The 72,089-nt window shown below is 36.4% G+C and overlaps 2 protein-coding genes and 1 non-coding gene across 4 annotated transcripts; all 3 read right to left on the bottom strand.

The window, feature by feature from the left end:
• Positions 1-4,482: 4,482 nt before the first annotated feature.
• On the bottom strand, positions 4,483-4,589 carry LOC141688128 (small nucleolar RNA R71). Its single transcript, XR_012561591.1, has one exon. It is a non-coding gene; the product is annotated as a small nucleolar RNA R71 (small nucleolar RNA).
• A 30,319-nt stretch (positions 4,590-34,908) lies between these two features.
• Positions 34,909-46,935, bottom strand: LOC141683149 (beta-ureidopropionase). Its single transcript, XM_074487839.1, has 7 exons — positions 46,696-46,935; positions 46,161-46,304; positions 37,802-37,909; positions 37,485-37,673; positions 37,175-37,402; positions 36,860-37,084; positions 34,909-35,431 (listed from the first exon to the last, which is right to left on the bottom strand). The coding sequence occupies exons 1-7, from the start codon at positions 46,759-46,761 to the stop codon at positions 35,066-35,068; spliced, it is 1,326 nt and encodes a 441-aa protein (XP_074343940.1). The 5' UTR covers positions 46,762-46,935; the 3' UTR covers positions 34,909-35,065.
• Positions 46,936-48,531: 1,596 nt separating this feature from the next.
• LOC141683658 (KH domain-containing protein HEN4-like) lies at positions 48,532-55,875 on the bottom strand. Of its 2 annotated transcripts, XM_074488408.1 has the most exons (7): positions 55,307-55,874; positions 53,005-53,424; positions 52,632-52,904; positions 51,471-51,656; positions 51,306-51,388; positions 49,261-49,372; positions 48,532-48,973 (listed from the first exon to the last, which is right to left on the bottom strand). In XM_074488408.1, the coding sequence occupies exons 1-7, from the start codon at positions 55,823-55,825 to the stop codon at positions 48,836-48,838; spliced, it is 1,731 nt and encodes a 576-aa protein (XP_074344509.1). In that variant the 5' UTR covers positions 55,826-55,874; the 3' UTR covers positions 48,532-48,835. The 2 variants fall into 2 exon arrangements, 1 of the variants encoding a protein (XP_074344509.1); XR_012560396.1 differs by lacking the exon at positions 48,532-48,973 and having other exon boundaries at positions 51,306-51,384; positions 55,307-55,875.
• Between the last annotated feature and the right edge of the window lie 16,214 nt (positions 55,876-72,089).

The following is a 72,089-nucleotide window of genomic DNA, read 5'->3' as shown; positions in this document are numbered from 1 at the left end:
TTCCATAATCTTGTTCCTGGCATCTTAGAGTTTATCCCCTATTAATTTGACAGTGTTCTGGGCTGATTTTCAGTCGCCGGAAAAGCTTCAGGCCGACGACCATGGCTTCTCCGGCGACCGGGGACGATGACTGTAACAATTACAGTTTAGTCCCCTGAGTTTTGCAATGTTTTCACTTCAGTCCCTGTATTTTCAGAATTTTATAAAAATCAGATTTCTGTTTAATTATTTCCAGAAATGGTATATTCTTTTTATAATATTTTCAGAAATTATTTTAATTATTTTTAAAATTCCAAAAATTCATTATTTATTTCTGAAAATTATTTTTAATTGTAAAATAAATCTTGATTAATTAATTAATTAATTTTAGTTGATAATTAATTATTTAACTAGTCAATTAATTTAAATATTAATTTATTAATTAATTTAATTAGTTATTAATTAATTTTAATTAATTACTTAATTAGATTTAATTATTTATTTAGATTTAAAAATTCAAAAAATAGTTTCAAGCTTTATAATATTATTTTAAACTATTTTCAAAACTTGATAATTATTATTAAATCATTTTAAAATCAGATTCGGGTGTTCGAACTCTGTCATTTAATTATAAAATGATTCAGAGACCCGTTTTAATTCCGAAACATGTTCAAAAATTCGTATTAAATATATGGAAAATCATTTTTGACCCCGAATCTTCTTTGAAAAATTATTTAGATTGAATATCTTGCATGCTATGTGCTACATGCTATCTGATTGATGTGTTATATGCATATGTGGTTATTGTTTGACTGTTTTAGTCATAACTTTGAATCCGTAAGTCGGATTTTGGTAAAACGAAGGGTAGATAAGATCTTGTAACGTCTATGTGATGATTAAAATAATATGAGATTGAGTATTGATAGATATTCATAATATCAAACAGAGGAAAGCAAGGCATAGGAAAGAAGAGCAAATGATCAGTAAATAGAACTAAAGCGTAGAAAAAGAAGGCAAATGATCGATGAATAGAAGCAAGACATAGAAAAAGAAGGAAAGTGATTGATGAGTAGGACTGTTAGATGAATACAAGTAAATTTGGAAATTATCTGTGATAAGGCAAGTACTTCTGAACCTTTCCTGAGATAAATTGCAAATATTTATGAACTTTCTCATAACATGTTGCGTGTATTCAAAATAAGTCTTGTTTTATATTGCAAGCGCTTTAAACTATTCAACCTTGAACCCTGATAATATCATTGAACTTGAGCTGTAAGCCTTATTTCTTGTAACCCACCGGCGATTGATTTCCCAGATATTGAACCATACAAATACGATACTACTCCACAAATACATACCCACCATAAACAAAATACTGAAACAAAATTATTTGAGCATACAAAAACTGATATACCCTATAACATCAAAGATTTATATCATGTATTATCATTGAACATTGTTAATCAGAAACCTGATTCTTCAACAGGCTTGAAGCCGTTCTTCATATATATACCTTGATATACCCTGGTGATACTCATGAAATATCTTATGCTCCGAGATAAATACTTTATTAATGTTAACTATGATTCAGCTTTATTGAATTATAATGGTTTTCATATTGAATCATTTTAGAATTGGATGGTTTTATAAATGTGGACCAGATTCATGGTCGAACTAGATTTATGGTTATATTAGGCCAATGCGTGCCTTGGATCCAGTATAGAGAGCAGAGCTGTGTGCCTTGCTCGGGGTTAGTATAGAGAGCAGAGCAGAGCTGTTTTAAAAATGAAAACTGAATATCCAATTCTAATCATTGCTTATTAAGAAACTTGATTCTTCAGAATCATTTCAATTGATCATTGTTTAACCTCAGTTATTGCTACTATGACTTGCTGAGCTAGTTAGCTCACTCTTGCAAACCTTTTTATGTTTTCAACAGTTGAAAATGAAATTGTTGGTAACGAGGATTCCCTGTCTAGTGTGCGAGCTAGGATTCCAGGTTAAGTTGGATCGAGCTAGCAGGAGCTTTATATTCTAGATGAGGTATGCAAGATTGTAAGAACGATATCATTATCAGTTGTAAGTTGAACTAGTTGGGATTTGGTACGATGTAAAAAAAGTTAAGGTTGTGGTTTGTTTTCATACTTTAACCTGTTGGGATCCATGGTTATGTAAAGAAGGTCAATGTATATAATATTTTATATACATGTTTATATATTGTGTGTGGATTGTGAACCCCAAACTTCTGACCCGGGTTTGGAGGGCGTCACACTCCTACTAGAAGCCAGGTTTATGAATTTGAAGCAGTGGTTAACATTGACGATGATGATGATATCTAATAACAGACTGATATTTCAGCTGAAGCGGTTAAATAGAGGATCTAAGAACAGTTTCGTACATTGACCGCTGGCATCGTTATGGTGGATATCACGGAGGAGGAGTAGCTAAAGTGATAAGTGGCATTTTATACCACTTAGAACATCTTATAATGGCTTAAATTGATGTCTTGAAATCAAGTATTTTATGTATTTGATGCGTTTTTTCTAGTGTTTTGCATTTCAGGGTATAACTTGCGTATGTAGGAAGATTTCATCAAAAATAAGCCTAGGAAGTTTGGCATTGGTTGTGGGAAGTTAGGAGCAGAATACAGCAGAAATCAGGAGCATAATGCGATATTTTCCAGTAGCCTGCTGGGCGCCCACTGAGGATCTGGGGCGGCCGCCCGGAGACGGGAAATTAAAATCTGATTTTTACACTTCTTATTCTGACGGACTTCTGAGACGGCTGGCTCTTGTAGGCTTCTATATAAGTAATCTTCAGAGACGTTTCACGATGTGTGGTATCAAGTAAGGAGCAAGGAGAGAAGAAAGAAGACCGTTTTAGCACATCGCAACGAAGAAGAGGAAGCATACATTTTCTTGTGATTCTTTTATTCGTTGAACAGTGGATGCTAGTTTTCTTTACTTTGAACCTTATTACTCTTGTGACATACTCTGGTTTTAATAAGTATTTTTCTTAGATTATACTGTGTATTATTATCATGTTTTCATATGAACCTATGGTGACGATGAGTTCTCTCATGGGCTAATCGTGATCATGGGGTCGTAATGGATTTACTATGGATTTCTTTAATTAGTTGTTCAATACCTTGGTGTGTGATGATTGTATGATATCTAGCATATGTTGTGCTTATTCATCTTATGTGCGTCGCGAACATATAAGATAGTCTGTTAATCTCTTGTGAAGCGACAATGGATCTTGAGATTTAGAACTTGCCATGCTAGCATAGGTTCATGTATGCGTATGCATGATTAGTGGGTAACTCTAACCGTTTTACTTGCCCTGTGTAATCATAATGAATAACTTGCACTTAAATCGTTATGTTGTCAAATTCTGTAGACATATAGGGTCTCAACATAATTGATGCCTATTCAACTTCTATCTTAATTATGGATGTTTGGTAGAATGGTATTAGTACAACGAAAGTTGGCTTTTATCAGTTTCGTGTTGTTCGATTAATATCATCACCAATACATACTAAGGGTAATAGTAATGACTATTGAAGGAAGTAGTAATGAAGTTATGATCTCATGTGTGTTTGATATTATTAATTCAAGTGTTATTTAAGTGTTTTATTCTCGTAGTTAATTATAGTTAATAATTAGTTAATCAATCTTAAGTGTTATTTTCTTTACATTGGGAAGTAATCGTACATTGGTGCGTAAGTTAATTGAACATAATTAGTCTGAGTCTCTTTGGGAATGAACTAGAAATTATTCTATATTACTTGCGAACACGTATACTTGCATGAATTATTAGCGCGTGTTTTGTGCCTTACAAGTTTTTGGCGCCGCTGCCGGGGACTCAGCGTATTTGTTTAGTTTATGTACTTGCCATCAGTGATCATTAAGACTCATTGATTAAGACGTGTTACTTATTGCTTCTGGTTATGTTTCAGGTACTCTAGCGAGCGTTTATGCAAACACGTTCTCGCACTCGCAAGAGGATTCTAGATACGGCTGAGGAGACAGACTCAGTTCTTGTTATTCCGGAGAAGATATATTTTGCAGATTCAGATAAAGAGAGTGAGCAGAAAGAACCAGTAATCATGGTTGATCTTATAGTTCCAGCAACAGATCCAGCTCTTATGGACTTTTCTCGGCCTAAAATTGATGACATTCAGTCAAGCATCCTTCATCCGACTATTCAGGCTAACACTTTTGAAATCAAGACGGGCAATATTCAGATGGTGCAGAATTATGTTTCTTTCGGAGGTGCTGCGACTGAAGATCCCAACATGTATATTAGGAATTTTGTTGAGATCTGTAGTACTTTCAAATATAATGGTATTACTGATTAGGCTATCAAGCTGAGGCTTTTCCCATTCTCTATGAGGGATAAAGCTAAGGACTGGTTACATTCTGAACCAGCTGGTCCATCACTACTTGGGAAGATCTTGCGCAAAAGTTTATGGTGAAATTCTATCCAATGGCCAAGACTGCAGCTATGAGGAGTGCTCTTACTCAGTTTGCGCAGCAACCAACAGAATCTATGTGCGAAGCTTGGGAGCGCTACAAGGAGATATTGAGAAAGTGTCCACATCATGGTATGCGTGCCTGGATGGTGATCACTGGGTTCTATAATGGTTTGGGGGCCCAATCTCGGCCCATGCTCGATGCAGTAACTGGAGGCGCCTTGTGGGCCAAAAGCTATACTGAGGCTCATAATCTTATTGAAACTATGGCTGCAAACGAGCATCAGAATCCAACTCAAAGGATGATGCCTAGGAAGGTAGCAGGTATTCTGGAAGTTGATACAGCTACAGCTATTGCAGCGCAGCTCCAAGCGCTGTCTTTGAAGGTCGATTCTTTAGCCAACTATGGAGTCAATCAGATAGCTATGGTCTGTGATCTTTGTGCATGCTCTCATGCTACGGATCGATGTTCTCTTATTAATACATATGTTCAGTATGTGAACAATTATCAGCGACCGCAGTAGCCTGTGCCAATAACTTATCATCCTAATAACAGAAATCATCTCAATTTCAGCTGGAGCAACAATCAGAATGTTGTTCAACAACCATATCAGCAACCTGTAAGTAAACAGTTTAATCCACCTGGATTCATGCAACCTCAGCATTATGCTCAAAGGCAATCATATCCTCAATAAGGAGGTGCTGCTCCACCTTCTAGTACTGATTTCGAGGAGCTAAAGCTGTTGTGCAAAAGTCAGGCTGTTTCTATCAAGACCTTGGAGAATCAAATCGGTCAAATAGCTAATGCCTTGCTCAATCGTCAACCCGGCATACTTCCCAGTGATACTGAAGTGCCAGGTAGGAAGGAAGCTAAGGAACAAGTCAAGCCTATCACCTTAAGGTCTGGAAAAGTTGTTGATGCTGAAAAAGCAAAAGATGGAGAAGCTGAAGTGGTAGATGAAGAGGCCAAGTAAAAGGAGAAAGCGGCGGAACCAAGGAAGATTACTGTTGAACATACTCTGCCTAAGGGTAATATAGGGGAGAAACAACTCTATCCTCCACCACCTTTTCCTAAGAGATTGCAAAAACAAAAGCTGGATAAACAATTTGGTAAGTTTTTGGAGGTGTTCAAGAAACTTCACATCAACATACCCTTTGCTGAGGCTCTGGAGCAAATGCCTAGTTATGCAAAATTCATGAAGAGTATTCTTTCAAGGAAAGTGAAACTGGATGACCTTGATACCGTTGCTCTAACGGAAGAGTGCAGTGCTTTGCTGCAACAAAAATTACCTCCAAAGCTTAAAGATCCAGGTAGCTTCACCATTCCGTGCACCATTGGCAAGTTGTCTTTCGACAAGTGCCTTTGCAATTTGGGAGCAATCATCAATCTGATGCCATTTTCTATCTTCAAAAAGCTGAATTTGCCTGATCCAAAGCCCACCTACATGTCTCTACAGTTGGCTGATCGTTCTATTACATACCCACGAGGCATCATGGAGGACGTGTTAGTAAAGGTGGATAAGCTCATCTTTCCTACAGACTTTGTCATTCTGGATTTCGAGGAAGATAAGAAGGTTCCCATAATCTTGGGATGACCTTTCTTAGCTACAGGACGTACCTTGATAGATGTGCAAAAAGGTGAACTTACTATGAGAGTGCAAGATTAGGATGTGACTTTCAATGTATTCAATGCGATGAAATTCCCTACAGAAGATGATGAGTGCTTAAAGGTGGATTTGATTGATTCTTCGGTAACTTAGGAACTTGAACATGAGCTTATGGCTGATGCCATAGAGAAAGCCTTAGTGGGAGAATTTGACAGTGAAGATGAGGAAGGCAATGAGCAACTACAATATCTAAATGCTTCTCCTTGGAAGCGAAAGCTAGACATGCCATTTGAATCTCTTGGTAATACTGTTCTCAAGAATGCTGAGGGAAAGCTCAAGCCATCTATTGAGGAAGCACCTACTTTGGAGCTTAAACCATTGCCTGAACACTTGAGGTATGCTCTTTTATGTGATGCATCTACTTTGCATGTTATTATTGCATCTGACCTTTCAGGTAGTGAGGAGGATAAGCTCTTCAGGATCTTGAGAGAATTCAAATCGACCATCAGATGGACTATATCAGATATAAAAGGGATCAGCCCTTCATACTGCATGCATAAAATTCTGCTAGAGGAAGGTAGTAAGCCGACTGTTGAGCAACAGCAAAGACTTAATCCTATCATGAAAGAAGTGATGAAGAAAGAAATTCTGAAGTGGTTGGATGCAGGAATCATATATCCTATATCTGACAGTTCTTGGGTGAGCCGCGTGCAATGTGTACCTAAGAAATGAGGTATAACTGTGGTAGCAAATGAGAAGAACGAGCTCATCCCCACTCGAATAGTTACAGGATGGAGGGCATGCATGGATTACAGAATGTTGAACAAAGCCACGAGGAAGGATCACTTTCCTCTTCCATTTATTGATCATATGCTTGACATGTTGGCTGTTCATGAGTATTATTGTCTTCTGGATGGCTATTCGGGTTATAATCAAATTTGCATTGCACCAGAAGACCAAAAAAAGACTATTTTCACTTTTCCGTTTGGCACATTTGATTTTCGCAGAGTTTTGTTTGGCTTATGTGGTGCACCTGCCACTTTTCAGATATGCATGATGGCCATGTTCTCTGGTATGATTGGAAATAATGTCGAAGTGTTCATGTACCACTTCTCCGTCTTTGGACATTCGTTTGATGATTATTTGAATAATCTTTATTCGGTGCTAAAAAGGTGTGTGGAAACTAATTTGGTGCTCAATTGGAAAAAATGTCACTTTATGGTACGTGAAGGCATTATTCTTGGGCATAAAGTCTCTAGCAAGGGCCTTGAGGTGGATAAAGCCAAGGTGGGAGTCATTGAAAATCTTCCACCACCTATTTCTGTGAAAGGAATCCGTAGTTTTCTTGGTCATGCGGGTTTTTATCGGTATTTCATTAAGGATTTCTCGAAGATATCTAAGCCTTTGTGCAACTTGCTCGAGAAAGATGTGCCTTTCAAATTTGATGATGAATGATTGGCGGCATTCGAGACTCCCAAGAAGAGTTTGATAACTGCACCAGTTATTACGACACCTGATTGGACAAAACCTTTTAAGATGATATGTGATGCGAGTGATTATGCAGTGGGAGCAGTTCTTGGGCAGCGCAAGAATAATCTTTTTCATGTGGTCTACTATGCTAGTAAGACGCTTAATGGAGCTCAAATGAACTACACCACTACTGAGAAGGAGCTCTTGGCTATAGCCTTTGGTTTCCAAAAAATTCGATCTTATCTGTTTGGGACAAAGGTGACAGTATTCATTGATCACGCTGTCATTCGCTATTTGGTCTCAAAGAAGGATTCGAAGCCTAGACTTATTCGTTGTGTGTTCTTGCTACAGGAATTTGAGTTAGAGATCAAGGATCGAAAAGGTACTGAGAATCAAGTAGCTGACCATCTCTCTAGATTGGAGAATCCCGATTCTACTTCCCATGATCAGGCATTGATCAACGAATCTTTTTCGGATGAGCAGTTGTTCGCAGTTCAGGAGGAAGAGCCATGGTTCGCAGATATTGTGAACTATCTTGTCAGCAATATAATGCCTCCTAATATGAATGCAGCTCAAAAAAAGAAGTTTCTCCATGAGGTGAAGTGGTACATGTGGGATGAACCATATTTGTTTAGACAGGGAGCTGACCAGATCATCAGGAGATATATCCCATTCTGTGAGATGGAGGGGATATTACGAGACTGCCATTCCACAGTTTATGGTGGTGAAAAGACAACAGCTTGTATTCTTCAAGCAGGTTTTTTCTCGCCTACGTTGTTTAAGGATGCACATCAGTTCATTTTAAGGTGTGATTGTTGCCAAAGAGTTAGGAATCTTACTAGAAAGGATGAGATGCCTTTACATGTGATGCTTGAAGTTGAGGTCTTTGATGTTTGGAGAATCGATTCATGGGACCATTTATTTCATCCTGCAATAATCAGTACATCTTGCTGGCAGTCGATTATGCCTCGAAATGGGTGTAAGTCAAGGCTCTACCGATAAATGATGCAAATGTAGTGTTGAATTTTCTTCATAAGCAGATATTCACAAGGTTTGGAATGCCACGAGTAATCATAAGTGATGAGGGGTCGCATTTCTGTAACCGTAAGTTCACTTCTATGATGCAGCGCTACAATGTGAATCATCGTATTGCTACTGCCTATCATCCACAAACTAATGGTCAAGCTGAAGTGTCTAATAAAGAGATCAAGCACATTCTAGAGAAAGTTGTTTGTCCGTCAAGGAAAGATTGGTCTTTAAAGCTCGATGAAGCTGTTTGGGCATATAGAACAGCATACAAGACTCCACTTGGGATGTCCCGTTTGAACTTGTCTATGTTAGGGGATGTCATTTACCTGCGGAGCTAGAGCATAAGGCTTATTGGGCATTGAAGAAGTTGAACCTTGATCTAGATGCAGCTGGGAAGAAGCGAATGCTTCAGTTAAATGAACTTGATGAATTTCGACTTTAAGCGTACGAGAACAACAAAATGTACAAGGAAAAAGTAAAAAGGTGGCATGACAGGAAGCTATTTCCTAAGTCATTTGTGTCGGGGCAACAATTTCTTTTATTCAACTCTCATCTCCGACTTTTTCCTGGAAAGTTGAAATCAAGGTGGTCTGGACCTTTTATCGTCAAAACTGTGTTTTCACATGGAGCGGTGGAGATTTTTGGGAACAATCCAGGCCAAGCATTTAAGGTTAATGGTCAAAGATTGAAGCATTATTATGGGGACACGGCAAACCGGGAAGTGGTTAGCGCCGTTTTATTGTCAACTTGATCGAACTCCTCTATGTCAAGCTAATGACGTAAAAGAAGCTTCTTGGGAGGCAACCCAAGATTTGAGACTTTAGGAACCTTTAGAAGTTAGTACCATATCCAAAAACCCAAAAAAAATATGAAAATATGGGCATAATTTTTTTTTTGCAGAAACCCCTGGGGCGCCCGCCTGGAAATCCCTGGCGGCCGCCTGGCACCCTTTTGTCAGAAATTTTTTTCGGCCTTATAAAAAAAATCAGAAAAAAAAAACATAAAAACCCACAACAAACAACCCACAAACCCATGTTTTCTCTCCCACAAACCCCACTCATACTCTAATTCTAAACCTAAATCCTACCCTATATATACACACAACACCTCTATATACACTCCCATATACTTTCAACTTCAAAACTCTCTCCTACACTCAAAACACACCTCTCAAACACTTTCTCAGTTTCAATGGCACCTAAGAGATCTTAAACTATTGATAGCAGCAGCACCATTCCTACTGCTGATTCTTCGAGGGGAACTGCTGCGAGGCCCCGTTTGGTGGATAGGGATGCTGACGAAGAGTATACTAGGCTTCTGACTAAGCCGATTCTGAAGAAGAGGGGATTTTTACCATCAGGGAGGGATGGTGAGTTATTACCAATGATTGCTGAGAAAGGGTGGATTTCTTTTTACGAGTCGCCGGAGGCGGTTCCAATGAGTATGGTTCGCGAGTTTTATGCGAATGCAAAGGCGGACAAGACGGGTTTACTGTTGTTCGTGGGCTTACTGTTGATTATCAGCCCGCGGCGATTCTCCGTGTGATTGGACAGTGACAAAGGAAGCCCGAGGAGGAGAATTGGAATGAGAAGACTCCCGAGGATTTTGATTTAGATTTGATTTGTGCTACTCTCTGTCAGCCGGGCACGGTGTGGAAGTTTAAGACGGGATCTAATGAGTATCGTTCTTTTCCGGCGGTTGCGATGAACAGGTATGCCCGTGCATGGAATGCCTTTATTTGTGCTAATATTTTGCCTTCTTCGCATGCACATGAGGTTACAGTTGAGAGAGCAAGGTTGTTATGGGGGATCTTGAATGAGGAGTATTATGTGGACCTTGGTGAGTTCATCTACCAAGGGATTTTGAAGTTTTTGAGGGGGAGGACACAAAGTAACATCCCTTATGCATCTACTGTCACGAAGCTGTGCAGAGCAGTTGGAGTTCACTGGCCTTCTTATGAGCAGCTGCAGATGCCGGCCGCTCCAACTGACTCATCGACTCTGAATGTGATGCAGGAGTGGACGGGTGGAGAGCTCGAAGAGCATGGTTTGGGATATCATCTTCCAGGACGACGACCAGCAGCTGGTGCTACTATGGCTAGGCCCAGTCAGGCTCGTGATGAAGCAGGCTCTTCTAGAACCCAGGAAGGTGCTGGTTCAGGGATGGCCGATGCCAGTATAGGAGGCTATCCTGGAGGATGGATGCGATGTACGAGTCGCGGAGTAGGTTTGCTCAGGAGCTCACCCTCTCACTTGGGACTGCTTTCAGAGGCCTTGGAGCTGACATCCAGTGACCCATTTTTGGTGAGGAATCTACTTATCCGCCTCCTAATACTCCACCCTCTGAGGGTGATGATGATGATTTCTCCGAGTAGGTATACCTTGTATTGCTTTCTACTACCTTCACTGGGGACAGTGAAGATTTTATGTTTGGGGATGGTAGTTAAGGAGCATATTTGTGTGCGTGTCATGTAGTTGCATATTCATGATAGTTTAGTTCATATAGTTGCATATTGTTTCCATATAGTTTTTTTAAAATTTTATAGCTTTATTTATCATGTCATTTAGCTCATGCATATATCATGATCCCTTTTACGTTGCTTTACCGATTGATTTGTGATATTGATGCGAGTGTAGTGATAGCGTTAGAGTGATGTTGAATCTTGTAGGTTGACATGCATGCTGGAAACACTTGTAATTTCACTAAGTCTTAGAGTATGCTTAAGGACTAGATTGTTGTCATGGTTTGATGGTTTTTGAGATTAATCTATTGATTATGCTTATAATTTATGATAGGCTCTTAATGATAAAAGGCATGAAAAGAAATAAAATTGGAGTGAAAATTGGAATTCATTGCTAATTGTGGCTAGGCGTCAAATGGCTAATAGTCGGCTCGTATTTTTATGCGAGTAGTCTAGGGTTGAGCAAAATGGAGCGAAACGCACTTGCTCAGAAATTTGAAAAAAAGAGAAAAAAATACGAAAAAAAGAAGAAAAAAATTTATAGTTTAATGCATAATTGATCACGAGTGGGCTCTTTAGTATTCGAGTTATTAAGTTCTTAGGGGACTTTGTGCATAGTGACCTAAGGCTTTTATAGTCCGGGATCCGCTAACCTAACGCTCGCTAAATGGATGCCATTGCATAAGTCTTTTGTGGACCTCACTCATTGCACGATCAAATAAGTATTTGTTTATTATGTTGAATAAAAGCATGATTCCGTAATAAGCTCCAGTGATCTTGAAGTGTTATAAGTATTTTGTGTCTAGAATTTATTCTTCGTATAATCATGTGATTGCCTTAAGGGTAATCGAGTCATGATAATTGATCTAGTTTCGAAGCATATCTGTTAAGCATCCGCACGCACCACGTTTCTAGTTGTATGTTAGCTTACGTGGTTTGATTGACATTTAGTTTCCTAATTGAATTTGTTGAGATGTCATGAGTTGGTTGGTTTAGTCATTGTGAAGGGGATCACTGCATTTCATGTAGTTTGCATTCAAGCATGTTTTTGCTTTGTTTTTGAGTCTTTGACGCTTGAGGACAAGCATCGATTTAAGTATGGGGGTGTGATAAGTGGCATTTTATACCACTTAGAACGTCTTATAATGGCTTGAATTGATGTCTTGAAATCAAGTATTTTGTGTATTTGATGCGTTTTTTCTAGTGTTTTGCATTTCAGGGTATAACTTGCGTATGTAGGAAGATTTCATCAAAAATAAGCCTAGGAAGTGCTTGGCATTGGTTGTGGGAAGTTAGGAGCAGAATGCAGAAGAAATCAAGAGCAAAATGTGATATTTTCCAGTAGCCTGCTGGGCGCCAGCTCAGGATCTGGGGCGGCTGCCTGGGAGCTGGGGCGCCCGCCCGGAAAGCTGGGGAGGCCGCCCGGAGACGGGAAATTAAAATCTGATTTTTACACTTCTTATTCTGATGGATTTCTGAGACGGCTGGCTCTTGTGGACTTCTATATAAGTAATCTTCAGAGACGTTTCATGACGTGTGGTATCAAGCAAGGAGCAAGGAGAGAAGAAAGAAGACCGTTTTAGCACATCGCAATGGAGAAGAGGAAGCATACGTTTTCTTGTGATTCTTTTATTCGTTGAACAGTGGATGCTAGTTTTCTTTACTTTGAACCTTATTACTCTTGTGACGTACTCTGGTTTTAATAAGTATTTTTATTAGATTATACTGTGTGTTATTATCATGTTTTCATATGAACCTATGGTGACGATGAGTTCTATCATGGGCTAATCGTGATCATGGGGTCATAACGGATTTACTATGGATTTCTTTATTTACTTGTTCAATACCTTGGTGTGTGATGATTGTATGATATCTAGCATAGGTTGTGCTTATTCGTCTTATGTGCGTCGCGAACATATAAGACAGTCTGTTAATTTCTTGTGAAGCGACAATGGATCTTGAGATTTAGAACTTGCCATGCTAGCATAGGTTCATGTATGTGTATGCATGATTAGTGGGTAACTCTAACCGTTTTACTTGCCCTGTGTAATCATAATGAATAACTTGCACTTAAATCGTTATGTTGTCAAATTCTGTAGACATATAGGGTCTCAACATAATTGATGCCTATTCAACTTCTATCTTAATTGTGGATGTTTGGTAGAATAGTATTAGTACAACGAAAGTTGGATTTTATCAGTTTCGTGTTGTTCGATTAATATCATCACCAATACATACTAAGGGTAATAGTAATGACTATTAAAGGAAGTAGTAATGAAGTTATGATCTCATGTGTGTTTGATATTGTTAATTCAAGTGTTATTTAAATGTTTTATTCTCGTAGTTAATTGTAGTTAATAATTAGTTAATCAATCTTAAGTGTTATTGGGAAGTAATCGTACATTGGTGTGTAAGTTAATTGAACATAATTAGTCTGAGTCTATGTGGGAATGAGCTAGAAATTATTCTATATTACTTGCTAACACGTATACTTGCGTAAATTATTAGTGCATATTTTATGCCTAACACAAAGTCCGGAAAAAAATCTCCCACCCCTGAAGAGAAACCCCCTACCCCCTTCTGGCAACCCCCTCCCCTCCCCCGGCGAAAAGGCAAGCAAGTTGAAGCATTTTCTAATTACAAAAAATTCAGTGGAAAAAAGATCTTCATTGAAGAATGAAGACATGGGCCATAATTAATAACCTGTACTTAGCTCCTCTGATTAGGTTACTTCAAGCAACCAACTTTTTAGTTTTTAGTTTTGATCAATTTAGTTGACTTTGATTGTTCATACTAATTTTTAGATTATTCAGTGGATGAGTACAAAAATATATCATTAATTATCTATATAGTATATTATATATAATTATATATATAACCTTTTATAGTAAATTATTATATATATATTTGCAATACTTTTGCCATTGAAATTACTATAGAGAGAATAAGATTTTTTATTCACATGCGCATACAAAATTATATATTCTTAAATATTATAAAATATATTTTCAGAACCGCGCAAAGCGCTGTTTTTTCGACTAGTTTCTTATACGTCAAATGGTACTACAAATACAATGTTTCATACCTTCTCGGGGCACGAGATATTTAAGGAAAAAATAGTTAAAAATGATAAGGTATATAAGTGGTGGTGACAATTTTTGACTCACTCTTGGTAGAAAATTTGTCACAACAGAATTATAGGAGTTAAACCTGATTCAATTTTTTCCGATCCTTCCCCCCTCATCCTCCTCTTTCGCTATTTTATTCTTTTTTATTTATTAGTTTTTTAATAAAACCAAGACCTAATTTTTTGGATGAAATCTTGTTGAGTACCTGATTATCAAGGTTGTTATTCGTACCCATGTTTTTGGGATGTTAGTGTGTTATGTCTTACTGTTTATATGTGTTATGTTATAGATTTCGATAACTTTAATGAAAAAGGATTTATATGGTATTTTGGGAGATCTGTAAGACTGACATCGGGTCTGAGACGGTGGTGAATATCGCAAAAACTCACCTTTCACAATAAAAAATTATTCATATTTTAGGGTTATCTGTTACTCCAATATCAGTCGAAAGAACTGATAGTTCAGAATATTGGGCTACAGATGATGCTTATGTGAAGATTAATTGTGATGCTACTAGTTTCATAACCAGTGTAGGTTGGGTTGATCGAGATGTCATTGTAATACCTTTAGATTGAAGAATTTGAATATTTTATGTGCTAAGCGATCTGAAAAACAAAATCGGTTATTTGTTTAGCTTGTTTTTTATTTCACAATCAAATTTTAGTTGACAGTTCAGAGGTTTGTTCCGGCTGTGTTATAATATTTTAATATATTTTTCGTTTATTTGTCAAAAAATGAAAGTAAAACTCAAATAATTACGGGAAATCCATAATTATATTATTTAATTTATTTTTTATTATATAAAATTGGGATCATTTAGGCACCTTTCATTGTATCTGACGATTGGACGTGTTGTATGTTAATTATGTATGTTAATTATGACTTATATTGGGCAAAAATTAAAAAAATATATATATTATTTATGATATGTTTGACCTATTTGAAATCATTCAAAGATGTCATTAAAATGTTCTAATAACTTTTCAAAAGTAAAAAAAAATTGGGTTTGTTTATAAGAATATATGATAATAATTAATTGAAACATGATTATGATAAAAATGCATAAATATATACAAATCTTAGTAACCTAAACATCAAATCGTGAGTAACTTAAAACTTTCGATTCACTAAAAAAGAGGGAAAAAAGAGGGTTTTGAGAGTCGACTCCCATATCCAGGTTTCTAGCCGCCCATCTTTACTTTCTGATCCTTCCCCTTCCTCCTCCTCCTCCTCCTCCGCTCTTTCATTCTCTTTCATTTATCAGTTTTTCCAATAAAACCGAGATCTAATACTTTTTGGATGAAATCTTGTTAAGTATCTTGTTATCAAGGTTGTTATTCATGCCCATCTTGGGATATTAGTGTATTTTGTCTTGCTATTTTTGTGTGTTTTGTTATGGATTTTGATAACTTTTATGAGAAGGATTTATATGATATTTTGGGAGATCTGTAAGACTCGCATCAGATCTGAGATGGTGGTGGATATCGCAAAATCTCACCTTTTCCAATAAAAAATTGTTCATATTTTGGGATTATCTGTTACTCAAATATCAGTCGATGGAACTGATAGTTCTGAACATTGGACATTGGGATACATATGATGTTTACATGAAGGTCAATTGTGATGCTACTAGTTTCATAACTGGTGTAGGCTGGATTAATCGAGATGTCATTATAATACCTTTTATATCGAATAATTTGAATATTCTATGTGTTAAGTGATCCGAAAACAAAACGGTTATTTGTTTAGCTTGTTTTTTTTCACAATCAAATCATAGTTGACAGTTCGGAGGTTTGTTTCGGCCATGTTATAATGTTTTAATATATTTTTCGCTTGTTTTTAAAAAAAAATATTAACTAGTGAGTAATAAATCATGTACTGCAATAATCATCTCATCTTTCCAAAATAAAGTTGCACCCAACGCAATAGACTGCATGATAAGTGAATATATACTGTTAAGTTGAATATTATTATCAAATTTCAAGTTTCTACCAATATATTATTATTATTATTATTATTATCCAAAATAACTAAATAAATCAAATATTATATTTCAAGTAACTCATAATAAATTCCAATGTAACTATCATTATCCTTCAAATTGCATATAAATTTTTGAGACTATATTGAATGATTAGGCATCATGCAATTTATTTTAAAAAGAAAATTATAATTTCGAAACAATATGTATCAACTCAAATGAACTAAATAATTGTGAAACTCGAAGAATTTTAAACTTTGTATATATGTTCGTAACTTGCGTGGCATATAGGAGTTTTTAGTACAAAGAAGTACTTCAGAGCTAGAATCATATTTGGGTGTTGAAAATCCAATTTGAGATATTTTTGGGTTGTGTCTTATGTGGTGCACACAAGTTATTTGGTGAAATTACTGAGAGAAATTGGTTTTGAATCAAGTCATGTTTGATTCTACAAGCGGTGTAGTTGAAGCACGAATATGAAGGAGAGGCAAGTTTAAGTCAAATTTTAGATCTTCTGTGGAGAGAAAGTGTTACAGGTGAGTTGTGCATTATACATCAAATTGTCCTAATAAAATGGTTTTTTGGAAGAAGAACAAGAACAACAAAGGATACAGGAAAAATGAAAAATTATAGAAGAAATAACGGGTTGGTTATACTTAACAGGAAGGGGCAGTGATGATTATTATTATATCACTTGTAAAAGAGGAATCATAAATAGGTGGATTCTCGGTTCTAGTTGCTCTTACCACAGGTGTCCGAATCGGGAGTGGTTTATAATTTGTAAAGATGTCGAAGGTGAAAACTTATTGATTGACAATAACCATGCTTGCAAAATGAGTGGACTTGATTCTATGAGGATTATGTTGCATTATAGAGTGCTAAAAATATTGACGAATGTGAGACATGTTCCTGAACTGAAGAAATATTTTATTTCTGTTGGTGTTTTCAATAATGGTGGGTTTAACATCATTACACATAATGTGAGATGCAAGTTGTTCGTGGTTATTTGGTAGTAATGGCATGTATTTTTCAAGAAAATATTTATTCTCTTAAGGGTACAATGGTGACTGAAAGTGCAACTATTGCGGCTACTAGTAGTGGTAAAGACACATGTGAATGCACTCGATTATGACATAGGCGACTTGGGCATATGTCGAATAAAGGTCGTAATTTTCTTAGTGGAGAGGGTTTGTTGAAAAATAAGAAAAAGGCTTTCATGATTTTTTGCGAGCATTGCGTGTACGGGAAAGCACACCTTGTTTAGTTCAAGAAAAGCAAACATAGTAATTGAGGTATATTAGACAATGTGCATAAATATGTTTGGGGTCCGACTCTAGTCATTTTCAAGAGAGCCTCGAAGTATTTTGTCACTTTTGTTGATGACTATTCTAGGCATGTCTGGGTTTATTTCTTGAAATATAAGAATGAGGTATTCAGCACATTCAATAAGTGGAAAATAATGGTTGAGAACAAAATCGGTAAGAATTTAAAGACACTGGGATCCTATAATGGTACATATTATACAAATAGCATTTTCAAAAGTTTTGTGATCAAGAAGGCATTGTTAGACATTGGACTGTCAGGAGAACACCACAACAAAATGGGGTTGCGGAATTCCTAAATCGCACATTACGAGAAAAATCAATGTGTATGCGATCCTATATTGATTTAGGTAAATAATGATGGGAGAATTTAATAATTATTGCTCCCTACATTGTCAATCGGTCACTTCATACACCTCTAAATGGAGATGTACCTTACTAGTCATGTTCAGGTAAACATGAATATTACGGGAGACTAGGAATTTTTAGGTGCACGACCAAAAGGTTATCATCTTTGGTCTATTGATGATTCTAAATTTGTTATCAGTAAGGATGTTATATTTGATGGGGATATTATGGTAACTTCTCTAAAAGCTAAGGTGACGGGTACTAATGATATTGAGAGTAATTCTAATTCTCTAAGTGGTTAAGATAAAATTTAAGCATCATCGAGGTTCTAGTTGTGTTCAACCGGAATATCATGGGAATTATGAGTTTGAGTATGAGACTCTTGAGCAAGAAAATGTGCAGGCACACGAACAATAGAGGTTCAAGAAAATTTTGATTTCGTCTAGGCAAAAATGACCTTACAAACATGTAAACAATACGAGAAGGTTAATGTAGTAGAATATGCACTCTTTGTGGAGGAGGATGAACTTATCTCCTTCAAGGAACCTATCCGGAATAGTAATACTAGGAGTTTTTTTTATCGCGATAGAAGAAGAGATGAAATCTCTATAAAGAAAGCAAACTTGGAATTTAGTTTCATTACGTGTCGATATCAAGTTTCAACATTGTCTGGACTTGCTCAATGTTATCAGATGTTGATTTCCCTTAGAGGGGGTGTTGGAGTGAGGTGGAGATTTCACCCCATTATAAGAACTACAGTTCCGTAATCCCGGTTAAGGCTACGTAGGAAGCTATGGTAATAATGGTGTAGTTGGTGTACATAGTGATGTGTTCATAATTTTCTTGGTGTTCGTCCAAAATTTGAGATCTATCAAATGATTTATGAGGTTGAGAATTGTGAGGTTAAAGGTTGGGCTAGTTTATGGTGCTAATGTAAAAAATTCGTAAGAATTTTTTTTGTTGAGTTAGCTATTTTGTTTTTCTGTTTCCCGGAGTTCCAGCGGTTGGATTGCCTAGAATTTTGGACAAATATTCTTAACTCAAGTTTTTAAATTCTGTACGGTGGTAATTAGGTTTGGAGATTCAAAACGTAGTATGGGTAGAAGTATTATGCATCACAGTGAGGATTACGCTCCCCATGGAGTATTATGCATCACGGTGAGGATTACGCTCCCTATTGTGGGTCCTAAATAGGTCCCCATGGGTATGTTAGAAAGTTGGGCCTAGATTACTGGAAAGCACGAGCTGGGCCAGTGGGCTCGCACCTAGGTCTGCCTGTTAAAAACATCTTCCAAAAGGAACACAAAATCTTAATGTGTTGGGCTCATTACGCGAGCTGGGCTCGTGGGCTCGTTGTGTGAGCTGAGTTCGTGGGCTCATTGCGTGAGCTGGGTTCGTAAGCTCATTATATGAGCTGAGCTTGCATCGTATGATCTGGGCGCGTGGATACATTGTTTGTGCTGGCTCGTGGGCTCGCCTCACATTCTAATCAAGATTGGTGGGTTGCAAGCCCACCACATGACTTCCAGCGCACATCACGTATGAGCTAAAAGAGCCTAAACATACGCGAGCTTGGCGTGTGAGCTCAATTCTAGTGGAATAATGAAGGAGAAGGCTAACTTATTGGTCTGAAAAGGGCTGGTGCGAGCCAAGGTGACCAGGTTGGCTCGTATTAGATGAATTTATCTGAAATATGGAAAATGACTCATAGATGAGTGAGTTGTTCATGAATTTTGGGGCTGACATGAGACATTCCTCCAATCACGGGAAGAAACACGAAGATGCCGCAAGATTGCAGGAAGCGTGTGGGGTTGGTCGAGGTTTACATGACTTTTTAGCTGAAGGCCTGACTTGGATATGGGCTTGGACTGCACGGGTAGAAAAAACCCTAACCCTAGCCTAGATAACTTGTTCCAAAAGAACTACATGAGCCTTGATCCCTATAAATAGGGTACGTAGGCTCTTGTATGAGACATGAGTTGACACTTGATAAAGAATAAAGAAAACCCTATTTTTATTTGAGGAGTCATTATACAAGCTCAACCACCACCACACACAACCTTCATCCGCCCTCAAACACCACCTTTAATCTTTATTCTGGCCATCAACCTTTAAAACATTGTTGTACGAAATTCTCCCTACAATATTTGGCGTTAGAAGGAGGGGGGTTTTCGTCTTAGGGAGAAAAGATGACCAAGGAAGGCAAATCAGTCGTAACACCAGGAAGCGGGGGGAAAGAAGAGGACCCCAAACGGGGTCGAGCAGACGCCCCCAAAAAATCAAGCACCGCCACCACCATCACTCATTCATGGGCAAGAGATTATGGCATATCTCGAGGGTCTAGGAAACCAGATGAATGAAATCAACACTAGGATGCCTAGGTTAGAAAAAGGTTCTACCCGGAACGCTAAGCGCAAGGCACGCCGCCTCAAGCTCTCTCAACGCAACTGTAAAGGCAAAGGCCCTCAGAAATGGCTCATCCACGAGTTTGATGATGTGGCAGTTGAGACCAAGCAAAAAAGAAGAAGAAGGCATAATTGGACTGGGATGAGATACCCCCAAGCCAGGATGAGCGAGGCAGCCAGATCTCTGAAAGATCGGGGCCAAAGCCAGTTCGTCCGAGGCGAGGTCGACCAGTATGCTTGATCGCGTGGGCAAGAAAGATCCTAGATCAGATGGAACAGGAGAAGAGGGGGCCCCGGCCTCGGCAGCCCCATCTCCATTTACAGCTACTATTCGTTCTTCTCATCTACCTCAAATGTTCAGGCACATCCCCGATCTCTTATTCAATGGAGAGGCGGACCTGATAGAGTATCTTATTCAGTTTAACACCAAGATGGAAGTCTATCAGAAGCCAGAGCTAACCCACTGCAGACTCTTCGCAACATCACAATGAGGGAGTGCCCAATACTGGTTTTCTAAGTTGGGGCCGACTAGCATAAGGACGTGGCGATAATTGGAGGATTTGTTCATCAGGAAATTTCAATCCACCATCCATTACTCACCACCAGTGGCCACTCTGGCCAATATCAAGCATAGGGATGGGGAACCTCTTGCAGAGTATTTTCGATGATTTAACGTCGAAGTTCCCAAAGTAATAGGCGCTAGCGAGGAGACCATCAAGAATTTTTTAATTGCGGGGATAAAAGAGGGGTCGATATTTTGGAAGAGCCTCCTGGACAGCGAGCCCAGAACCTTGGCAGAATTTTATGAACAAGCTGAGCTTTTTAAGAGGGTAGAGAAGTCGATGAGGGAGCTAAAAATCAGTGAAAACTATCGAGACAAAAGGGACCGGTCCTCGAGCCCTGAGGAGAGGAGAAAGATATATCAGCGCAGCTCGAGCCCAAAAAAGACTGTTATTCCCTAACAATACAACAAGAATTACAGAAGAGGGGTTGAATGTAATTCTGGCTACTTTTTCAAATTTAAAGAAAGTTCTAACTTGATAAATATAACAGTTTTCTATTAGCAATGGTGCATAATAAAAGAGTGATAGAAATCAAAATACTAAGTAATAAAAACACAAGCTTTTAAAACTTTTTGGTGGATTTAAAAGTATCCACCAGATATATATATATATATATATATATATAATGAGAACCCTGTGAAGCTTTTAATAGCTCACAGTTGCTTACAAGTTTAAACAACTAAATCTACAGAGAAATGCTTACAGAATACAGCTTGATATGTTTTTATGAAAATAGGGTTGCTTAATTAATTGTTCTACTTGCTACACTTGGTTTATATATCACCAAGTTCATATAACAATAAGACAAGATAATTAAACAAAACATATCTAGTCTAACTCCATGCTGCTTCACTACTCTATTCCAGCATTTTTGAATATCTTCACAATTGCATGGAAATGGTAATGCTTCTTTGTTCTCAAATTCCTGCTTAACAGGATGCCACATTCCTTTTGCAAACACCCAACGCATGTGACTGTGTTGTCACTGTCAACAGCTATTTGAACTTGATCATTCGTCGGGACTATGCTTGTCATCCGTCGGGAGCTTTGTTGATTATTCGTCGGGAGTCTTGTAGATCATCTGTCGGAAGTCTATTTGCCACTTGACTCTATTTCACTTATACAGAATTACAAGACATCTCATATTTATAATTAATCAACCTATTCTGTATATCAATCTAGTAGTCAACATGACTTACAGAACCCTAAGCAATCTACTTGACAACTACAAGTTGTTTGCAGAAAAGTGCTACAGTTCTTATTTGTTACATAAGCTACTCACTCGATGGATGTTAGTTTATCATCCGTCGGGACTATAGAGTTTATCCATCGGGACTATATTAGATCATCCGTCGAGTGCTACAAATTTCACTAAGTTATATCTACTAAGGTATTTTGTTTAACTTATCATCAAGTTCACAACATATTCCTAACAATCTCCCCCAATTTATGTCTACTGAAATTGTAGCCACAACTTAAAAGAAACTTGATGATAACAAAACACCCTAAAAATACAGATTAAAAAGTAGTAGATAAAAATGATAAGTGCTATAATTTTTTTTGAAAATTAAACAAAGCAAAGTGTACAAAGAGTTCTCACAATTATTATCAAGGTGCTCCTCTAGTCTGAGCAGATATTTCTATTTCCTTGATTGTCTGAATTTCTTCCCAAGCTTCCTGTTGTTTTCCTCTATTTTATTCTGGAGTTGTCTGTGGAATTCAAGTTCATCAGCTTCAGACAGATGCAGCATTTCTTGCATTTCCAATAGAGTCTCATTGTTAGAGATACTCAATTGGTCATCCAGTCTGAAGAATCTTCTAACTCCCTTATCATCCATGAATTCCATCAGCCAATAAGGCCTCAAATGTACTCTTTTTCCAGTGAAAGGAATTGATAGAGTTTTTGGAAGTGCATCTTTGGTTTTATTACTCCTTAGCTCTTCAATCTTCTTCAGAACCAATCTCCTTGCAGTCACATTGAATCCAAAGTTCTTTTTGAAAGATGAGTAGATCTTTATTAGTACAGATTGGCTTTCTTCTAGAATCCTGTGAAGAGACCATGTGATTTCTTTCCCTGCCTTGTACTTAAACACCAATCTTTCAGGAAGATGTCTGTGAGCATCAATTCCTCTTACTTCTACTAGTTCATCCAAGTAGAGGTTTAAATCTGAAAACTTCTTGATGTCACAGATGTATAATAGATCTTCCTTGTTGACTGCAGATTTAGATTTGGTTAGGGTCTTCTTTGGCTTGTTGAAGATAGGTAAGTTGAATTCAGGAATTGGCAGACTTTCCCAGTCTAATGGCTCATCCGTAGGAATAATAGGCTCACCATGAAAATTCTTAGTTGGATCCACCTTGAATTCTTCATGTATCAATGAGGGCTTGGATGTCTGAGTTGAAGTTGTAGACTTTTTGGAAATGTAGTCTTCCATTTCCTCATCACTAAAGTCCAATTTTATTTTGGAATGAAGCTTGTATCTGAATCTTCTTTTCTGTTGTGGTTCTTGATGCATTTTATGATCTCGAGGTTCAGCAATCACAGATGGTTGTGTAGAGATCTCAGTTGTAGTCTTCACAGCTTGAAGTTTGGCCAAGATAGCAGCTTGTTCCTTCTTTTGCTTGAGCTTCTTAGCATCTAAGGCAGCCTACTTCTTTTCTTGCCTGATTCTTTCCTTCTCTTCCTTCTTAGCTTCTACAAACCGAGGGTGTCCAACCACCACACAGATTTCCTTACCATTTCTGTAGATTTTGGAAATCCTTCTTTTAAGTGCTGAATCAGTTGGATCCTTATATCTCATGTACATGCATTTCTCTCATATTCTCTCTGTTCTTGCATCAAGGGCTCCCCTTGGCTTCCCACCCTCACACCCTCACCCTCACCTTCACCATCTAATATGGGACTCTCCTCACTCACTTTTGCTAGACCTGAAGAAATGGTCTGTATTGGTTCACTCTTTTCCTCTCATTTTGCCTGGGCGCAACCCATCATCTCACTCAATTCACTCCCTGCCCTCAGTTCTAAGAGTGATTGCACTACTAGATCATCTATATTGTGACAATTATTGAGATTTGAAGTTGTGCAGAGAGAACCGACGGATGAGTAACATCCATCGGTATAGTAGTTTGGCTAGCCGACGGATGACTGCTATTAGGCACATCCGTCGGGATATAATCACTATTTGACAGATAAATAATATCCACCGGGATAGAAGAAATGAATGAGTTTGGAGTGGAGACTATTGTAGACTCTGTGCATATTGATGAAAATTTGGGCAGAGATGTCTCAAGAGAGTTAAAGATGGAGAATTTGGAAGTGATGTATGAATCATGTCTATATCTAGTGAGTGTGTGGGTGAATTTGGTGTTTCAGGTGCTTCAATGATTAATGATTTTGGATGTGACTCCACATTTATTGGAGCCACATCAAGCTGACTTTGAGATGGTGCAGTGACTGAGTCTTTAGCTCCAGTTTGCACTGTGTGTGTTCCCTGTACATCCCCAAGGGTTTTAGATCTTTTTTTCTGGCATAAGTCTGTGGTGAACTTGTGTCCCTAAGCCTCTTGGCCTGTGCTCCTGGTTGGGAGCTTGTTTTAATAGTAACATCCTTTTGGGAGGATGAAACTAGAATTGAGCTGATTTCATTATTAACAACCACAGCTTATTGGGAAACTGTGGTGTGGCTAGGCTTGGGTACACTAATCTCACCAGCCTTATCCTTAGGGTTTCTTTCATTTTCACCCTGTCCCTCACCTAACTCACTCTCCTTCACACTCCCCTATTTGTGTTTGGTAGTTTTTGCAACTGATTTCTTTTGAGAGAAACTAGAGGGGGCTTTCTTTGTTTTGGGTTTTGAAGTTGTTGTTTTGGTATCATAGGTAGGCATCTATTGGGTCATTAACACAGATGCCATAGCAACACTTGAAGGCAAAGAAATTTGTGAGGTTGGAAGAGTGGAGACAGTGGTGCTTACCTCACTTACCTGAGGGCCCTCCATGGTTGGAAAGTAGAAGAAGGGCACCTCTTTGTGGTGACTTGCTCTGTTGAGATCTATAATGATTCTCCTTTCTTGAACCCAACAATTCAGTTTGTTGGTTGGGTTCTCAACGGCAATGTTCTCAATAAGATGGTTAGCAAGCATCATAAAGAATCTAGCATAATAGACACTTTTACCTCTCTTATTAAGTTCCCCTAACTTATAACCTAACTCAAACACGATTAAGTCACTAAAGTTAAAGTACTTATCAGTAACTAGCATATAAAGCATGGAAATGTTAACAGAATCAAAATTACTCACTTTACCAGAAAATATCTTAGTTACCACATCACACAGATAGCTCCATTCCTTTCTAAGACCTAGCCTCCTAATCTCACTTAACTTGAAAGTTAAAAGTGCATAGCCCATAGAATTTAGGATGGTTACTAAATTATCATCAGTGTGTGGAATAGTAGTAGTGTTATATGTAATTTTAAAGCATGCTTTGATAATGTCACTATTAATGCAGAACTGCTTATCTTTAAGAGAGAAAGTTATGGTCTTGTCAGAAGATTGGTACACCGCAGTTGTCCATATCTCCTCCATAACTCCACAGTAGATTGTGGGTGATTTCAGCATAGCATAACTGAGTTTGCAGCTCTTCATAAAGTCCATCATTTTGTGAAAGTCTCCAGATTGTGGAATCTCCTTATTCACAAGAGCTACGAAGTTGTTCTTTTTATAGATGAATCCAGACTGGGACATGATTTTGACTACTGCTGCCATTATTAAGATATGGAAATTTGCAGAGAGAGCATTTTCTTTTGAGAAGAAAGAAGTTAGAGCAATTAATTTGAGAATGATAAAATAATAGAATAAAAATGAATTCTGCTTTTATACTATCTCAGAAATAAACTGTCAAAAATAATAAAGTGAAATAAAGTAACCAATCAAAATAACCCAAAATAGCCATTTAAAAATAAATAAACTGTCAAAATTCTGTCAATTATCCGTCGTGTTATACTTACAAACTATAAGTATACCCGATGGATAATGTTTGGAGTTTTAACGACTAAGATTGAGACAATTCGATGGATGAGAGTAAAACAATTATCCGTCGGGTTATAAAATAATCCAGAAAAGTAATTGATTTTTATTAATAAATAATATTCCGACGGATGATCAAACTCGATGGATAATGATCATCCGTCGAGATGTAAATTTTGACTTAGCCAAAATTTCATCCAAAACAGAAAAACCAATTAAGTTTCAGGAAGATGAGGACCAAATATGGTCGCGACTGCGTTGGTAGATGAGGACGATGGAGATAGAACATCAGCGGGAACGAAGATGAGGACCCTCTTAGGATCGGGCTCGTATGTTCTCCCATAATTGGAGCTTCGACGCCTCTTGAGTTTTGGAGAAGGGCACCACCTTTGAGGTGTTCAGTCAAAGTTGTCTTGTGAGCAACATGAATCTCCTATGTGTGAGCCACTATGGCGCTGCCACTGGCTGGACTTGGCCCAAAGCTGCGGCGGCTTGCTCCGCCTCCTCCATGAAAGGGATGGAAAGATGGTCATTTCTGAAATAATCAACAAAAAGAAATGTTAGCACAGGCCAGACATGAGCATGAAAAAGATGCAACACAAATAATTTCAAGTAAAGGTGCTAGCAAGCAAGAGATGCAAATAAAACGCAATATAAGATATGCAAATAAAATACAAGTAAGATGTGTGCAGAAAAATAAAGTGTGGGAGCCCACCGGCTCGCACTATTAGCAAAATGCGAGGCTGGTACCCTTACCCGTTTTTGGCTATTTTATTTGATTTCTTCTTTTGGGTAGTTAGACTTACTCCCTCTTTCAGAAACCCACACTCGACTAGGTTCAAGGTGGTAATGAGCTTGCAGATATTCCTTTCCGCAGTTGGGAGCTCGAGAAGGCTGTTTGCGTTTGTCTTTTCCTGCCCGTGGAGGACAGTGCGAGGCGGGGTGGCTGGTGATAAATAAAAAGGAAAGATTGATTATTAAAATGAACTACTATAAAAAAAGGAAATATGGCCGGAAGGAACTTGTCTTACATGGGTTGTAGTAAAATTGGGTTTGAACTCGAGGGACTTCATGAATGTAGAAGTATGAACTCTTCCACTTCCCCGAATTTCTCGGCCCGTTATGGATCAGGTTTTTCTTGTTGTAACACGGCCAGACAGTAAGGTAGAAATACCCGAAGCTGTTTGCCGAGTGCTTCAAGTTGAGGAAATAATTCAGCTGCCTTGCGGTGAGAGGAGGTAATCCGCGTTTGTGATACATGATATACAAGTTAATGGCGGCCCTGTATCCATTTGGATTAATTTGAAGCGGGGCGAGTTGATAATACTCGCATACATTTTTGTTAGTCCCAAAGTATCGTAAAAGGGGAGGGTTGAATATGATACCTATAATCTTTTTCGATTCGTTTCAAGTTCCTCGTTATATTTACAGAATCAAAATAGACACAAAAAATTCGAGGAATATATTATTTTATTAATATAAACCTTGAGGTTGATACACTCTAATCAATCAAATGATTAGCTATAATAAATTCAACAGCATAACAGTATGTTTACAAACTAATAAATGGTCTTCAATGGAGCTTCGTAAAAATACAGTTGATTGCTGAGGAAGATAACTGAATGAAATTAATTCATTCTGTTTCCATATGTAGTCTTTCAAATGTTTGGACAGGTGGCCTATTCTCAGCCATGCAAATCCAAAACAAATGCTTCTTGAATCAATGAATTTCACCAACAGTTTACTGGCGACAAGAGGGAAGAGTTTGTCTTTAACTCCTTACTTGTGCATACAGGGAATCCTTAGTGGCGAGTACAAGGAAGAACTTTGACTTAGAATGTTTTTGTAAGTTGCGCATAGAGAGAATTTACATTCCCTTGGACAATTTCCTGAGTTGCGCATAGAAGATAGGATTGTTGCCTTAGTAGTTTTTCTATCTTGCGCATACAAGGCAAGAAATTGCCTTGGTTAATATTCCTCCTTAGTTGCGACCACACGGGTTACTTTTATCTTAGAATAAATTCTAACTGGAGACCACTAGGGAAGGATTTCCCTTAGAGTAATTTTTGACTTAAATAAATTTGCAATCTCTTGAACCCCTGTAAATTGTATCAATATTAAATCTTCTGCATGATCAAATTAATTCCTTTCTGATGTGCTGATGCTTGGTACACTGGCCTGGTTCACAAACAACTAACACTGAATTGATTTAATTCAATTTCTTTTATAATTCTTAGCTGATACAACTTGGTTGGTTATTCATTACTTCATTCACTGAACCCTTGATCTTCAATACTTCAAATCAATATATTTCATTGACACTGGAAGTCCTTTAACATTTTATTCTTTATGGAGGCTTGAACATATTAATGAACTTCTTTCCATGACCTCGTTACAGACTTAGAGCATTAATTCCATCTTTTGATTCTTTGTGTTTATTCAGTCTTCATCTTCAGGGTTCATGTGCTTCACAATTAATATAATTTATCTGTTTCTATTTCATGTTGAGTTATATTTCCTCGATTACATATTACGTTAAATTATACTTTACATTCTTTGATGAATGGATGGAGAGGTGAAGAAATCCCCAGCCTAAACAGGAAGGTGGACTGGACCATGCGAGGAACCCTACCCCCGTTCTTGGGGTGGTCGAATTTGTAGCATCACATGTGCGGCCTGGGGAGAATTACATGGCTTTCGAGCTGGAACTGGTCAACCACGTTGACCGGGTATTTTTAAGCAACTGAAGATGCTAGGTCGTGGAAAGCTAAGACTTTCACCTCTTCCTGGGTCGAGCTAGAGCTTTCCTCCCCATATGTAATAATTTGCTTTCTGAAAATGATCTCACCTTCAAGCTTGGGCTGGGCAGGAGGCAAATATGGCTCTGGGGAGGCAGCTCGGACATAACTGTAGTTGCAAATGTTAAATTGGCTTGTCACATATGCCACCCCCTCGCTTCTTGGAGGGTCATAGGACCAGTACAAGTCGTCCTCCTCACCCTCGAGCCCAATAATGGGATATTCTGAAACAATCAGATTCTTCCCTTTGTTAATATCATAATAAACGCTGCCCAGGTCACTATCAGTGGACTCGGAGTCGAGGTGAATGGGGTCGAGGGCAGTGTCTGCAGCCATTTTAAGACGTGCCTCTCTTTCTTGAGCCATTTCCCTCAAGATCTCATCGGCTCGCTCATTGTCGATAGGAGTGGGCTCGCGCTTGAGAAGCTCCTCCACTCCAAGTGATTTATGAATCTTGGAAAGATCCATAGGTCTGCTTCTCCAATCATAAATGTTGGTTTCCCTGGTATAGTCTTCAGGGTTAGGGTCGAGGTGGATGTTTAGTGAGCTGGAACCGCTGGCCCGCATCTCATTTTTTACTCGAGCTATGTTCATGGCCCCCTGTGGGGTAATAGCGGAGTTAGAAGAAATGGGTTGACTGAAATGACCAGATAGAGAAGTCAGCTCGCACTGGAAATCTTTGAAGCCTCGTTATTCGGGTGGATATTGGTTAAAAAGAGAAGGGGTAACTGAAGAGTGAGCCGGGCTCGAAGAAGAGCGAGATGACCCATAAGAGCGGGCTGAAGACGCACTTCACATCTATAAAAGATGGTGAATATTATGTGTGTGATCCTATAAAGTAAAAATATAAATGAGCTAATGTCCTCGCATCGCACACAAAAATGGGATCGCACCTAAAAGTTTATGCGAGCCCATGGGCTCGCATCGCGATTTGTGAGTGTGTGTGTGTGTCAAAATGGACTCGCATCGAACATGTGGTGTGTGATCGCATAATACATATGAACAAACAACAATGAAAATGCATGATTTAGGATCAAAACGATACATGTAGATGATTCAAATGAAGATCTCGAAGAATTTGTCGCCGAAGAATAACGCCGCATGTAAACTGTCCTGATAGGGATAATTGTCTTGGTCGTGATAGATACTTGAGCAAAAGGTACAACAATTTGTTAATGTTTTTGGAAAAGTGAGAAATGGCAAGTGAATATCTCATATTTTTAGGGGATAAGAGAGAGAAAGTGATGATGACACGTGTCATCATCCTAGTGGATGACACAGATGTAGGATTTTATCTATCACGGAAGCATGGTAAAATATTTTTCTTGATATAAAATCCATATAATACGCATACAGATGATGATGTAAATCGAGGGATCGTTTCTGACCTTTAAAAGCGATCCAAGAACCACGAGCGGAGATTCTTAGCAGCTGCTCCTCAAGTGTGAAGCACTCCACCGATATCCACCAAGAAATCGATGTAATGGAGGAGGAGGCGGAGAGAATTAGGGTTTTTGTAAATTTTTAGGTTAAGGCAAAATAAGGGTTTATAATAGTATATTTATAGGCAAAATTTTCAGCTGAAAATTTTCCCATAAAATATTATTATTATTAACCCTATATTTTTATTAACCTATTAACTAATAATTAAAACACCTTTTAATTATTAATCCTTTTTCTAAACACTTTAGAAATAATTCCCTCACTTTATTTATTTTCCAAAATTAAATTCTTAATTAATAATATTAAAAACTTTTCTTAATTAATTTATAATTAATTAAATCCCATTTAATCAATTATTAAATTTTCTAATTAATTATTTATTTCACAAATAAATAATTACCAGCCATTATTAATTAATTCCTCCACCATTAAATCATTCTCTTTTATGGTGTGACCCTGTAGGTTCAATATTAAGCCGGTAGTAGAAATAAATAATAATAAAACAATTTTATCATTATTTATATAAATTCTCTAATTCATTAAATATGATTAATTAATTAATCATATTTACTCTACATCGCGAGGGATACTTCTCAGCATATCGCGACTATCCGGATAATAGAAATTCACTGCTTAGAATACCAAGAACCCATTCAGTGAATAGTTACCGTACAATTAATTCCTTCTACCCTGCAATGTCATGATTAAATATAAGGCATGGAACTCGTGTCAAGCCTATCTTATTTAATCATTTGCTTTGCCATTTATTATGCTTAGTTCTGTTTAATGTAAATTAGAAACTCCTTTCTAATTTTATTCACTCTGGCCAGAGATTCCTGAACTAGCATAAGTGGATCAGCATTGAACATTCTCTTTCTTCACTGGAAGGGGTAGATCCTTTATTGATCATACACTATCTTCGTGTACAAATTCCTATACCCAGTAGAGCCCTTATAATTGTCCCTGGAGACTAAGAACTAAACCAAAGCATAGTTCAGTGTACACAAGATGACTATGATGACCTCAAGTCTAAGGATACTTGTACAACTATCACTATGTGAAAAACTACTGACACGTGAGTGAACTCCATCAGTTGTTCAGCTGTGTGAGTCATGTTCAGTGAACTTATTCTATAATAAGCACCTACATACTAGCTTTACTGTCACCACACAAATTCTATGAGAACAGACAACCTTCATAATGAAGCAAGCATAGTATGTACTGATCTTTGCGGATTATTAATTACCAGTTAATAATCCTACGACCAGGAACTATTTAAGTTTAGAGTTATCATCTTTTAGGTCTCATTATTATGATCTCATCAAAATTCATAAAAAGTTTTACTCTAAACTGTGGTATATCTTATTTAAACACTTAAAATAGATAGAGCCCGCAATAAAAATAAAACAAGTCTTTTACTAATATCAATGAAATCAAAACAGATTACATAAAAGTTATTCCTAAATCCTCATACATGATTGGACTTAGGACATATCTCTTTCAACAGATCCCTATAACAGCTGTCTTACAGCTTTCAACCAGTTAAAAGACACTACTATTGGGAGATGTGCGAGGCGGCCAGACATGCACGCGGTCCCATGGGCTCGCATAATATAGGTGTAAAGGTAGAAGCGACCTTGTGGGCTCGCATTCCCAGGAACATATAATCAGGTGTTTAAGAAAAAATTCCAAGCCCCAAAATACGACTAGGAATTTTGAGGGGTAGTTGTTATGCCCGCTTTTGGGCATGGGCCCTAGTTGGGCCTATATTACTGGAAATCACGAGCTGGGATAATGGGCTCGCACCTAGGTCTGTCTGTTAAAAGCATGAGTCTTTAAAGAACACAAAATATTTATATGCTGGGCTCATTACGCGAGCTGGGCTCGTGGGCTCGTTGTGCGAGCTGGGCTTGTGGGCTCATTGTGTAAGCTGGGTTCGTGGGCTCATTATATGAGCTGAGCTTGCATTGTATGATTTGGGCTCGTGGATACATTGTATGTGCTGGGCTCATGAGCTCGCATCACCTTATAATCAGGATTGGTGGGGCTGCAAGCCCCCCACATGACTTCCAGCCCACATCGTGTATGAGCTGAATGAGCCTATACACACACGAGCTGGGCTTGTGAGCTCGCTTCTAGTGGAATAATGAAGGAGAGGGCTAATTTATTTGTCTAAGAAGGGCTGGTGCGAGCCGAGGTGATCAGGTCGGCTCGCATTAGATGAATTTATCTGAAATATGGAAAATGACTCATAGATGACTGAGTTGTTCATGAATTTTGGGGCCGACACGGGACATTCCTACAATCACTGGAAGAAATGCGGAGATGTCGCGAGATTGTAAGAAGCGTGTAGGGCCGGTCGAGGTTTACGTGACTGTTTGGCTGAAGGCCTGACTTAGATATGGGCTTGGACTGCACGGATAGAAAAAACCCTAACCCTAACCTAGATAACTTGTTTCCCGTGAACTACGTAAGGCTTGATCCCTATAAATATGGTACGTAGGCACTTGTATGAGACATGAGTTGACATTTGATAAAGAATAAAGAAAACCATATTCTTATTTGAGAAGTCATCATACAATCTCATCCACCATCATACACAACCTTACTCCGTCCTCAAACACCACCTTTGATCTTTATTCCGACCATCAATCTCCAAAATATTGTTGTACGAAATTCTCCTTTTAAATGATTTTTTAGAATCCAAATTGATTATTCTGGAATTTTCAAAATCCAAAAAAATCTTTCAAAATCTTAATTAAATACATCCGTATTAGATGACAACTCGAAGGATTTTGAATAATTGTCCTCCTTTTAAACATGTTTACTCACAAATTACAATCAATCGGATCTCTAGTTGGTCATATATCGTAATACCATTAAAAATTTATTTATAAGTAATTTTAATCATGAAATTTAGTATAAATATTTTTAAGGGCTTTTTTAAAAAATACCCAAGGCTAAAAACATTTTTGCTAAAAATATTGTCACTTTTTTAAAAAAATTGCAAAAATACTTTTTAATTTGCAAAAATACTATTTTTCAATTATCTTTTTTGCAAAAATACGGTTTTTTGGCAACTGGAATCAACTGCATGCAACCTTTGATGAGTTTCTGCAACTACATGCAACCTCAAATCAAACAAAAAAACTTTATTCAACTAGTTGCATATCTGGTTGATTCTGGTTGATTTTGTTTGATTCCGTATTTTTACAAAAAAAAAATCAGAAAATAGTAAAATTGCAAAAAAACTTAGAAAAGTTAGTATTTTTGGTAAATTCTCTATTTTTAAAGACTAATTTAATTTATGATATCTTATTATTATTATATTTTAAATAAAAATTTTATGTACTAATTCTAGATTCATTTCAACAAAGAAATTTTTATGTCAACAATAAAGAACTAAAGCACATATTTGGAGAGCTAACATTTCTAATTTTATATAAAATAATGGACCTCGTACTGCCATAAATCAACAAGATGACGAAGACGAATATAACGCGATTGAGGATAGCAGACGAGTTAAACTAGTTACTCAATCTTGTGATTTATTTTGAATTATAATATTGTAACAATGCTATTAGTTGATATATGATATTATGAAATAATAATAATAAATAAAAAATCTTTATAAAATTAAAAAAGTCAATATCCAAGTTTTCGTAGAATTTAAACATTTCAGAAATTTACAAAATCTAATAAAATTCATGGATCAATCTATTAACGAGCTCAACTTAGAACCAATATTTAAAATAGTATCTCATAAATATGTGAATTCTGTGAATTTTGCTGCAGAACCCGATATTTTAAATAGACTCTCAAGATTTAAACATATATACATCGTTGTGTATGTTTAAAAATGTTTACAAAATATAATACATCAAAACGATATTTTGCATATGTAATTCTGCTGCGGAATCCTAATCAATACTACAAATAAAACAAAATCCTAAAGTTGAACTCTACGTAAATAATATATTAATACTAAAGAATAAAGCGAATTCTGCAGGAAAATCCTAATTAATACTATAAATCAGGAAAATGTTGCTCTAGGACACTAATTTTCTAATAGATTCTCTGAATTTAATTGTCAAAATATCTCATAATTTAAATATAAAATACAAAATTCAGCTGAAAAATATAAAAATACGAAGTAAGGCGAGTTTTTCTTGGGAATGTCAGTAACTTACCTAATGTATAGGTTCTAAGAGTTCTTAGTCGCCCGCAAGTGCTGGCTCAGTTGGTTAAAAAGGGGATAACTATCCTCTTGGACACAGGTTTCATGAGAATAATTTACAATTATGCCTCCTAAGCGAGAGTCTGTCGCTTAAATGCGGTTTACCTTGATTCACGTGATTTACCTGTAGGATTTGCCCAGTACACACCCAAATAATAGCGGCTGCGGGTTACCTAGAAAAAGTTCATAGTCTAATTTGTTGTAAAAGAAACGTGACCCTAAAAACTTAAATGAATAAACCACTAAATCTTCATATATATATGTATACTTTTGAAAAATGGTGATTTCATGGTTCTGAGTGGTTGAGATTGTATGTCAAATGGGCTTCTTCATAAATTAGAAAATTATTTATCGTTTAATAACTAGACTAGAAGCCTTTGATTCATAACGACACTTAGCTAGTATCTTAATATCGACATTCAAAACCAGTTCATAACAAATTTAACAAGGATGTAGTTTCATCCTTCCTGCTGTTTACAATCCCCTGCCTTGATTTTATGGTCTTCTGGAGACACTATATTAACACACAAATCACAAAATATGTGGCATGATTGCATAATCCTGGACCCTTCATCTGCAGTTTAGGCCGGTGAAAATCTTATGTCGAATCCAAGTAGGAACTCGAAAAGACCACCAAAGATAAATGTCAATAGTCCCTCTTTGATTATCTATGAAGATGATTATATCGTAACAAATAAAATTCTCTTGCTAAAAAATACGAGCAAAATACACATGTTATTTCATGAACACACAGATATTCACTTGTCATTATCTATCAGAACATTATACAATGGTACTTAAGAAAGGCTCTTATGCACTGATGGATCGGAAATAACTTGGGGCTCAAACTGAGGCTCCACGTAACGAGCAAGCATATCTTTATAAAGCTCATATCTGGCAGTCATTCGGAAACCCCATTTGTCCTTGAGTTGTCTACACAGATTGAGATCCATATCTGATATCATCAATCCATCTCTATATCGGGATAAAGAAGGCGAACACGATGCATCTGGCGCAGAAAAGTGACTAGAGCCGTAGAAATGTCCGAAATCACTGTGTTGCGGCTTACCATCACCGGAGGTAAATGGGTTAGGGAAGGTCTCAGTCCCAACACGATTGATTGATCCAACAAAGTAACTGTTAGCAATAGCAGCATTCCGTGCCTGCAAACATGTCCACAAGTCAAATTTATCCCAAGAAATTGGATGAATCCCAGATTTAGAGCCGGAATCATTTTGTAATGATTATCATTTTGTAAGCTAAAATTTGATTTCCATTTTAAGGAAAACGATGGTGTTTATATACACATTTGTAATGAAATCATGTAAACATTCCTTGCACTTCACTAAAACTGCAAAAGATCAGGTAAATGCAATTCTAAATTAATAGTTTGCCTACTATCATTTTTCCATATACATCACTATAACTCCAAAATTAATATTCATACTTGGGAAACAAATCAAACACTAGTAATTACGTTGAAAATTATATTAGGTAGGTACTAAATTTATAAAGGGCCTGCTTGAAACTTACATAGTTACATCTCATTTAGCAAAGAAAAAAACTAACATATCTTGCGGACTTCTAAGTTTTTCAAATTGGTGGAGGTTGTCTATGATAATTTGTGGATTCTGACCTATACATATACACACACACACACACACCCCTAATATATAAAAAAACTTGGTTACGGAAATACAATAATAACTCGACACATGAGTTTCCATAAAATTAGCTGCTGTATGTGTGGATATATACATTGATTTATGTCTACAGAATACAGAATCCACATGTCATCTTACAGCACCACGCCACCACCCAACTGGAAAGCATGATTTTCCGGCAAGTCAATACAGGATGCGATGGAATCAGATGATGGAGATGAAGAAATATCATATTTAATTAGTCTCCGTCTAGGTTCAAACATATTTCCGCGTGTGTGGGTGTCCGACAACGGATTTAAAAATTTATGATACCTCTTCATCACCTTCATCTGATTCAGCCGCGTCTAATTACTAATGGGCACCTCCTGAATACTCATGTTTTTCAGATGGGTGGTGGTGGGGAACACCAATATTTATACACAAGACCGCCCTAGGATTTATGAAAACTATGGGAACAGTAATACAACGGGCATATGGGGTACTGTAAAGAGAATATCTAATTGTATTTTTATAATGTCAAGACTTAAAATTTTTAAAAAAGCCCAACATGAATTTACAGAAGATAAATCCCACTGAATTTTTTTTAGTATTTCAAATTTGTCAATTTATACCGTCGAATACTTTATATTTAACCCGATAGAAATTTGGAAACCAACAAATATGTAAGGTATGAAACTGGCACAGTAAGAATTTGATACCAACCTTACAGCCCATTTAACTATCAGTGCTTAACTTTTTTATTGATGTTATACAAATTCAAATTATACAGTTTTAGTAATGTGAATGGAACGCTAGATAGATTGTTGCCAATTGCTTAAAAATATATTTACAAATCTTTTCGAAACTAATCAGTTTCTAGTTCCTGCAAGTAGGTTTTGAGAACCAAAATGAGCTAAACACAATTAAGTTGAGGAAAAAGAGAAAAACCTCGATAGGCCACATTGGTTCGCTTAGCTCACCAACAGTAGCTGAAGGGTTGAAAACAATTTCAGCACCATTTAAGCCAAAAGCCAACCAGTTAAGGGGATGGTGCCTTCCATAACAAATATTAACAGCAATCTTCCCGTAAATGGTCTCAAATACAGGATGTCCAGTATTTCCCTCCATATAGTATGTACTCTCATTAAAGTCACCAACTCTGGGTATATGATTCTGCCATACAGTAAACAAGTATTCAGCTTAGCATGCAGCTTGGAGTAAATTATTAATGGCAACGAAGATGTAAATATGTACAAATAATACCTTCCGATGCTTGCCAATTATGTTTCCATGATTACCAATTACGATGGCAGTATTCCACATTGTCTCCCCATGTTTCAAGTCTCTTTCAAGAATTGGACTTACTATGACCATATTGTATTTTCTAGCAAATTCCTGAAGAAACTGTGTTGATTCTCCGTCAACTGGCTCAGCAAATTCACACCATCTTTTCTCACGAGTACAAAATGCAAACGGCATTGTCCAAGCTTCCTGTTGAGAATACTAGCCGTTATAATTGACTTGTATATGATCACACTACATTTACTTCCAGTTTTTTAATGCTAAGTCTTACTTGTAAGCATAATATATTGACTCCTGAAACACCTGCAGCATTGATTATGGGCTTCAACTTCTGAAAGATGGCTCTTTTCTGGTCCGAAAAGGATGCAGTAGTGGGAAGAGCAATCGAATTCTGAATGAGACCAACTCTTACTACTCGAGGTTCTCTTAGTATCTCCTTGTCAGCATGAAAGGAATATGCCTGGGGGAACACAGAAAGTAGTAATCAGATACTGTTCTACTATTTTTAATATCTTAAATGATGTATAAGAAGCACATGTCATTTCCCTGTTTCACATAACTTGCAAAAAATATCTCATCTGGTCTTACCTGAAGATCAAAGTCCTGTTTGAGGGATAGTTCCTTGGCAGGTTCGGGAATATGTGCAGATTCCAGAGGTATCCCACAATTCAGACCAAGAAGCACACGACTCACTTCCTACAAAATATTTATTTATCACAAATGCTTTGAAAAATATAGTAACGTCATCATTACATACCCATCTTATAAAACAGAAAGGTGATGACCACCAGACTAATCTTCAATGTGCAGACTCCAGAAATAAAATACAATAACAACAAATCCATTAACTAACACAAATTATAGAAGCAAGTACTAACTCAAGATTATATATATTAGGCCCTACTGTTCATCGTACATATTATGAATCCATCTATTGCTCCGTACAGAAGACTCCAGAAATCCAGTTTGGCCTGACAGAACTAATATTGCTTGATGGGCCAAGCTAAGCTGAACTATAGTGAAATGAAATGTAGAAGAAAGTTTTTTCTGATACTAAAATGGGGAAATCCAAGTCTATAACCGGAAAATCACCACTCTCCCTACAAAAGACTCCAAGAATCCAGTTTGGCGTGACAAAACAAATATCGCTTGTTGGGTAAACAAAGCTGATATTCAGAGGAATGCAGGAATGCCATGTTGGAGAAGTTCTTGATTACTTCGGAGGTGTACGAGAGATTGGAAGAAAGCGAATGGAGAGAACAAGTTCTTGCACAAATCGGACAGATGACAAACAATTGGGGTGAAGCAAGTGACATGCCTTAGAGGGGCACAATGATAAAATGGTTGATTCCTTCTTTATGTATCTTTCACATGAAGAAAGAAATATTTGCGCACTCAACCATTTAATGAATGCACCCTCTCAGACTGGTAACTCGCTTCACCTAACTCTTTACAATCTATCCAATTTGTGCATCAACTTCTACTCTACTCGCACCTTCTTCCAACCTCTCATACACCTCCGAAGTAATCAATAACTTCTCTAATAAGGCATTCCTCGAAATAACCTTTGCTAATCCCAACAAACGATATTAGTTTTTTTCCGGTCAAACTGAATTGTTAAATCCTTCCATAGCGAGAGTGGTGATTCTCTAATTGTACGCTTAAGATCCCCCCATTTCAGTATCCAACAAAACCTTTCCAACACGACACTCCTCCGTATACCAGTTTCACTTAGTTATGTCAACCCAAACTAATTTCATAAAACCTTTTGTATACACAAATATAAAATACAATAACAACAAATCCATTAACTAACACAAATTATAGAAGGAAGTACTTACTCGAGATTATATCTTTTGGCTCTACTGGTCATCCTAGATATTATGAATCCATCTATTGGCGATTCACGACTCTTCATACAGAAGACTCCAGAAATCCAGTTTGGCCTGACAGAACAAATATTGCTTGATGGGCCAAGCTAAGCTGAACTTTAGAGAAATGCATTATAGAAGGATTTCTCTAGTACAAAAATGGGGAGATCCAAGTCTACAACCGGGGAATCAGTACTCTTCATACAGAAGGCTCCAACAATCCAGTTTGGTGTGACAGAACAAATATCGTTTGTTGGGTAAACAAAGCCGATATTCAGAAAAATGTCATGTTGGAGAAGTTCTTGATTACTTCGGAGGTGTATGAGAGCTTCGAAGAAAACGCAAGGAAAGAAGCAGTTCTTGCACAAATCGGACATATGCAAACAAATGGGTGAAGCAAGTCACCTGCGTTAGAGGGGGTACACTGATCAAATGGTTGAAGGTGCAAATGTTGTGATATTTCCTTCTTTATGTATCAGTCACATGAAGAAAGAAATATCACAACGTTTGCGCACTCAACCATTTAATGAATGCACCCTCTCAGACAGGTAACTTAGACAGGTAACTTGCTTCACCTAATTCTTTACCAGCTATCCAATTTGTGCAACAACTTCTACTCTACTCGTACCTCCTTCCAACCTCTCATACACCTCCGAAATAATCAATAACTTCTCTAACACGCCATCCCTCGAAATAATTAATAACTTCTTTATCAATAACTTATCCCAACAAATGATATTAGTTTTCTCCGGCCAAACTGAATTGTCATAGCGAGAGTGGTGATTCTCTAATTGTACGCTTAAGATCACCCATTTCAGTACCCAAAAAAACTTTTCCAACACGACACTCCTCCGTATACCAGTTTCACTTGGCCTAACAACGAATACTAGTTATGTCAACCCAAACTAGTTTCATAAAGCCTTCTGTATATACAAATATAAAATACAATAACAACAAATCCATTAAGTAACACAAATTATAGAAGGAAGTACTTGCTCGAGATTATATCTTTTGGCCCTTCTGTTCATCGTAGATATTATGAATCCATCTATTGGGGATTCACGACTCTTCATACAGAAGACTCCAGAAATCCAGTTTGGCCTGACAGAACAAATATTGCTTGATGGGGCAAGCTAAGCTGAACTTTAGAGAAATGCATTATAGAAGGGCTTTTCTGATACAAAAATGGGGAGATCCAAGTCTACAACCGGGGAATCAGTACTCTTCATACAGAAGGCTCCAACAATGCAGTTTGGCATGATAGAACAAATATCGTTTGTTGGGTAAACAAAGCCGATATTCAGAAAAATGTCATGTTGGAGAAGTTCTTGATTACTTCGGAGGTGTATGGGAGCTTCGAAGAAAACGCAAGGAAAGAAGCAGTTCTTGCACAAATCGGACATATGCAAACAAATGGGTGAAGCAAGTTACCTGCGTTAGAGGGGGTACACTGATCAAATGGTTGAAGGTGCAAATGTTGTGATATTTCCTTCTTTATGTATCAGTCACATGAAGAAAGAAATATCACAACGTTTGCGCACTCAACCATTTAATGAATGCACCCTCTCAGACCGATAACTTGCTTCACCTAATTCTTTACCAGCTATCCAATTTGTGCAACAACTTCTACTCTACTCGTACCTCCTTCCAACCTCTCATACACCTCCGAAATAATCAATAACTTCTCTAACACGCCATTCCTCGAAATAATTAATAACTTCTTTATCAATAACTTATCCCAACAAATGATATTAGTTTTCTCCGGCCAAACTGAATTGCCATAGCGAGAGTGGTGATTCTCTAATTGTACGCTTAAGATCACCCATTTCAGTACCCAAAAAAACTTTTCCAACACGACACTCCTCCGTATACCAGTTTCACTTGGCCTAACAACGAATACTAGTTATGTCAACCCAAACTAGTTTCATAAAGCCTTCTGTATATACAAATATAAAATACAATAACAACAAATCCATTAAGTAACACAAATTATAGAAGGAAGTACTTACTCGAGATTATATCTTTTGGCCCTACTGTTCATCGTAGATATTATGAATCCATCTATTGGGGATTCACGACTCTTCATACAAAAGACTCCAGAAATCCAGTTTGGCCTGACAGAACAAATATTGTTTGATGGGCCAAGCTAAGCTGAACTTTAGAGAAATGCATTATAGAAGGGCTTTTCTGATACAAAAATGGGGAGATCCAAGTCTACAACCGGGGAATCAGTACTCTTCATACAGAAGGCTCCAACAATGCAGTTTGGCATGATAGAACAAATATCGTTTGTTGGGTAAACAAAGCCGATATTCAGAAAAATGTCATGTTGGAGAAGTTCTTGATTACTTCGGAGGTGTATGGGAGCTTCGAAGAAAACGCAAGGAAAGAAGCAGTTCTTGCACAAATCGGACATATGCAAACAAATGGGTGAAGCAAGTTACCTGCGTTAGAGGGGGTACACTGATCAAATGGTTGAAGGTGCAAATGTTGTGATATTTCCTTCTTTATGTATCAGTCACATGAAGAAAGAAATATCACAACGTTTGCGCACTCAACCATTTAATGAATGCACCCTCTCAGACCGATAACTTGCTTCACCTAATTCTTTACCAGCTATCCAATTTGTGCAACAACTTCTACTCTACTCGTACCTCCTTCCAACCTCTCATACACCTCTGAAATAATCAATAACTTCTCTAACACGCCATTCCTCGAAATATAACCTTTGCTTATCCCAACAAATGATATTAGTTTTCTCCGGCCAAACTGAATTTTCATAGCGAGAGTGGTGATTCTCTAATTGTACGCTTAAGATCACCCATTTCAGTACCCAAAAAAACTTTTCCAACACGACACTCCTCCGTATACCAGTTTCACTTGGCCTAACAACGAATACTAGTTATGTCAACCCAAACTAGTTTCATAAAGCCTTCTGTATATACAAATATAAAATACAATAACAACAAATCCATTAACTAACACAAATTATTGAAAGAAGTACTTACTCGAGATTATATATTTTGGCCCTACTTTTCATCGTAGATATTATGAATCCATCTATTGGGGATTCACGACTCTTCGTACAGAAGACTCCAGAAATCCAGTTTGGCCTGACAGAACTAATATTGCTTGATGGGCCAAGCTAAGCTGAACTTTAGAGAAATGCATTATAGAAGAAGGTTTTTTCTGGTACAAAAATGGGGAGATCTAAGTCTACAACCGGGGAATCAGTACTCTTCATACAGAAGGCTCCAATAACCCAGTTTGGCGTGACAAAACAAATATCGTTTGCTGGGTAAACAAAGCCGATATTCAGAAAAATGTCATGTTGGAGAAGTTCTTGATAACTTCGGAGGTGTATGAGAGCTTCGAAGAAAATGCAAGGAAAGAAGCAGTTCTTGCACAAATCAGACAAATGCAAAAAAATGGGTGAAGCAAGTTACCTGCATTTTAGGGGGTACACTGATCAAATGGTTGAAGGTGCAAATGTTGTGATATTTCCTTCTTTATGTATCAGTCACGTGAAGAAAAAAATATCACAACGTGTGCGCACTCAACCATTTAATGAATGCACCCTCTCAGACCGGTAACTTGCTTCACCTAATTCTTTACCAGCTGTCCAATTTGTGCAACAACTTCTACTCTACTCGTACCTTCTTCCAACCTCTCATACACCTCCGAAATAATCAATAACTTCTCTAAAACGGCATTCCTCGAAATATCACCTTTGCTTATCCCAACAAATGATATTAGTTTTCTCCGGCCAAACGGAATTGCCATAGCGAGAGTGGTGATTCTCTAATTGTACGCTTAAGATCACCCATTTCAGTACCCAAAAAAACTTTTCCAACACGACACTCCTCTGTATACCAGTTTCACTTGGCCTAACAACGATTACTAGTTATGTCAACCCAAACTAGTTTCATAAAGCCTTCTGTATATACAGATATAAAATACAATAACAACAAATCCATTAACTAACACAAATTATAGAAGGAAGTACTTAAGATTATATCTTTTGGCCCTACTGTTCATCGTAGATATTATGAATCCATCTATTGGGGATTCACGACTCTTCGTACCCAGAAATCCAGTTTGGCCTGACAGAACTAACATTGCTTAATGGGCCAAGCTAAGTTGAACTTTAGAGAAATGTATTATAGAGAAGGATTTTTCTGGTACAAAATGAGGGGATCTAAGTCTACAACCGGGGAATCACCACTCTCCATACAGAAGGCTCCAACAATCCAGTTTGGCGTGACAAAACAAATATCGCTTATTGGGTAAACAAAGCCGATATTCAGAGAAATGTCATGTTGGAGAAGTTCTTGTTACTTCGGAGGTGCATGAGAGCTTGGAAGAAAACACAAGGAAAGAAGAAGTTCTTGCACAAATCGGACATATGGCAAACAAATGGGTGAAGCAAGTTACCTGCGTTAAAGAAGGTACACTGATAAAATGGTTGAAGGTGCAAATGTTGTAATATTTCCTTCTTTATTTATCAGTCACATGAAGAAAAAATATCACAACGTTTGCGCACTCAACCATTTAATGAATGCACCCTCTCAGACTGGTAACTTGCTTCACCTAATTCTTTACCAGCTATCCAATTTGTGCAACAACTTCTACTCTACTCGCACCTTCTTCCAACCTCTCTTACACCTCTGAAGTAATCAATAACTTCTTTTACAAGACATTCCTCGAAATATCACCTTTGCTTATCCCAAGAAAAGATATTAGTTTTGTCTGGGCAAACTGAATTGTTAAAGCTTTTCATAGCGAGAGTGATGATTCTCTAATTGTACGCTTAGTATCCCCCATTTCACAGTACCAAAAAAAACCTTTTCCAACACGACACTCCTCCGTATACCAGTTGCACTTGGCCTAAAAATAAATACTAGTAATGTCAACCCAAACTAGGTTCTTAAAGCCTTCTGTATACACAAATATAAAATCCATTAACAACAAATCCAACACAAATTATAGAAGCAAGTACTTACTCAGGATTATATCTTTTAGGCCCTATTGTTCATCGTAAAAATTATGAATCCATCTATAGGGGATTCACGACTCTCCGTACAGAAGACTCCAGGAATCCAGTTTGGCCTGAGAGAACTAATATGGCTTGATGGGCCAAGCTAAGCTGAACTATAGAGAAATGCAATGTAGAAGAAGGTTTTTTCTGGTACTAAAATGTGGAAATCTAAGTATATAACCGGGGAATCACCACTCTCCCTACAAAAGGCTCTAAGAATCCAGTTTGGCGTGACAAAACAAATATCGCTTGTTGGTAAACAAAGCCATGTTAGAGAAGTTCTTGATTACTTCGGAGGTGTATAAGAGCTTGGAAGAAAACGTAAGAAGAGATGTTCGTGCACAAATCGCAGACGACAAACAATTGGGTGAAGCAAGTTACCTACGTTAGAGGGGGGTACACTGATAAAATGGTTGAAGGTGCAAATGTTGTGATATTTCCTTCTTTATGTATCTGTCACATGATGAAAAAATATCACAACGTTTGCGCACTCAACCATTTAATGAATGCACAGTCTCAGACTTGTAACTTGCTTCACCTAATTCTTAACAATCTGTCCAATTTGTGCAACAACTTTTACTCTACTCGCACCTTCTTCCAACCTCTCATACACCTATGAAGAAATCAATAACTTCTTTAACACGAAATATCACCTTCGCTTATCCCAACAAATGATATTAGTTTTGTCTGGCCAAACTAAATTGTTAAAGCCTTCCATAGCCATAGCGAGAGTGGTGATTCTCTAATTGTACGCTTAATATCCCCCATTTCAGTACCAAAAAAAACTTTTCAATCGTACATATTAAGAACGACTCTCCGTACAGAAGACTTTTGAAATCCAATTTGGCCTGACAAAACTAATATTGCTTGATGGGCCAAGCTAAGCTGAAGTTCAGAAGAAGAAGGTTTCCTGGTACTAAAATGGGGGAATCTAAGTTTACAGCTGGGGAATCACCATTCTCCCTACAGAAGACCCCAACAATCCAGTTTGGCATGACAGAACCAATATCGCTTGCTGGATAAACAAAGCTGATATTCAGAGGAATGTCATGTTGGAGAAGTTCTTGATTACTTCGGAGGTTTATGAGAGCTTGGAAGAAAGCGCAAGGAGAGAAGAAGTTCTTGCACAAATCGGACAGATTGCGAAGAATTTGATGAAGCAAGTTACCTGCCTTGGAGGGGGTACACTGATAAAATGGTTGAAGGCGCAAATGCTATGATATTTCGTTCTTTATGTATCTGTCACATGAAGAAAGAAATATCACAATGTTTGCGTCCTCAACCATTTAATGAATGCACCCTCTCAGGCGGCTGATAATCTGTTTCACCTAATTCTCTATGGTCTATCAAATTTGTGCAAGAACCTCTACTCTCATCGCGCCTTCTTCCAAGCTCTCGTACACCTCCGAACTAATCAATAACTTCTCAAACACGACATTCCTCAAAATATCACCTTTACTTATCTCAACAAACGATATTAATTATGTCCGGCCAAACTGAATTGTCTAAGGCATTATGTGGCCAAAGTGGAGATCCTCTAATTGTACACTAAAATTCCCCATTTCAGTACCAAGAAAAAACCTTCTCCAACAAGACACTCCTCCGAATACCAGTTTCACTTGGCCTAACAACGAATACTAGTTCTATCAACCCAATCTAAATTCTTAGAGCCTTTTATCCATTAACCAACAAAAATCAAAAAGTAAGCAATTATTCAAGATCACATCTTTTACGCCCTAATCATCAAGATTCTTTTTTTGTCAAAAGGTCCTAATAATCAAGATTATTATATGTAAATTGTAAAAGAAAATGACCCAGAAAAGAAATAGTCAAATTAATACACCCATTGGCTTACAAAAATTATAAAAGCAAGTACTCACTCAAGATCAAATCTTTAAGGCTCTAATCATCAAGATTCATTTTTTATAGTCAAAAGGTCTTGATAATTAAGATTATTATATGTAAAACTGTAAAAAAATGACCCCGAAAAGAAATAAGCAAGAAAGATGAAATCTTTGAAAGTAATAAAGACTAGTACCTGAAAAAGATTGGGAGGGAGAGAGGCCTGGAGCAAGTGATGAAGAGAGTCAAAGCCACAGAGTGATCCGGCGTCGTTTGATGATGTGGGGCTGGATTTAGCTTCGGGCACTTTTTCTTCTTCTTTGCTGTCCATTGTGGTGTCCTAGATTCAAATGATCGAGTGTGTCGAAGTAGTGTATTTATATTTTCAAAAGATTTATTGGTAATTTTTAGGAAATCGGAATACTTTTTTTAAATAATAATTAATTCATTAAATAAAAATTCAGATCTACAAATATTTAAAATTGAATAAAAAACGTGACTAAAAATAGATCAAATTAAAATTTCATTCACCTAAGTCATCATTGTTTATCAGATCTATAAATAAAATTCGTAATTTATTAGATCTATAACAAAATAAAAAATACTATCCAATAATTAAAATTTCCTTCACCTAAGTTATCATTCTATCATAAAATTCGTAATTTATTACATCTATAACAAAATAAAAGACACTATCTAATAATTTGTTGTAATTGGAGAAATACATGTACCTCACTTGAGCACTTGAATTTGATTCTAGGACCACTCATCATAACTCTCCTTCGACGACTCCTCATATCACACTTTAACTTAGATTACAAAATACAAAATGGACTGTGTACTGTAGCCCCTAGATAGCTCCTACAAAATATAATTATAGAAAAACTTGTTTTCGCGACATCTTCGGAATGAGAATGAGAGAAGAATTTAAAGAAGAAGCATAAGAATAAAATTATATAAATGTTGGTGTGCTACACATTATAATATATGAATCACCTTTTAGAGGTTTTTTATAGGCTTTCAATTAGGTTTTAAGGGTTGGTACATGAGATTATAGCCGTTGAAATGTTCTAGAATTTAGACATTTTAACATTCAGATGATGGACACGTGTACATGTAATATATGTGGTTGGCGTGTGCCAAAATGTGACTGACGTGTGTTTGTCATGTGTAATAAACTTAAGATAGGTGTAGATGTGTAAAAAAAATAAAATTATTGGATGACTGGACGTTCTGGGTCCAAAGTCAATTTAACCCTTTTGAATCTGGGCTCATTTAGAGTCAATTTTAACCCTTTTGAATCTGGGCTCATGGTTTATCAGGGTTTAGGGTTTAGAGTTGTATTTGGGCTAAGGTGTAATATAATGTAGTTTATTAACTCATACTTAAATAAATACAAAATAACTCTTACAACGAACAAAAAATTAATATACAGGTATAGAAAACGCAAAATAACTCTAACAAAGAATAAAAAATTAATATCTAGGATAGAAAAATCAAGAGAAGGGGTACTAAACTCTGAATAACAAAATAAATTTATTCGAAAACAAATAAAAATCGAAACACATTAAAGGAGGGGATAATTTTGGACTAAAAGGCTTATGGAAATGAAAATTAGTTATTGGGGTTTAAAGTTGTATTTTGGCTAAGTTGCAGTCTAAGCCTAATCAGGATTCAGGAGTAGTAAATTGAAATGCAAGCATGTGTATCTGTTGGACTTTGTTTTCGTTCTGAATATTTTCACATAGAGGTGGTACTGTAATAAACATTTGTGTTTTACATTTGGCCTGATAGTCCGTGTCGATGGACGATCGCGGAAAAATATTGAGAAATTACCAAAAATACTACTCCCTCCGTCTTTTTCAATTGTTTACATTTTTTTGAGAGTGTCCGACACGCATTTTAAGGTGCATATAAAGTATAGTTTTGTAATTTTTTTTTACAATTTTGTTTTTCTGAATAAAAATTAAAACATTCAACTTTTATTCAGAAAAAGAAAATTACAAAAATAAGTTACATAACTATATTTTTTATGTACCTTAAAATGCGTGTCGGACACTTACTCAGAAATGTAAACAATTGAAAGGGACTGAGGGAGTATTTTTTTAAGTTGGTTGCTGACCCATCACTCCATCAGCGTCGAATTTAGCTTGGAAATTTAAAATAAGACACAAAATGAACAGTATTGATTACTATCAACCAGCACAATCATAATTGAGATGTTGACAGAATCAAGATGTCCATAATGCCACTATCCCGCAATGCAACCAGGTATTGTGATGGTAAGAACAAAGCCACCCGGCACTTGAGGTCTTGTCCGAGACCTTGCTCCCGAGTTATAAAGAGGAAGGGAAGCAAGTGTAAGGTAAGTAAAGTAATTTCACTTTTGATCCTAGTTGTGCTCCCGAATTTTAAAAAGGAACGAAAGCAACGGATAATGAATGTAAATTTAGCATACTTTCATCCCAAAACTTTAACTCCAAAAATAGGATGAAAGTACTTTATCTCCTAATCACTTACTTCCTCTCCTTTTAAAAACTCGGGAGCAAGGAGAGTGCAAGGTATGATGGTACGGTTGTATCGTTTCTTCCCAACATAAAAGTAATACAATATTGTACATTTTCAAAAAAATAGTTCTACAAGACGAACATGTTGTCTAAAACGATAAAACCTCGTTACTGATCAGCTAAGAAGTATGACCTGAAAAGGGTTACTGATCAGCTAAGAAGTATGACCTGAAAAGGCAATGATACAAAAGAAGCCAGTGTACAAATTGTCGGAGTGTCATAAACTAACTACTAATCCAAAACTCTTCTCCATTCAAGGGAAGTGGTCACATGTGAGGAAGACCTGGTCAAAATGTAGTACTTGTCATGACGATCCGGAAAGTATGAATGCTTGAAGAAGGCTCTGAGCTGCCTGGGTTTCATCAGGATTTCCAGATATAATGACAATTCGGTCACTTGTTCCAGGGCGAGGCTCATGAACTATAACTTTTGCACCCGAAATCTGATCCATAACAACCAAAAAAAAGCAGGAGTGGTAAGAGACAATAGATATATTTTACAATTAAAATAGACCAAAATAAGCACATTATCTTGGGCTATGAAGGACAAGTCAAATAAATAAATACACAAAAACCACCCTACTGCCCCCCGTGCATGGCCTTATAACAATTTTAAGCTTCATGAAAAAGTTGAAGGGCAACTTATTTGCAATATTTTGCGGTCACACGTTTATTCAACTAACAAACATGCAATGCACCTTGGCCCCAAATAAACATGCGAAACCATTACCTGTCTTAAACGAGTAAGATTACTACCATTTTCCCCGTATACAGAGCCCATCACATTCTCAGGAACTGCTATCTCAATTGTTGTATTTGTTACTACGATAGCTCTGTTAGCACTGCAAGACGCTCAAAAAGGGGAGATTAGCTAATGAACACAAATTGCTAAAAGTCCAATTAAAGCACAGTTAGGAGATAAAAAGGAAAGCAAAATTGCACAGGTCCACCTTTGAGGGGAAATCAATAAATTAAATTAATAGTCCTACAAATACAACTAATGTTTACTATACAGGTCTCATTATAGAAATATGTGACCTAGTATCTACATAAGCTATGCAAATCTTACAAGTGCACAGCTGCAGTTTTTAAAAGTACCAAGTGAATATTTAGAGTACACCCCAAATATTTTTTATTTTAAAAATAATATATATATATATAATTCATTTTTTCCACCTCAATTATATTAATAGTTCAATACTGTTTACAATATATAAAGAAAAAAATATGCTATTGGTTGTGATTTTTTATTTTTCGTCTATGTAATACTTTTATACAGTATGAATCTTCAAAATTTACATGTCTACAAAATTAGAAAGTGCCCAAGAAATTAGCATTTACATCTTATTATTGACCTTCAACACAATCGGAACCTTGACATGGAGATCCTAAATTATGTGTGTGACAGAACTGCGGGTTTCTTTGGCAGAAACACCCCCTGCCAGGCTCCCACTGCTATGGAGCGGCAAGCATAAGTCGCAAATGGTTTAAAACCGTGATGGGACAGGTAGGGAAGGAAGTATTACAAATTTGGATGCAGTGGGATGGGAAATGGTGGCTATAGCAGAAACGATTTAATAAGAAATGTTTGGCCAGTGATGAAGAATGTAACCAACCGGATTCGAGGAAGGGAAGATCTTTTCTTCATATTGATGCAGGACAGGATCCACGAATGAATGCTTTATTATAATTACAAGTTAACAAGGATAAACATAGGTGATTTAATTCACTACCCAAATGGTATGGTTATCCGGATTTTCCCAACTGCAGAAGGGAGAATAAACTATGCATCACAATCCATAAACAAAAAGGAGACTCAGTGTATCATTCAATAAAATTCTTAATAATCAAATCTAATGAAATAGGGGTAAGCATAAAGTTTTAAAGATAAAACTCTATCGGACTAAGGTTCATAAAATATTGGACTTATTATCAATAAACTAGATTATTAGAAGCTACAAAGTATTACACAACCTTTTTTCAGAATAATAAATATAGAAAAATATATCTATACCATATAAAATCAAAACATTAAATTTGGTATGGAGTTGGTAATTGGGAGGTATTATAGTTGGTTGGTGTTTGGGAATAAATATAGTAGGTCGGTATCTGGGTAGGGTATTAATAGTAAAAATATAAATTACTGACTATTTAGTCTTTTGAGCAGAATTAAATAATAAAATCATGGACTTTTTAAGATCAGAGTTTAGATATAGTACTTGCTATGTTACTCGGAATCGGCTAGAAGTGTCTAACATGGATTTGTGTCCAAGTATCGGACTCGATAACATTTAAAAAAAAGTACATGTTTTTTTGCCTAAAGGGTCCGTGTCTGAGTGTCCAAGACAGGGGTACTTGAAGGTATAATGAAGAGCCCAAGTAACATAGAGTATTTGGACCGGCTTGTTTTTATTTTTTTTAAATACAAAATTAAGAGCGTACAAATATAAATTGTTCAGTATTTAGTTTATTGGTCGGATCAAATAATAATCATGGACGTTACAAGATAAGATTTTAAATAAGAAAAACTTGGATGGTACAATCATTTGAGCCCCATTAAATTATGAAAACACGGGACTTCTTTAAAAATTATTAAATCAGGGTGCAGGTCCCGCCGGAAAATCAAAGCAACCTACAATAAATATATTAATAGTGACAAACCATAAACCCTAAATATCCTTTCCCAAACATATACCCATTGAAATTTCCATTTATTCAGTGCATTAAATTAAAAAGGAAATAACTATGTGTTAGGTAGGTTTACACTATGCCAACCTGCCATGTTCGACAACACCATTAACAGAATTTAATTCTTTGCCGTTATCCAAGACGCTCCTTGAATTTATTCCAGCTCCTGTCTAAAAGTAAAGACATTCTGATGCATCAGAAATCTTCAAATATCATATGGATGAAGAGAATCAGAACAGACAGGAAACTTACCTGTGGGGACCCGTCCAAATTGTGTGAGAGCCCTAGATCACTCATCCTCTGAGTTAAAGTAGTTAGTCGATGACCACCATTCCTCATTCCAGCACCATTCTGCCCTTTGTTAGAGAACTGAATATCACGCAATCTACCAGTTACAGTAAATAAAGCCTCTTGCACACTTGCAAAATCGCCTGTAATCTGATGATTGAATAACCATTTAAGTACATCCAAGTTCAAATTTTGTACATCAAGTATTCTAATTAGATAACACACTTCAATTTATTTGTTCTTTCTCTCTTTATATTTTTCGCAGAAATTAAAAAGAAACTATCATTAAGTAGGTAAATAGGAGATATTGGCTGTAACAAGTATGGAAGATGGCAATATAAACCTGCAATGATATTCATGCAAATCCAAAGAATTGGTAAACAGTATGGAAAAACCTTAAGGTCCAGTAGGAGATAAAGAAAATAACAACAGCAAAAGGCACAGTCTCAAGTATAAATAGTATGTAGAGGAATCTTAAACTGCATGTATGTACAAACTAGGTACTTAATGAAGAGTTCCACTTTATTAGAAGATCCGTTGGTTAGCGAGACAAGATTTTCAAATTATAGATGTCTAAGGAGTAACCGATGGTCATATAATCAAATAGAAATTTTAAATAGGGGATTTGTTTTTTAGCTACAGAAACACGTTGGCCCAAAAAATAGTATGGTATCATAAATGGCCCTTTTCTCAAGCCAATTCACTTGGTGAATCACACTACCACTCTTCATATTTTTTCATAAAACTATCTTAAATCCTTATTTCTAATGCTGAAAGCGAAAAAAACCCCAGCAGTGAAAAAATGTCTATCAACTAAAAGCCTATTTTCAAGGCAACCAAGTCAGTTGGAAATAATGAAAAAAAATATGTGACCACAAACCCTAAACTTACTCGGAATAAATACATGAGACGGGGCCATTCAGAAGAGACTAATGCACTCAAGCTGTAAGAGAAACTACAATATTACTTTTTAAGCAACAAAAAGATGAGAAGAATGGAAAATGAAGAAATGCATATCAATTAGTACTTCTCTTCTAACAACGTGAACCGCTGTTGAGTTATAGCATACGAAATGGTTTCTTACAATTATTAACCAGGAAAAAAAAGTAGGATGAGAGATTACACCTGTACTACTTGATAATTTTCTGGAACACACTTTGGGACTTTGCCACCACCAATTATACGCATGTAAGCCCCAGTTGCCCTTCTCATCTCCGATATAATAGCGCCTCCTTTACCCAACAAACAACCAACTTGGTTTGATGAAACTACAACTTGTGCAGCAACATGTGATCGTTTTCCACCTGAATCGATTCCCTTTGAATAGCCAGAGTCAGTAGATTTATTGAAAACAAGAATAACAGCATTTTGTGCAGCCGAAGACTGCGACTCTGCATTCTGCATGAGTAAAACAAACAGAAACTAAGTACTCATACAATAAGCAAAACCCAACAAAAAAGAAAGCAAAACGCAAAAAAAAAATTGTTATCGTACAAACCTCAGTGGCAGTGATAGTTACTAATCGTTCCTTACAATCAGGTACAGGACTTGCTACATTTATAGATGCCCCTGATTCATTTTGTAGTGCTCTGACAACCATCCCTTGCTTTCCAATTACAACCCCTACCCTTTCATGGGGGCAAAGGATCCTAAAAGTCACTTCTTCTTGTGACATTATTAAACTTGTGTTTAAATGATGGTCGGCATCCGATGAAAAAGGACGTCCTGGAGCATGATTGAGAGAGCTTCCAGAATTTGGCTGTGGCACAAAACTCCGAACTGGAGGCACATCCATGCGCCCATCGGCTCGGATTTCCTGTTGATCTACATCATGCACTCTACCTACTGGAGGAGAATCTTGAAGGCACCGAGAGACGGCAATAAGTGCTTTTTTAACAGCAACAAAGTCACCCTCTATCTGTTAAAAATATAAGACCAAATTTTTAAGTGCAAGGACTAAAAGTTGGCATAGAAGGATATTCTAGCATAGATCGAGTATATCTCAATGAAGTCATCGAGTACATCTCAATGAAGTTATGTTACAAGAAAAAAAAAACAATAGAGTTATTACCAACAATAACTTTGTGTCACTAAAACTACTGATAATTTCTATAAGCACTTCTGTTGTAAGCTTTCCATAATTCAAGTACTAGTTGCAAGTCAAAATAAATAACATATAAGATGCAAAGTCTCCATCTTTACCACAAAGGATTCTAAAATATCAATATGACCTATCAAAACCCTAATTGATCTATACCATGTGCTCACTTCCTAACACAATCGAAAATGGTAAATTCCTAATCAAATGCTTAGTTGATTTTGATGTGTGCACTGAGCCGTCACAACAGCCAGCAAAAAAACACCAATTCATGAAGCAAACCTTGTAATTTTGTCATCTTTTAAGTTTTAACAAAATACATATACGAGGAGGGAGGATTCTACAACAAAAGGTTGATAAGACTTTACTTTTGCTACCCCTTCTGCCACCATTGAAGTATCAAACAAAATAAAGGTACTACCCAACTGGGTGCTGACTGCTTTTGAATATATTGGAACTATAAAAAACCCAGGCTTTACGCCCCACAAAATCACATTTTTACATTTTATATATGAACAAGCCAATATGTCTACACAAAAACTTCCTCAAGTTGTACAAGTACAACTACTTTTTAAGATTCCGATTCTCCAAATATCCACAAAAACTATCACATGCAAAACAAAAAGACACCAATTTAACTTAACAAAAAAACACAAAGCAGTACATAACTCACACATATGTAACAATTTTTTTAGGCTACAACTTACTGAAATGAACTACCTGCAGGCTAGAACCCAACATTTCAGGATTCTAAATCCTCAATGCATCCACAAAAATTAACACAATCCACGCAATTCCGCCTTTTAACTCAAAAACACCACTTCACATAAACCACACACCCTAGCCCCCATTTCAATAATTAATAACAAAAACATTAACATCAAGATTCGATAAAAAAACACAATTTTCATACTTCAATCATCTCACGCATTCATAACAACATTTCTAGACCACAAATTCCTTAAATGCACTACCTACAACCGAACATTCCAAGATTCTAAATCCTAGATGCATCCACAAAAATTAACACATTCCACACAGAAAGATTCTGCCTTTTAAAAAAAACCCCGCCTTTAACTAAAAAACACCACACAATTCTAATAAATTACGCACCCTAACCCACATCTCAATAATTAGTAACACCAACATTAAAATCAAACTTCAATAAAACAAAACACAACTTCATACTTCAATCATTTCACACATTCATAACAACATTTCTAGACTAAAACTTCCTAAAATGTACAACCGACAACCAAACATGCCAAGATTCTAAAACCTCAATGCATCCACAAAATTTAACACATTCCACATAAAAGATCCCGCCTTTAACTCATTAAACACCAAACAATTCACATAAAACCACTCGCCCTAACCCAAATTTCAATAATTAATAACAACGGTAAAATCCAACTTCAATAAAAAACAAAACTCAATTGCCATACTTCAATTGTTTCACACATTCATAATAACATTTCTGCACTACAACTTCTTAAAATGTACAACCTACAACAAAACATTCCAAGATTCTAAATCCTAAATTCATCCACAAAATTTTGACACATTGCACACAAAAAGATTCCGCCTTTAACACAAAAACACCATACAATTCAAATAATCGATAAAAAACACATTTTTAACCCACATTTTTATATTTAATAACAAAAACACTAAAATTGAACTTAAATAAACATTTACATACTTCAATCATTTCATCATTCCGAGAAGCGCAAGCTGGCAATTTCTCGGAACTCAAAACCCTAATCTTACTCCCAGTCTCTTTCCTAATCTTCTCAACAACTTTCCCTCCTTTCCCAATAACTGATCCAGCATGACTTTGTTCCGCAAGCAACCGACACGAAACCAACCCTAACTCCTCCACGGCAACGTCGAGAATCTTCTCGAAAACCCTCACTACCGCCTCTTGAGCAGCAGAGACCTCAATTTCCTCATCACTAAACACCACTTTCCGAGTAATTGAGCTGGAAGCGGTGATGATGATGACTCGGTCGCCGGACTTGGGCGGCGCCGGCGACTCGTCGACGCGGATTCTGGCGGAGGTTTCGTGCTGGAGGTGTTTGATGATTGAGCCGGATTTTCCGATGACGCTTCCGATACGAGACGCGTGGCAAAGGAGACGGAAAGTGACGTGGCCGGAGGGGAGATTTTGGTGAGGAGGGTAGGCGCGTGGAAAGGACGCGCCGCCTTTGTAGAGGTCCATTGGAGGATTTGGAAAGGGGAGATAGAGTGAGCAGTTGCAGCAGGCATTTTATTATCCTTTTATATAAGTAGATGATAATTATGTATTATTAAAATATGTGCCAAGAAAAAAATATATTATCAAACGAATTTTTTATTATGTGGCATGACACATGATAAGTACGAAAAATTTTAAGTTTAATGTTTTTTTTATCCTAGGTAATCCGCAGGCAGTATCATTCGGGTGGGTAAATCCTACGGGCTCACGCAATTGCCTGCAAATCACGTAAACCAATTTAAACCGTATTTAAATGACAGTCTCTGGCTCAGGAGGCATACTCATAAATTCTCCTCTCAACCCTTGCGGACACATTTTCATTGGTTCCTTTTTGTAATGTTGGTGGACCCGAACATGCACAAAAATTTCAGCCATAAAAATGGGCTAGACTTCCAACTTTCCGCCTTTATCGTGTGCACAATAAGAAAACCGATAAGTAAAACATCAAATCACATGACAAAATGAACTACGAGCACTCGAAGACACAATCAATTATGGAACTTGTAAACCTCGCGGACACATTTTCATTAGTTCTTTTTTGTAATGTTGGTGGACCCCAACATGCACAAAAATTTCAGCCATCAAAATGGGCTAGACTTCCAACTTTCCGCCTTTATCGTGTGCACAATAAGAAAACCGATAAGTAAAACATCAAATCACATGACAAAATGAACTACGAGCACTCGAAGACACAATCAATTATGGAACTTGTAAACCTCGTTAGATAATGAGCTATTTGGTTCACATACCGTTTTACAAACTCCATTTTTTAACTCCAGTAAAACCGGGTTACACTCTTCTATTTTCCTCCTAAGATATAAATGCATAATTGTGAAGCTCCTAATTGTCAGCACAACTAAAAGGCAATCTGTTTCGACCACTACATTGTTCCACTGTTTTGTCTTGATCCAGCTTAAGATTTTCATGATATCTACTGTTTCTGCAGCTTTAAGAACAATACTAAGTCGCTTGCACCGAGCTATAGCTTCAATCAGTCCACCCACATGATCATGAGCCACTCCGGAGTAACTCAAATAATTAAAAGCTTCAAAAATTGTTGTGTTACAATTTACTTTAATCGTATTCTCATTATGTACGCTTCAATACTCTGCAACACCCACTTGTGTCATGAACCCAAGAGTTTTTGTATCATAGGTTTTATCTGCTTCCATTGATTATAGAGAGTTTTTGCTGACGTAACCGCCTCTATTGATTCCATTCCTCTTTATTTCCAGACAACAGTGTTCCTGCATCTTCAAATTGACCAACACAGTAAAGTTATAACACTTAGCTCATCACCTTTATGCTGTAAAAAAACCATAGCCAGCCACTCTGAAAACGAAACACAATATCGCACTAGCTGTGTTCTGCCGAGAACGTCCCAACAAGCCTTTGCAAAAGAACACATGATGATAGAATGTACTATTGTTCAACATATGCATTACATATAACACGAGCCTTAATAACATGCACCTTTCTTATTCGTAATTAGTCCTTAGTTTGAAGGCACTCTGATGAAGCACGCCATAAAAAGTGTTTGACTTTGGGTGAAACTTACAGATTCCAAACTTTTCTTCATAAACCTGAATTATAACTTGAATAAAAAGCTCCCCTAAGGCTCTGCAACAAAATATACCCATTTTTCACCGTGTACTGTCATTTCTCCAATACCAAGTATCAGCATCTGCACTTCTTATCGAGATGGACATGATCAAATTCGGATCTCTTTCATTGAACTGGTCATTAAGTCATCCTACAGATGTTGTCTCGTAACCATAAGGGAGGAAACAACTTGTCCTTCAAGGGCCTCACTAATTGAATGTGTTATTATTATTTTAATAATTATTATTATTTTATGGACTACATATGAATATATCAATTATATTTGGTATTTATTATATTAGGTTAAATTAAGTGATCAAATCAGAAACCCAATTAGATTTTAATTTATTGTATGGACCTAATAAGTGGATACCAAATACCAGGCCCAATTAAATTATAATGGGAGATTTAATTAGGTGGTATATAAAAGGGTTATAGTCCCCAATATATCAAGTACACGTAACGGCTTATCTTCTACCCATCAGAGAGAGCTATTTGAGAAACCCTAAGGAGTACTTGGTTGAGGAAGACAATAATCAAGGACACTATACAGATTCAGATTCCGTTAAGATTATCGTCTTATGGATTCAGGTACGCTTCCGCTTTCGGTTTAATCTCGATAAAATTAGATATGATGATTATAGTCCTTATCTCTATTTTAGAGAATTATATGTTTATAGAATTGTTAGATTCTATCAAATGGCATCAGAGTTTCTTCATATATTAGTTATCGGGAATTATAATTTTTATTTATTTCGAGATTGCGGCATTTGGCACGTAAGTCTCGTGTATAGTTTGTGTTTTTTTTACACGTGAATTGCTTTTGTCTGGCTATGTGATTTTGTTCGACTTTCGTTTTATAATTCATGCATATACTCTGCAATTCTCTTAAGTTCAGGGTCATGATTCTTTAGTTATATAAATTATGAATTTAGTGAATGCTACCCCATGTCATTGTCCTATGATTTTTGGGTTTGTATGTTTAGTTTTATACTAGTTTACAACTCATGTTAATGGTACTACGAGGGGACATTTTGGTATCATGATATTCTGGACTCTTGGTATATTGGCTTGATTATTTGTGTGGCCTAACTACTCACTACTAGAAATAGTGCCTACGATATCACCCCTTTAACATCGGTTAGAAATGTCACCGATGTTAAAAGCAGTTTTAACATCGGTTGCTTTAAAACCAATTTTAAAGGTATTGTAAGGCATTAGTATCTAAACCAACCGATATCTATAATCATTTTTAAAAAAAATGCCAGTTTCTTTCTTTCCCCCGTAAATACACCAAAAAATTCCCCCTTAACCAAATTTTTTATTTTCATCTTCCCCCATTAACCAAAACAGTTTCCCCCCTTCTCTCAGCTCTCTCATTCTCTCTTCTCTCTCTCTCTCATTCTCTCTTCTCTCTCACTGTTTTGTCTCTCTTCTCTCTCATCTCTCATCTCTCACTGTCTCTCTTCTCACTCACTCTCTTTAACCTAAAACCCCTAAAATTTATATGAATTAATAAACTCGATTAATTCATAAATCGAGGTCGATTGGTGCTGAAGAGCCTTGAAGGAAGTCTGGACTACTCGATTAGTGTGTGAAAAGTATGTTTTTTCGAATTTAATTTCAAATTTTATGTTTTGATTTTAATCGAGTTTTTTTTATTTTATGTTTTTTCGAGTTTGATTTTAGGTCTCTGGAGCTGGGTTTGGTTAATCTTGAAGTGGGTTTGCTCGATTAGGTAAGATTTTGCATGCATGTGTATGTTTTTCTTGTTTAATTTTATTAGATGCATGTGTGTGTTTAGTTTAAATACCACTAAATGTGTTCAATTTAGAGGCTATCTCATCCCAAAATATGCAATGCGAGGACAGCTTACCAGGAAGGCAAATGTTTATAGTCTTGGTGTTCTGCTTCTGGAAAATGTTTGTGGAAGACGCAATAGAAACAGTTGTTTACCTGCTGCGAAAAAGTTTCTTCTTCATATGGTATGTAATTCTCGATTTACCACGTTCTTTAACTCAATTGGAAGCATCTTTGTAATGATCTCTTAGAAGAGAAGACTCTACCCCTTCAGCATTCTCGATTTATCCTCGTAAAGGAGTGCAACACATTCATTTCCATTTTGAAATATTCTTCATTCTTGTGTTATTTGCACAACCACTTTCTGTTTTATGTTAATGTGATCCTGTGATACTGTATAATAATTAATATTTTACATACCTAAAGGAAAAAAATTTCTTTGTCCGGAGAAACTTAAATTAGGCATTCACAATCTAAGAATCATTAAGGTCAATGTTCCAGTTGCCTTATTGTTTTACTACACAGCTGTTTTGTCCTTGCTAATATTAGTTCTACCATTACCATCACTCTTATACTATTTGAGCTATGATGTGTTATTTTATTTTTCCTAATACAAGAAGGCACAAGTTATAACGAGGATATGAAAGTTTAATAGTTTTATTTTAAATGTTACATGAAGTAAATGTAAAATCACTTGATGACATATTTTTCTAGTAGTTTACTTGGTGTTACAGGGTATTAATGAGATTGATTGTAGGACAGATTATTAGATTACTGGTGTAATGCCTTGCTTTAATACCTGTTTTGGGAAAAAGTATCTTGTCGTTTAGAGTAACCAATCGATGTTGAGGAAGGTACATGGCTTTCTGTCCCTGCAGTATTATTATGTTTCTCAGAGCTAGCGAGCTACCAAATTTTGTGAATATGCACTGTCAATTACAAGTACAAATATGTAACTTCAGTTTTTCTTATTTGTAAAGTTGTTGTATAGCTCACATTCTTAATCATATCATAATATTGGCATTATTTTCTAATTACAAGTACAAGTACAAATCTGTAACTTCAATGTTCTCTGCCTTCAACTATTTGATTAAACTGATTAGTGTACTACCATAGAAATTGACATTTTAAAATAATTGCGGTTTAAAATAATTGAGGTTGATTATCATCATAAGTTTGTCTCATCTTCAAAATCTTTTGGTCTACCCTTGTTACTCTATATAGATTAAGTTAGCTTTTGGTATGAAAGTTGTATTGATATTTTTCAGCTGCTTTCCCTTTGTGCAGGACCAAGATTGCGTCACACTTCTGCCTGATCAAGCCCCTAATATTTCCTTTATGTGAAACAAAAGTTCCGTTCTTAAAGGTTTTACAAGTTCCACGTCCATTGAAACATGCTCTATCTTTGGCTGCTGTTTTGATCAGTCAAAACAAAGTAAACCAGTATATGGACGATGTAGATGTTTTTTTATCCATTCATTGCAGATGTAGATCTTGAGAAGGGAAACTCAGAGAAAACTAAAACTACAAATGTCAAGAATGATAATCCTTTCACAGTAAGCTTCATCAGGAATTAAATATATATATATATCATGCTATCTCCTAAAGTAACATGCCAAATTTTGATTTTAATCCAGTAGAAAACCTTGGCGTGTCTTAGCAAGTAACTCTTCGTAGTCTCTTTTTGTTTTCAGGCTCCTTGTGTTTGTTGATACTTATAGCAAGTGATTCATTTAAATTCGACAGTTAAATTCATTTTGAAGAAGACAATCCAAAGACAAATGAGCGTACCAGTGGGAGAAAAAATTATGCAGGTGATAATGGACCATAGTCTTGTATCATCGAAGTTCAGTTTAAGAGGTAATTACTAAGATCTTATACTGCGACCATGTGTCTGTTTTGTACCTAAATATTCCCTTTTTTTTATCTAGTAATTTTGTGTTGATTGCTTTGTTCTGATATGATCTGACAAGTTATCACACACCAAGTAATTACTTGGGTTCAATTTAGCAAAAATAATAATAGTAATTATGTTTCAACCATGCAACCTGATGACAAAACACTTCTAGAATGTGTATGCATTTGTATTTGAATTTTGACTTTTGAGCTTATATAATTCTGCAGAGAAAATTGTTCCAGAAAACATAGGTGACATGCCCAGTAACAGGCTGAGAAAATATAAGCGGTCTGCCTCTTTCAATTCAACGTAACATAGACAGTTGGTGGCATAGTTTGGTTAGACCTAGCCTTTCCTTCTTATTTTATATCTAGTATTATTTTAGAGAACCTAGTTCTCTTTTATTAGATGAGTAACTATATGTAGATCTGATTAGATTCTGCAATGCCATTTGGTAATGCAGAAAAGTCTCACCCCCCTCCCTCTCTCAAAACTTCAAAGGTATTTGTTTTTCAGGCATGGGAACTATATCAGATGCATGCATTATAAATCTGGGTTGTAAAGCACTTACCTAACAAGAAAGTGGTTTTTGTTGTTTTGTAAAGGGATCGCCCAAACATCCTGGTGGTCATGAATGCGGCTACGTCGTTCTGCGCTATATGAAAGAAATCATTTCAGACAGAGAAATGACATTTAGAACCAAGGTATATCTAATTCACGTGTTAACTATTAAAGTAAACAGTTCTACATAATTCATGTGCTAATTCCTTGTCACGTTAATTAAAAATTAGGGGGCAACCAAGACCCGTTTGTTTTATACGACGGACGAGCTTGACGAGGTGTGAATGGAGGCTGCATAATATATCCAGGAGTTGATATAAAGTTTTTATTGACTTGATTTTTGCAAACTAGTGAGGAAACCATATACTTTTGTAAACTTTAGTGGTCTCTTATGTTGGTAAATTTTAGACGTATATTAAGTTGTATATATTTTAGTTGGAATATGGAGATGAATATGGATTGGTGGATTGGTTTTTTGTTGTAGATATGGATGTTGGTTGTTTGTTGGAAGTCGGAAAGTTAGATGTTGGTTATCAGAGAATGCGGTTGGATTTTGGTTGTAGACATGCAAGTTAATTTAGTATATAATTTGGTTGTTTGTTGGATGTTCATTTGGTATTTTTTTGCTTTTTCTGGGTTTATGCACAAATGCACAGGCTTATTTTTAAAAAAATAAGAACTCAAACATCGGTTCTTGTTATAAAACTGATGTGAATCAACTAAAAATACATCACCTACTCAAACTAAAAACGATGTCTAAACCAACAAAACAAATTGAATTATTGGAAAGAAAACGATGTCTACAATGTTAAAACACATCGCTTTGTGCAAGTATATAAAAGTAAAACGAAAGAAAACCGATGTTAAAGTAGAATTTTCACATCGCTTCCTCAAACAAAACTGATATTATAATACATGTCTAACATCGGTTTAGCAAATGAACCGATGTAAAATACGGACTAAGACATCGATTTATTTAAGAATCTGATGTCTATCAATTAAAAGTGCTTCCCTGTTATATGCTTAAAGTGCTATTTAACCTCCTAAATACCATTTTTGACAATCTAGTTTTAACATTTTATTCAAGAAAAGGGCTAATTATACATCAGTTTGCTAAAAAAACAGATGTCTGTGTACATCTTTAACATCGGCTAAAAACCGATGTTAAAGACCCCTACCTTTCTCTACACATGCGAAGACATCAGTTTTTTTTAAAAAAAAGACATCGGTTTATAACCGATGTCTAAGGGCATTTTTCTAGTAGTGACTCCGGTTAACTATGTGAACGTATTCATAGTTTTAGTTTATGTAATTGTAATATTTTTTTATAGTGGTACATGAAATTCATGAGTAGTATCCGGATAGTCGTGGCAACTTAGATGTACTAGGATCTTGCGTTTACATATTTTAGTTAGTAAAAATATATTATATTTGTGAGTTATTTTTTTATTGAAAAATTATTATTAACCTATTAATTTAGGTGGTCATATAATTTTAAGTTAATTGATTGAAGCAATATGTCTCCAAAGTGACCTCTTTTGTGTAGATTAATTAATTTAAAATTATTATTACGACGATAGAATATTTAATTTTATGCAAAAAAATTCGGCCCAAAGGAAGGTAACGTTTGGACAAAATTAATATATTCTTGTGATAATAAGTATGTAACAATATTAAGTTTTTCATGTGAATAATAAGTCGGTCCAAAGAAAGGCATATTATTTGACAGAAATAAATTGTTAATACTTGATTATTGCGTGGAGAGTACCAATTACAAATTAAATTTTCTGTCAAAAGACTAAAATTTAATGTTGCGCTAGGTATCTTGTGATGGTGTTGCCAATATTTAAAATTTATCACATTATTGTATATACTAGTTTGGAGCATATGTCGTATATTTGTTTTCTATTTCAGTTACTGCTAGTGTTAATTCTGCTTCCGCTTAGTTGAACATGATTCCAATGTTGAATGGAACAAACTATGTCACGTGGAAAGAGAATGTTGAAATCGTTCTTGGGTGTATGGATCTTAACCTTGCGCTAAGGAAAGAGCAACCAGTTCCCACTACGGATGATCCCAAAATGGATCAAATTGAGAAATGGGAACGCTCTAATCGCATGTGTCTGGCGATCATGAAGTGAACGATTCCAACTGGCTTTCGGGGCTCTATTGCAGAGAGTACAAGTGCCAAGAAGTTCATCTCCGAGATTGAGCAATATTTTGCTAAGAATGAGAAAGCAGAAATGTGTAATCTTCTGTCAAAACTCGTGACCATGAAGTATAAAGGAAAGGGGATCATAAGGGAGTACATCATTGGGATGTCTAGTCTTGCTGGCAAACTCAAGGAACTCAAGTTTGAACTTTCGGATGAGTTACTTGTTCACTTGGTTCTTATTTCTCTGCCTCCTCAGTTTGGACACTTTGTGGTGAGTTATAATACTCAAAAGGAAAAATGGACTCTTAATAAGCTCATTTCACACTGTGTGCAAGAGGAAGTGAGGGTTTTGCTAGAGAAGACTGAGAGTGCTCACTTGGCATCAAGCTCTCATGATAAGAAAAGAAAGAGAGGTAAGGATATTGCAAGTGAAAAACCCAAGCATCAGTTGCAAGAGAAGCAGGATAAGGGAACAACCTGCTACTTTTGTAAGAAGGCTGGACACATGAAGAAAGAGTGTTCCAAATATGCTGGTTGGCGTGTGAAGAAGGGTAAGACTTCTGTCTTTGTTTGTTCTGAAGTTAATTTGGCTTTTGTACCTAAGGATACTTGGTGGGTAGATTTTGGTGCTACTACTCATATAAGTGTATCTATGCAGGGTTGCCTGTGGAGCCGACCGCCAATTGATGCCGAAAGATTCATCTATGTGGGCGACGGTAATAAAGTTTCAGTTGAAGCCGTTGGAAAATTTAGATTATTATTAAAAACTGGTGTTTATTTGGATTTATTTGAGACATTTGTTGCACAGTCTTTTAGACGGAATCTTATTTCTATTTCTTATTTGGACAAATATGGCTACACTTGTTCTTTTGGAAATAATAAAGTATGTTTTTATTTAAATTCAAATGTGGTTGCCACTGGTTCTTTGATTGATAATCTTTATATGCTTAATATTGTTGCTTTTAATAATGAAATTTTACACTCAAGTGCAAGAGGTATAAAATGTAAGTTAACTGAGAATTCTGCTATGTTGTGGCACAAACGATTAGGTCATATCTCTAAACAGAGAATTCAGAGGCTTGTGAATGATAGAATTCTTGATCCCTTAGATTTAAAAGACTTTCAAGTCTGTGTTGAATGTATTAAGGGAAAACAAACAAACTCGAGAAAGTTAGGTGCCAATAGAGCTACGAGTGTCTTGGAACTGATTCATACCGATATATGTGGACCATTCCCTACGGCCTCTTGGAACGGTCAATGGTATTTTATCACGTTCATAGATGATTACTCTAGGTATGGTTACCTATACTTGATACATGAGAAGTCACAAGCTCTGGACGTGTTTAAAGAGTATAAAGCTGAAGTTGAATTTCAACTAAACAGTAGTATTAAAGCTGTCAGATCTGGTCGTGGTGGTGAATACTACGGTAGATATGAAGGATCAGGTGAGCAACGTCCAGGACCCTTTCCTAACTTCCTAAAGGAGTGTGGAATTGTCCCTCAGTATTCTGTGCCAGGAAAACCAAATATGAATGATGTTACTGAGAGGCCAAATCGTACTCTTAAAGATATGGTGAGAAGTATGATAAGTCATTTTTCCTTGCCTGAATCACTTTGGGGAGATGCACTAAAGACTACAATTTATATCCTTAACCGGGTTCCAACTAAAGCAGAGGCCGAAACTCTTTACAAACTTTGGACTAAGAAAACACTTAGTATTAAGCATTTACATGTTTGGGGTTGTCCAGCTGAGGCAAGGCCATATAGGCCAAATGAAAATAAACTGGACTCTAGGACGGTTAGTTGATATTTTGTTGGGTATCCAGAATGTACTCGCGGATTTAAATTTTATGATCCCGCTACTAGATCCTTCTTTGATACTGATAATGCAAGATTTTTTGAGGATGTTAATTTTGGGAGGGAAGATATAGGTAAAAGTATTGTCTTTGAAGAAGATAGTCATGATCATATTTATGACTCTGTCGAGAGTAATGATCAGATTATGATACCTATCATTGTTCAAGGCCCTCCGGTTCAAGACAACACGGAAATTCCCCATGAGGAACTAATTGAGCAAACTCAACAACCTCATGAATCATAAGAAGTGCCACTAAGGACATCCACTAGAGAGCGAAAGAGCGCAATTCCAAATGATTATGTTATTTTTCTACAAGAACATGAAAATGGAACTGGCATTGGGGAATATGATCCTTTAAATCTTCAACAAGCCATGCAGAGTCTTAACTCTCAAAAGTGGATTGGTGTCATGAATGAAGAGATGCAATCTATGAAAGACAATGACGTTTGGGATCTTGTCGAGTTGCCTAAAGGCTCAAAACCTATTGGTTGCAAATGGGTATTTAAAACCAAAAGGGATTTGAGTGGTAACATCGAAAGATATAAGGCTCGTCTAGTCGCTAAAGGATTCACTCAAAAGAAAGGTATCGACTACAATAAAACTTTCTCTCCGGTTTCCACAAAAGAGTCATTTAGAATTTTTTTGGCACTTGTGGCTCATTATGATCTAGAGCTACATCAGATGGATGTAAAAACGGCGTTTCTCAATGGAAACATTGGCGAGACAATTTATATGGTGCAACCAGAATACTTTGTCATTGGAGATCCAAAGACTGTGGTTTGAAAATTAAAGAATTCCATATATGGTCTCAGGCAAGCTTCTCGTGAATGGTATCACAAATTTCATCATATAATCACATCATATGGTTTCGAAGTGAACTTGGTGGAACATTGTGTATATCACAAGTTCAGTGGGAGCAAATATATCTTTCTTCTCTTATACGTTGGTGACATCTTACTTGCTACTAATGATATAGGCTTATTGCACGATACCAAGAAATTTCTCACTAATCAATTTGAGATGAAGGATCTTGGTAACGTCTCTTTTGTATTAGGAATTCAGATACATCGAGATCGCTCTCGAGGTATTCTTGGATTGTCACAAAAGAGCTATATCGAAAAGATCCTGGAAAGGTATGGCATGAAAGATTGTGCACCAATGGATACACCCATGTCTAAGGGAGACAAATTTAGTCTCAAACAGTGTCCCAAGAATGAACTTGAGATAAGGAAAATGCAAAGGATACCATATGCATCGGCGGTGGGAAGCCTAATGTATGCTCAAGTTTGTACTCGTCCTGACATAGCATTCATTATTGGAATGTTGGGAAGATATTTGAGTAATCCGGGAATGGAGCAATGGAAAGCAATGAAATGAGTCTTACGGTATTTGAAGAAAATAAAAGACTACATGCTCACATACAAAAAATCAGATCATCTAAAAATTATTGGATATTCAGATTCTGACTTTGGGGGATTCAAAGATGAAAGAAAATCTACTTCGGGCTATGTATATCTACTTGCTGGTGGAGCGATTTCATGGAGGTCTACCAAACAGACGCTCATAGCTTCATCCATCATGGCTGCAGAATATATAGCATGTTTTGTGGCATCCAATCAAGCTTTATGGCTGTGAACTTTGTCACTGGTTTGCGTATCCTTGATGGTATTGAAAGGCCATTAAAGATATTTTGTGATAACAAATCAGCAGTGGAGTATTCAAACAACAACAGGAGCACTACATATGCAAAACATATAGATATTAAGTTCCTAGTTGTTAAAGAAAAGATCCAGAGTGGACAGATTTCAATAGAACACATTGGCACTAACTCCATGATTACGGATCCGCTCACTAAGGCGTTAACACCTAAGGTTTTTCACGAGCATACTGCTCATATGGGTGTTACCTTATGTGATACTCTGGTTTAGTGGGAGTTTGTATTTTGGTATTTTATGTAATAAACATTGAGTTGTTTATGTTCTGCAGAATACAGCTGATGGAATTTTATTAAATGTCACTCTACTTTTTTCAATTTTCTTATTGTTGTTTAACATTGAGTTGGGAAAATTGGAATCAATCTCATTAGAGATTGACTAAGGACTAGTTGGAACTAGACATTATATAGATCACATTATATGTAATTTCCATGCCACTTCTCCATACATTGATTCATGTCGTTGAATATATTTGTGTGGTGACCGTGGAAGGTTTAGTCACGTGAAGTTTGTGACGAATGCCGCCAGAAGCTCATGCATATGAAGTAGACAGACCGAATTGTTTTGGTAAAATCTAAGGGCGATAAATAGCATAAAGTTGCGCACTAAAGTTTTATATAATTGATTCTGGATTTATATGAAGCCTAAGTGAGAGATTGTTATTATTATTTTAATAATAATTATTATTATTTTATGGGCTACATATGAATATATCAATTATATTTGCTATTTATTATATTGGGTTAAATTAAGTGATCAAATAAGAAACCCAATTAGATTTTAATTTATTGTATGGACCTAATAAGTGGATACCAAATACCAGGCCCAATTAAATTATAGTGGGAGATTTAATTAGGTGGTATATAAAAGGGTTATAGTCCCCAATATATCAAGTACACGTAACGGCTTATCTTCTACCCATCAGAGAGAGCTATTTGAGAATCCCTAAGGAGTACTTGGTTGAGGAAGACAATAATCAAGGACACTATACAGATTCAGATACCGTTACGATTATCGCCATATGGATTCAGGTACGCTTCCGCTTTCGGTTTAATCTCGATAAAATTAGATATGATGATTATAGTCCTTGTCTCTATTTTAGAGAATTATATGTTTATAGAATTGTTAGATTCTATTAGAATGAACATATTGGTCTTCTTCATTTGAGAGCCAAGACTCATGTAGAATGTTCACGTTTAGGCCTGAGCCTACCCTTCTCGCCATTCCTTTTTAGGAGATCTTGAGATTCAAAAATACTATTTAAGATAAATCTAGGGTTATTTCCTTTTGTTGCCTTCAAGAAAGTACTGTTATCCTTATTACTCGAAGACCTTCACCAAAACTTACACATCAGTTGCTCTAAATCCTTGCACAGATTTAGTGGGAGTAAAAACACACTCGTAATATATTTTTGAAGATTTTGTGCTATTGTCTTTAACAAAATTTCTTTATCATCCTCATAAATAAGTTTTTTATCCCATCCCCGAACCCTTCCTTGTATACGATCTTTAATGTAGCCTTATATATATGACTTCTTTCTCCCCACTATATTTGGTAATCCAGGATATTGAGTATCATCACCTGCTTCCTAAAACCCCAAAACACTGCAGACCTCCTTCTTTACATTAGAGTTCGTGTTTTTATTGAAAAATATAGATAATTTATCTCAATTTATTTTCAGCCCCGATGCTTTCTCAAAAGTTGTCAGCATATCTACAATATGATTTGAACACTTTGTATCCACTTTACAATATATGTATGAGTAATCTGCGAAGAACACATGAAATAAAGACGGTGCCCATTGTTACTAGAATACCAGTAATTAACTTCCTCCTTTCATGCTCACTAATAAGAGAAGTGAAATCTTTTGTGCATATTATAAATAAGTACGACGACATCGGATTACCCTGCTAAAGACCATTTCCCAAGGCTATGTTGCCAAATTCTTTACCAGCATGTTCAATTTTATACTTTGTTAAGCCATAAACAACTCAACCATTGGAGCCCCAAACCCTATTTTATTAAGCAATGCCCGGAAAAGACTGTTAAGTGGCATTTATGTCCACTTAGAATGCTCTATAAAAGTTTGGATTGATGTTTTGTACTCAAGTTATTTGTGTTTTTGATGTGTTTTGTAGTGTTTTTGCATTTCAGGCATAAATAAGGGATCAAGGAGGTTTAGCATTGCAAAGATGCTAAAATGGTGTTAGGAAGGTGTCTTGAATAAAAGCTTGTGGATCGCCATCTCAAACTAGCCAGAAAAACAAGCAGAAGCACTTTTTCTAGAAGGTCAGCGCGCCCGCGCTGTATTAGCGCGTGACCGCGCGATAGAAGCAGAATATCAGCACGCCCGCGCTGGTGAAGCGCGCACCCGCGCCGGATCGAGAATTCAGAATCATGTTTCAAGTACAAGAGTGATTTTCTGGACTTCTCTTCTGATTGGGCTGCTATATAAAGATAACTTAAAGACGTTTTTCAGAACAGAGCTTAATGAGAAGACAACGAGAATACCTATAGCACAAATTCAACTAAGGCGAAAAGGATCTAGTTTATTCTTGTGATTCTTTGTTCTAAGTTGTAATCTTGGATGCTCATTTCTTATTTTGTTGAACCCATACTCTTGTTTAACGTACTTTGTTTATTTATTCAGTTTTATAAAGTCCTAGTTTATTATACCATGCTTTCATCGGAATCCACGGCGATGATGAGTTCGGTTATGGGTTAATCGTTATCGTGGGCTTCTAGCGGATTACTTATAGATTTTAGTAGTTAATATGTTTTGATACCTTAGTGTGTGGTGATTGTATGATATCATATTATTGGTTGTGCTTATTCGTCTTATGAGCGTCGCGAACTTATAAAATAACGTGTTAATCTCTAATGAAGCGACAGTGAATTTAGAGATTTAGAACTTGCCATGCTAGCATAGGTTCATGTATTTGATATGCATGATTCGTAGGTAATTTTAACCATCTTACTTTCCCTATGTAATCACGATAGATAACTTGTTCGTTAAACCGTTATGTTGTCAAATTCTATAGACATATAGGGTCTCAATATAATTGGTGTCTATCCAGCTTCTATCTCTTTTGTGGATGTCTGGTAGTAGGGTATTCGTACAACAAAATTTGGCGTTTACTAGTTTCGTGTTATCTGATTAGTGTCATCACCATTGCATGTTAAGGTTAAGAACAAATAGGCTATTTAATGAAGTAGTAATAAATTTACAATCCCATGTTTGTGTTATATATAAGTAATCAACCTTTTAATCTCTTAGTTAATTGCATGTTAGTTAATAATCTTAGTTATGAACAAAACCAATTTGTTATTCGTCTTAGCATTGAATAATAACCATACCATTATTGCATAAGTGCATTGATTGAAATTAACCTAAATAAGTCTCTGTGGGAACGAACTAGAATTAATTCTATATTACTTGCGATCGTGTATACTTGCGTGAATATTAGCGCGTGTTTTCGTCCTAACAAAGACTCCATTCTATACGGTCATACGCTTTACTCGTATCAAGTTTAAGCGCGATCCAATTAGTTTTCTCCCCGCATCTTCCTCTTCATGTAATGCATACCTTCATAAAATATCATGATATTATTTGTAATTAATCGACTAAAAATAAATGCACTTTGGGTATTCGATATTACCTTGTCAATAAAAGTTTTGAGTCTATTAGCCAACACCTTCGAAGCTATTTTATAGACTATGGGTCTGTTTGGGGATTCTAATAAGCCAACTTATTGGCTTATAAGTCCGCAACAACTTATCGACGAGTGTTTGTCGACCCAACTTATAAGTTAAATTTACAACTTACAAGCTGATAAGTTGAATGTTAGCAGTGACGTACTTTTTTCCAACTTATTTGTATTTTTTCACTTTTTTTTAAAAAAATTGAGTTTAAAATAAAATTTTAAAATATTTTTTAATTTAAAATTCATGAATTAAGATAATTGTATTTAATAATTATTTATTTTAATCCATTTAAGTAAAAAAATCTGACTTATAAGTAAGTTTATCCAAACACTTATAAAACTTATAAGTATTTATCAACTTATCACTTATTTAACACTTATTCATTTTAAGTCATAAGTTACTTATTTTAAGGTTTCCCAAACAGCCACTATATTGCACAAAGGAAAGTTTATCAAGTAAACAACTTGCAGAACAATGATGGACAAGTGGTAGACTGGTATACAGGTCTGAAAGAGGTGATGGTCGAATATTATTCATACTTGTTCAAAACAATTGAAATAGAATGGGTAAGAGTCATTGGTTGTATGTCTAGCAGGATTACAGCAGAACAAAATGATGAGTTGTTACATCCAATTGAGAACAACGAGGTGAAGTTAGCCTCATTCCATATGCATCCTGATAAATCCCATGGACCAGACCGGATGAGTCCAGGGTTCTACCAAAAAATCTGGAATATAGTAGGAGACTACGTAGTGCAGGTGGTCAAGAATTATTTTCCGGCGCTCGGTTTGAGGATCATTTGACTGATACTAATATTGCTCTTTTACCGAAAAATGTCCACATCCACATCAAACTATAGTCCTATATTCGTGGAGCCCCATGAACGCTATGAGGTGTTTTCTGCAAAAAAAATTTAGGTTCGAAAATACATGTGT

The sequence above is a fragment of the Apium graveolens genome, chromosome 9 (assembly GCF_009905375.1).
Source record: "Apium graveolens cultivar Ventura chromosome 9, ASM990537v1, whole genome shotgun sequence".
In the NCBI taxonomy this organism is placed as follows: domain Eukaryota; kingdom Viridiplantae; phylum Streptophyta; class Magnoliopsida; order Apiales; family Apiaceae; genus Apium; species Apium graveolens.
Note: the sequence above shows the minus strand (reverse complement) of the source record. Positions and strands in the feature narration are given on the sequence as shown.

Excerpts from the sequence above, each read along its gene's own strand:
- LOC141683149 (XM_074487839.1), bottom strand. The coding sequence starts at position 46,761 with ATGAGGAGTCGTCGAAGGAGAGTTATGATGAGTGGTCCTAGAATCAAA. Across the intron at positions 46,305-46,695 it reads AATTCAAGTGCTCAAGTGAG|GACACCACAATGGACAGCAA; the intron begins GTACATGTATTT and ends ATTTGAATCTAG. Across the intron at positions 37,085-37,174 it reads TAATTGGCAAGCATCGGAAG|AATCATATACCCAGAGTTGG; the intron begins GTATTATTTGTA and ends ACTGTATGGCAG.
- LOC141683658 (XM_074488408.1), bottom strand. The coding sequence starts at position 55,825 with ATGGACCTCTACAAAGGCGGCGCGTCCTTTCCACGCGCCTACCCTCCT. Across the intron at positions 52,905-53,004 it reads TAACTATCACTGCCACTGAG|AATGCAGAGTCGCAGTCTTC; the intron begins GTTTGTACGATA and ends TTACTCATGCAG. Across the intron at positions 51,389-51,470 it reads ATTTGGACGGGTCCCCACAG|ACAGGAGCTGGAATAAATTC; the intron begins GTAAGTTTCCTG and ends CTTTACTTTTAG.